A 72,089-nucleotide genomic window follows, 5' to 3' on the forward strand; every position below is an offset into this window, starting at 1 on the left:
TTGTACACCTTAGTCAAATTGAGCAGGGGAAAATTTTGTCCCGTCCAGGAAGATATTGTCCGTTTTTCAAGAAAGCTCTACCTAAAATAAGGTAGCACCTTATTTCATAAATGATCAATATAAGTTGAGTATGCTGAAACAAATGATTACATTTTCCGTCAGGTGATGTGTTTATCGGAAAAAAGTTCATGAGGCAATGTTAATTTGTTACACTATATCCGACCACAAGTACTGGTCCAGTGTATTTTTTTTTCTCAAAAATTCCTTTTTACACAGATGTTACGTACTGTTAGTCAAATGAAAAAAATCGATGACCATGTATATAAGTATACATGTATATGATACTGTGGTCGGATTTTCGGTAAACGACTTTTTATTTCAGTTGACTAACGTATGAACAGTACATTTGTGTGAAAAAAGTGTCTGCGTATCCGACGTTAATATCTATCTATATATCTCTTCATCTCGCGAGTATAGTGGGCAGGGTGCACGTCGGTGATTAGTACAGAATAAAAGAAAAAAAGCTAAAAGACAGTTCTTTCAGCGGTAGTTAGAATATGAAAGTGACAAATGTTGTTAAAATGTTGAAAAGGATGGAGTAACAAGATAAAAACAATTGCACTTTAATTAGTAACTGAGCTGGGCCACTGCCAAAATATTTTTAGTATCTTGTATAGATCTATTCGATTTTAAACATCTTCTTTCACAGAAAGAGAGACATTTGCTATAATCTATCAATACCACCTCAATAAATGAAGAATCCTCGTAACACCGCTATTTAAAGGGAAATAACTATTACGACCTTATAAAATTTCGTCAAAAAATATTCTGTAAATCGCGTATGAATAAATTGTATGATACTAGAAAAATAATTTTAAAGGTCTTGAAGAAGTGTAATTAAGCTGTATTTATCCCAAAATATCGATATTGTTCTCAAATTTATTACGAATAAACGATTCTGGTGGAATTTAATTTCAAAGTATGTGATATTGGAACTATTTTATGGTACCATCTGATCTGCGGATGTACAATTTATTAACGGATGCGCTGCGGCTCTCAAAGTGACTGAAAAGTGAAAGAAAAGAGCTGTGACGTCTAATTAATCAATTTTTCACCTAAAAAGGGAAATTTGGAGATTAAAAAATAAGTTCCTTAAAGGCCGGGTAAGACTTTTTGTTATTTCAAGTGAACGGCATAATTTCATTATGTTCAGAGAACAGTTTTTTTCGAAGAAATTAAAAGACCCTTGCACTTGCAGGCATATAGACACTTCAAAATTACCCTCTGGTCAGCAGAGTCAACACAAGCAACAATTAATCTAAGTAAACCTCTTAAATTCAGTAGCAGCTAGCTGCTGACACATGACATTATACAATTTAATCTTTTTCTCTCAACCTTAGGGCCAAGTAGGGGCTGGATGTGTTACAGATTAGAGATGTACAGTACCATTCTGACATTCATCATTTTCAGTAATCGGCTCACTCTAAAAGATTATAATTGTGATTTGATTAAAATACGGTACACGTGCAGCCTCACAGGACAACTATTTACATTTAAAAGACTAAAAGTCTCATTTTGTACACAGTTTAAAAAGCTGATAAAACAAACACTGGCATTTAGAATGTGTTCATATAATTCCTAGAACAGCCTTAAAGCAGTCTAGCGTAGGCTGATTTATTAAATTAAAATTATTATCATTAGACCATCAGCAGTTTGTTCGTTTTCAGTAGGTGATGGGGTGGAACTTGCCATACATAAATTTTCATTCTATGAAACAAAAATACACTTTTTATCGAAATGGTTTATAACACTAACAGATACCAGAATTCATCCAGTTGCCAAGATTTTTATTTCGAAATGTTAATAGCTGAGGAACACCAAACATTGATAAATCATGATTAATCAACCAGGCACAAAATAAAATAGATGAAATTAATTTTGTTAAATTGATAGATTGTGAAAAACCATTTTTTTAAATAATATTTATGGTAAATGTTTTCCTCACATGCATTTGATAACCATTAGGCATTACAGTCGGTTGAATGCTGGCATCTGTAAACTATTTAGATTCATCTTTTAGGTTAAATTTTATTTGATATTTCACATGTAGATAACCCAAAATATCAGGGAAAATGAGGTGCATTCCCTTAAACAACCTCTAACAAACTAGAGTGTGTACCGCTAGACACTGCGTGTTATATTTATAAATATGAACCAATAATTACCAAATGAGATTGTGTTTCCAAATTAAGAGGCTTTGTTTGCTTTTTATTTATTAATCAATCTAGGCGTTTTATGTATTGATCAGTGACCTGTGATTTCATGAGAAAGCAGTCAGTTCTGATTCTGTTTTTTATTTGTTTTAATAAACTTTTAAATTTATGTTTATTCTAATGTTGATAACACATGATCAGTAGGTAATACTGATGTCTTAACAGATTTAATCAAAATTTTAACATTGAAGTACCTAGGAAATTTTTATAACATAAAGCTTAGAATTTTTTTAAAGAACTATCATGTATGTTAAAAGTATTGGCACTTCAAAATGTAACATTGCAAACAGGAAGGCGAATATTCTATAATGTTTTACTTATTTTAGACCAGTCCATTATATCATTTTTTCATAAAACCTGCATTTGGATGAGCAGATCTTTATCACCTGTAATATTAGACAAATACAACCATTTGTTATTTTCAAATATGGTTTGAAAGATCAAATCAGTTATAAAAAATCCTAACTGATCAAGAAAAATTGAAATATTAAGATTTAGCATACACCTTTTGTTTATTTGCAATGGTGTTTGTAACACTATAATGTACTGTACATGTCATGTACCAGTCTGGAGTCTGGACAAGAGGTCTGATTCAAGAGTTAAGTCACCAGTCTGATTCAAGAGTTAAGTCATCAGTCTTGGAGAAATTAGAGGTAGAACAATTATAATGTATTATATAGAGATTTGCCAGAGTTTTGAGTGGCTTAATATGAGTTTGAGTTAACAAAATTTGACAGTATAGTGTATACATGTACATGTGCAGGTCATCATGCAGGCATTTTTTCCAACATATTTTTTTCTTAGGACAATTAGTATTACCACAACCTCCACCTTTTCAGTAACTTCTGAAGGCAATGGCAAGTTCTTGCAAACTGAAAAGAAGGACCAGGAATTGGTTTGTCTAAACCTTATAGATGGAGGCTTAACTTCTAGTAACTGGACATCTTTCTTTAATTAAAGCCATTATAAGTAAATTGCTAGTGAGGATGTCAAAAAATTAACCAGTGTAAAAGGACAGTTTTTCACAATTCAGAATGTGCAGTTTGAACAACAAGTACAAATTTTATGACTGTACCAGGGTTCTCACTAGCAATTTCAAGTTGCAGTCCTGGGACTCCCAAAGCTGAAAAAGTTGCAGTCCCAACTACTGACTAGACCTGACAGACAGGCTTAAACTTTCGTCAAAACACAGGCCTCTATTGTACTGTCAAATTAAGTGTAGACCGACAGACATTTTGTAATCACAATTCTTCACCCAAATATTGTTAAGGTGAGATAAAAAGGTAAATGTAAAATAGGTAAAATGTAGTCAAAAATTAATGTATGACAAAATCCCCCCCACCCCCGTTTCTGGTCTTCCTGGACGATATCCTGTGAAATTATCAAGGTGGACAAAATCCCCCTTGTGAAAATACCAAGTTGGACAAAATGTACATGTATATCCAGAAACCACTTGCGTATATTCCAATTTGATTAATATAAATATATAATGCAGTATGATATTTTTAGTACAGTTGTCAACTTGAAAATCTCATGATTTATGATGATTATTATACGATCTGTAATCTATAATTATAAATGTATGACTAAGACGTAAGTGTCGGAAAACCGTAGCGGCTGATCTTAAACCAACAGGTCAACTATCTTGATCAATATTTCAGTATATGAATAGAAAACTATAGTGTACAGAAAACAATAGCAACATGTGAAGATCGTGGCATGATTCCAAATGTTGGATCATTATATTGGCACATTTTAGGCTTTGGTGAACTGGTGCGCCAATTAACTTAACTTGCAAGGTTGCTATCTTTTACAATTATAGGTTATTTGTTATTGGTTTGCATATCTAGGTGGTAGGTTTGCCTTGCAATTTTAAGCTATTGGACTTGAACATTATCAATTACATAGGTTATTGATTTTATATCAAATTTAATGTGCATTTCAAGGAAGGAGATTGGTGTATTCATTGAACTGCAAAAACAAGCTTATAGACAAAAAGTTCATATTAAAAATGGACCAAATCACTTTATATTTTCTTCTTATTGCAGTTACTAACTACTGAAAGCATTTTCGGAATTTTGAAAAAAAAAATGACAAAAATCTGGAGGTGTGCAGCTTCAAGTATGATTAAAAAAATATGCAAGAGCCAGGTCTGTAACATCTAAGGTCAGTGACATACAAGGAGCATACTGGTAAACACTAGAAAACCTTACATTTACATTGACAAGAGCTCTAGGGTTAATGTTATAGAGTTGAATTAGGTATTAAGGTAGTTCTGCACGTTTGATAAACCGGAAGTGATGGCGTGACGCCATTTTTCCGGAAAACGTAGAATAAAGACTGGATTCGGCGTACGGAACAGAAAATCATTTTATGAATTAATTGCAACCTGTGAGTAAATTTATTACAATGGTACTGTTGCTATATTATAAAGTCAAAATATGATATTAAAACATATCACATATTAAATAATTCAAAATAACGTCCTAAAATTAGCGTGAAATGTCCGGTTTACTTTAATCATGGTCAAATATCTCAAAAATAAGCACACGGACCTATATATTATATTTCATCAAATTATAGGCCATGTCTTTATTTACAACTGTGAGAAGTTTCATCAAAATCTACATTGTAGAAAAATTTCTATTCGCGAAAATGTTAAGAAAGTTATGATTTTCCCATAGACTCTCATTATGAAATATTGCGTGAGGTCCCTATTTTTCAAATCAGTCTAGCAAAAAATCAAGCGCACGACCCTATCTTTTTTATTTGCTTAATTTTCTAGGTATATTCTGAAGTTTTGAAAAATCAGTGTTTAATCAAATTCTACATTGTAGAAATAATTTCGATCCAAACGTGCAGAACTACCTTAACTGTTAAAACATTACCTATTCAGTAACAGTTAATTCATCTTTAACATCTTTTCTACAGGTGAACACAAAGTAAATGTCTTGTATGCTTTACCCTTGACTAAAGGTCAGTTGTCTATTAGGTAGAAACTGTCAGTCTTGATTAACTTTTTCCTACCTTTTCTTTTTGATGAGACAAAAAAAGCATGTGTTTGATGGCCGTCCCCTGTCATGTTATATTTGACTTGCTGCTGATGTAGCAATAGCCGTGTTGATTTCATTGTTGTCATTTATTGGCTGTTTGGGCACTAAACTCAAGTCATATTTTCTTGTTTCATCATGTTCACCAAGACAAATAAAAGTTTGATGGGTTTATTTTCTTGTTAAAGACAGTGTTCGAAATTCACGGTAGTCCGACAGCCCGTGGCTACCAAATTTCAGCTCGGGCTACCGATTTTCCGCAGGTACAAGCCCGACCAGGCTACCGAATTTTCCTAATTTGTTTAAAAAATCATGCTAATTAAACGAGTACTGCGTCCAGACTGAGAAACGCTTATGGGATAATTGTTGGTTTTGCACTCTCACGTATTGACAATCAAACACAGTGTCAAAGACGTAACCACAGCGCTAATTGGCTGAATACATCACCTCTAGCGTAACGGATAATTGATTAGCTTTTCATACTTCTCGCGAAATCTCACAAGTACCTGCGTAGGCGGAGCTTAAATTATACTATCAGTGTGTGTGTAAATGTGTATTCAGCACTCGTTATTAAATCTTGCAAATTGTCACAGTCCTAGTTGCAGTAATGGCGAGTGGATCCTAAAAAATCGGCGTAACAGTTTAGATTTTGTTTTGGCAAGAGTGTCATGTCCGATGCTTTTGGACTCTGACAATGCTGATCTGGACTGGAGTATTTAGAGTTAAATTTTTTCAAAAAACATGGCAAACATGTACTGTACTGGTACTGATGATAAACCCGGACAGATGATAAAGTCGAACACTAGGAATATTCGATTGCAATTGGTTATTTATAAATTGAACACACCATCTAATAGTTTCCACTTACAACACCAACTGGTGTAAACAAAAAAAATTTGTAAAATATTCTGTATAAATAAATGACTTACATAATTAGTATAAAAAATATTTATCCAAAATTAATGGGGAAGAGGTATTTTTTTGCGCATGCTCACTGTCGAAACATGAAGGCCTGACATTTGTTAACTTTTCATTACTTGATCAGGAATGACTGTTGCAGCTTTTGGGAATGTTTCAATATAATAATACCAAGAAAATTTTGTAAATGACAAAGGGTTCGAATTTATCATCAGTCAATGTTCATAAAGTCCCCTTTTTACATACCTCTTTCAGGCCCTCACTTCGAGTGAGTTTGCTTACTAAATATAAATTTGAATTATGTAAAGTTTTCAGCAAAGGTTAAGCTTTATTTTGATACCGACCATTGATTTCAATTTGCAGAAATAAAAAAGTTACAGGTAAAAAACCATTTTCTGTTCGGGTTTATCATCAGTACCAGTATGTCTTTTCTTCAAACATGCATAGAGATGTCTGTATTTTAACAAAATGTTATATGGTGCAAAAAATATGTATTTTAAGGTATTTAAGTTCGGGCTAGTGAAATTGGTGTCGGGCTTGGAAAATTTCCAATCTGGTAGCCCGAACGGGCTAGTGGATTCAAATCTGAATTTCGTACACTGTAAAGAAGGTGACAACCTTTGTCAATTTTTTATTATTTTTTTCCTGAATGCTTCTTTGATTTCTTGATTTAATGGTCAGAATCCAAATTTGTATTAGATCCAGCAAGTTATATTTTAGGGGATGACGTTTCTTAGTATTCATGATTTTTTTACAATTGGTAATTTAGAGCAGTTTAATGTCTCATTTGTATATGACGGTTCTGACTATGTTAATTGTTCATTTAATATATCAATTTATTTAGCCGCTGTTCTGTAGAAAAAAGAAAGATATTGGCTTGCAATATGACCATTAAGGGTATTGTATCCTAGTTATTCTTTTAATAAATGAAAATTCTCAGGGAGAACTTAGCGCTGTGGGGAGAGTGTGGGGACTTTTTGCTGAAGACATTACAATGATCTAGATGAATTTCTAGAGATTTAGTAATCTGTTATCTACATGTGAATTTCTAAACCTGCATTTTCTGCCAGTCAAATAAAAGGTATCACAAAAAATATCTTGGAAAATATTTTATTGGCAAGTTCATCTCAGTTCAGGGCGAAGCATCTGGTTTAGATAGATATGTTCATTAGACACATCACTAACTGACAGACTGAACCATCCAGTGTATAGCCACTGGCATTGAGATAGTGGTAGATAGAGATAATACTAACCAGGGTATTGTCCATTTGTAGTCCATTGACCTCTCATAATCAGTGATTTAGATCAAGTTATTTGGACTAATTGTTAGTAAACAAAAGATGTATTTAAAAAAAAACATGTTGGTGATAAAGTATTGTCCAGAATATTGTATTGGTACAGTAGGTTAAGATTATATGGTAAATGTGCATGAAGGATGGGGAAACTGTCTAGTTGAAAAAATAGTTCTTATATCGCTTCTCCCAAAAACATTAAAAGCAGTCTCCTAAAATAGCTATTGTGTTGAGTATTATATTGAGTGTTGCACATCATCATGAAGGTATGCCATTTGCAAGCATTTGAATTCATGGTACATGGTCATTTTATTGTGACATTATGTAAAAGTCATTCTGTAACATGCTGTCTCAGTCACTAGACAGTGGTTTGATAGTAGTACATTATGGAGGTGGTCAAACATTGTTGTATGTGTTGTAAATGTTGTACTGGTTGTTTGATCTAGTAATTAGTGGTCAAACAATGATGAATAATGTATCAGTTTTTCTTACCTACATGATATAGTATAAACCAGCTGTTGCAATAATTGAGCCGCGCCATGAGAAAACCAACATAGTGCATTTGCGACCAGCATGGATCCAGACCAGAATGCTGCGGCGTATTTATACAACTTTAGTCCTTTTAGCGGTCTTCTGTAATGTTGCAGTAGCAGATTGGTTTTTGCAGCGGGCTGCTTGCAGGCTTTGTCGCTAAAGTCAGCACTCGTAGTTTCAAAAGTGTCATCAGCATATGAAGCCCCCACCGTGATGATAGCAAATGTATATAATAATATGTAGTGTTTCCCTTGTTTGTGCGTATTGTGTGTTTCTGTTTGGATGTTTGTGTATTAGCAAAATTGTATCTGGGTGTAAACTTGTTGTGCACAGTAGTATTTCAAAACTGGTCATTACAAGACAATGTGTGACATGGAATAGCCATGCCAATGGCTCAGAAGTCAAGGTCACAGTGAAGAACTTGTCTTTATATCACATAGAGGAGAGTTAGGATGTGGCGGCATTTTGTATCTGATGATCACAGGTTTAGTCAATTTCATATAATGAAAAGTTTAACAAGGTTTCTGTTATGTATCTCATAAAATTTGAGGTATTACAGAGCTGTTGTTGGAGCATTGTTAACAAAAAGTTCTTGAGAAACCCCTACAGAATTTAAAATACAATAATATATGTATTATTTAACAATCAAATAAATGCAAAATCACAGGTGGTAACACCTGTAGACTACAACATATTTAATTAATTATGCAAGGGCATTCTTTTGGCCTAGTAAAAGGAGTGCACATGTTAACATTTTCTGTTTCATGTCAAACTGGATGTATTAAAGACAGTTGGTCAATACATTTAGACAAGTGATTTTATATAATTAATTAGAGGGCTAGAATGACATAAGTATATATAAGGATATATGGATCAATGTAATGATACAATCATGTCGTGACAGTTAAAATGACATCAGATGAACGCTTAGTGGCCCGAGGAAGTATGCATGGTAGGCTGATCTTCGGTGATGTAGTGAAATTTTATATCTAGAAGTATTTGGATCAGTTTTTTTTTATGTGATTCGGCCCACAAAACATACAGAATCTTTGTGCTTAAATTTTGTGTAATATAATTTGTGTGCACGCCATGTGTCTGGAGTAATGTGAAATAAGTGTATGTGTACTGATGTGTATTGTGTATTGTACTTAATATGTACTAAATTGAGGTTTTAATTTCATTCATTTAAAAGGATATTTCATACAGAGAAAGTAAGTTGGGGCAAGTTTTGATTTATCTGTATTTGTTACTAAAATAAAACAAAAATTTGTGTTCCAAGAATCATTAAGTTTATATTCCATTCTGTACATTAAATAACATGTAAATTTTGTTACTAATAAATCTGAGAGATTCTTGTTTACAGTACGTATTTATGTGGTTACATTAAAATGTTATCGTTTTAAAATCAAGCTTTATAATTATCATTTTATCAGTAATTGCAAGAATAAAATAGAAATGATTCAAAATTTCTAAGAGAATATCATGCTCCATTATTTTATAGTCATTTTATCTGTAATTGCTGCGAATAAAACTGAAATGATTCAAAATTTCTAAGAAAACATCACGCTCCTCTATTTTATAATTTTTGGTTGTTGTTATTATTAAAGTTTGAATACATACAAATTTTTTGTTGATACTATGTGCATGAATTTACATAGGTTTGCTTCAAGCTTTTGCACATCATAAAGCCATAAAAGTATCATAGAACTCCCCTTAAGGCAACAAGCAAAACATATAATCATTATATTTGATTTCATCATTGAATGTAAATTACATCCATATGTTTACTAATGTGATTGATTACATAGAAACACCATCCCTAAATAGTTTAATACTTATTGCATAGTAAATTACATAGCAAATTACAGGGGTTTCATTAACCTCAACCCTGCTGAATTTCTAAAATGGACTGGTCCATCATTTAATTTGAGCAGTACCATTTATCATTTGAAGGGGTGTTGACTGAAAATTTACTGACTGAATAGCGAACAGTGCAGACCATGATCAGACTGCACAGATGTCAGGCCCTTCCCCAGAAATTTTTTAAGGCGCTGGGGTAAAGTTTGTGTGGCAGGATAAGGGGTGGGTGCGGGAGGGGTACCCCCTCTCGTGTTTGATTTTTTAAAAAAAATCGAACCCAAATGGTGCTTTTTTAAGTATACCATATGCAAAAAAACACAACAACATGTATTTCATTACTTCTACATTTTCACATAATGATATAACCATCAATATATCATATAGTGTTATTTCTAGAGCTCAAAAAGGGCAGGGTGCTGCCAAAATGGGACAGAGTGCTGTCCGAAAGGGGCAGTGTGCTCTTTTCGACCTGAAAGTTATCATAGCAGTAGTTGCATTTCTAGATGTCTATAGTTAATATGTATTCCATTTATCTTTATTGCACACTTAAAGGAAATGTCACAGAATAAATTTAAGGGGTAAATCTTCCCAAAACCAGTAACAAAGTTTACAAAGCCTTCTTACTTACTTTATAGTTTAGGTTTAACATTCAAGCCTTTCTCTTAAAAAATGTCACCAAGAATGTCAACTTATTCATATGAATATGAAATAGTGGAGGGCCTTATATATTTAGCTTAATCTTGAAACCAAGATCATGTTGTAAACAACGTAGTTTAAGCCTGTTTCAGGTCACATTGTAAACTAATAATTATCACAAGTCATGTTGTATTGATCAGGTCTTTCATCAATATTTCATTAACAGAAAAGTACTATTACAGTCAGGTTAAAGTTTACTAAAACGCATATCCAATATATACTATCCGGATACCGGTACACTTTCGGAATGTTGTCTGAAAGTAGTTTTTACTCAGTTACATGACGTACTAGGGTAAACTAGAGATAGTTCCTCAAATTTTGATGTTTCTCATCCTTAAAAAATACACCGACTGTCAGCTTTTTTTGAAGGAAATATGGAAAATTGCATACGACATCGGGAGTAATAAGACTCGTGAACGGACATTCTAACGTACTTTTACTTTCGATATTCATTAAAATTTGTGCATTTTCTAGTTTAAATTACAGTAGAATCAAACTGCATTGATATATACTTGTTATTATACTAAACAACGGTCTAATTTAAATTTGCACAAAGAAATCTAGGCACTTTTCACGTGCTTAGTAATCAGCTGGCCGCTTACGCACCCCTTTTTGACATTTCACAGGATCCATACTATTTATCAATTAGTTTTAACACTTCATTGATTCTCATTACCTGTGTGCACTCGCCGTGACGTAATTTGCTGATCAAAAAAAATCGTCGAGGCATGTCAACAGGGAAATTACATATACACTACACATGAGGTATCTCACGGGGATGAAATCGCTTACTGATTTAAGACGCCGCGCTAATAATTGAGGCACCGCGCGGGATATTTAAGCGCTGCGGGAAGCTGTATTTCGTGTTTAAGCGCCGCGGTAGCGCGGCGCCTTCTGCGGCTGGGGAAGGGCCTGGATGTGCAGGCTGATCTTGGTCTGCACTGGTCGCAAAGGCAGAATCACTTGCCACCAGCAGGTTTAAGGTTAGTATTAAATTGAAGTAGAATATGTGGAAGTTGAAAAGAAGATTGGGGTCTAATGGGGGTCCTTTATTCACTACATGAAAAGTTGCCAGGACTTCAGATCACTCTAACTTGGGGAAAAATCCAATTCCCCTTCACAGGCAAATGAACTGTGGTTAGGGTTGAGGTGTGTCATTTGGAGGGATGGAGCCAGATATTGTTTTTTTCAAACGCATATTTCAGTCGCAGTATCATTTCTGGCATAGCTAGAAATAATGCACGTCTTATGAATGCATCATACATATAAGATAAAGATAGAATTCCAACACTGCTTAGCAGATATTTAAGATACCAGAAATTAATTCCAATATTATATCTTTTCAATGATTACTGTATGTTGAATCAGTGTTGATACTTAAACAAGATTGAAAGTGAAAAGGTTTAAAATTTAAGATGTATATAAAGAGAAGATAAGCTGCCATTTGAGATTTAAGATCATCTAATACACTGAAAAGATCAGACTGGGTGCAACATCGGTCACAAATTTGCATTTTTATGAAAGTTAAAAAAGTTGTTAAGGCAGTTATAAGAAATATTAAGTCAGGTTAATTCTATTTTTAGGAAAGGTTTTTGTAACGTTTGAAAAATGCATATTAGACTTTTTTTTTTTGCACTGATCTCAGGCCATTTAGAAAAGGCAGTATGGTAACATAGATACATTTTGACAGGGCATATTTAATTAATATTCTACCTGAGGCAGAGCCCTAGTTCAGATTCTGTAATATTCTCTCTGTTCTGGTAGTATTCATATAGCACCCACACTTTATCTGTTTTTGAGACAGAAAAATAGCCTAAAAATGTGAACCGGTCACCAGAAAGGCATGGTTGTTGGTTTGTTTAATAGCACTTGGGGCTTCATTAAGGATATTCACAACCAACTTCCCTTCATATTTCTATTCGGCATGAATTCGACATGACCAGAATTCAGGATTTCTAATGTTTTCTACAAAAGTACATTATTTTATAAAAAGAACATCATTTTTTCCACATTAACAGCACTCACAGTCTACCTAATTAGTACCTGTTTATGGCAACTTGTGTTGCATGTCAAGCTGTTGAAAAGTTTAGCTTTGTTTTCATCATGCAATAAACTAGGCTGTTTCAGCAGATATAGGGGGCCTCCGTGGCCGAGTGGTTAAGGTCGCTGACTTCAAATCACTTGCCCCTCATCGATGTGGGATCGAGCCTCACTCGGGGCGTTGAATTTTTCATGTGAGGAAGCCATCCAGCTGGCTTACGGAAGGTCGGTGGTTCTACCCAGGTGCCCGCTCGTGATGAAATAATGCACGGAGGGGCACCTGGGGTCTTCCTCCACCATCAAAGCTGGAAAGTCGCCATATGACCTATAATTGTGTCGGTGCGACGTTAAACCCAACAAAATAAAATAAATAAATCAGCAGATATAGATCAGTTTTCACCTGTAAAATTCATGTCCCTGTTTATTACTCATGCCGTCTGCTTATTGTCAAGGGAAATAAATATTTACTGTTTCGAGTTTCTCTGCAGGTGAGTGGCAACTAAAAGAGTATTGGAATCTAAAGGATACATTATTTGAGCCGCGCCATGAGAAAACGAACATAGTGCATTTGCGACCAGCATGGATCCAGACCAGCCTGCGCAGTCTGGTCAGGATCCATGCCGTTTGCTAATGGTTTCTAGGCTTTGAAAGCGAACAGCATGGATCCTAACCAGACTGCACGGATTTGAGGCTGGTCTGGATTCATGCTGATAGCAAACGCATTATGTTGGTTTTCTCATGGTGTGGCTCATTTGAATCAAAGGGAGCTTTGAAGCAAGTTGATATTTTTGTGAACAAGTATCATTATTCTGTTTTGTTCCATCTTTCAGGAGAGTTTTAATTAAAAGGCTGATATCATTGCTAAATGTAGTACATTCTAAGTTTCCCCAGCAGAATTAATAGACAGCAGACATAAAAAGATGTCTAAAAATGTACCATTAATTACTGTAGAGGTGAACCTTAGAACAGAATCTAGAACATGAATTGGTCATAATCTGGTCCAGATTTGGTGTCTGCTATCGAAAGGGTTTGTAGGTTTCATCCAGCCATGACATTTTTTATTTTGACATGGAGATACACAAGTTGCGTACAAATGTCTGCGAGTTACTGAGGCAGGTACCAGTGGATAAAGTCACAGAATGGGATTGATATAGTTCAAATTTTGCTAATACTTTAGAAAAAAAAAGGGTCCATCATTTTCATTGGCCAAGAAAATATGTACAGTTACCTCCCTTTAATTCTTTCCTCTGAATGTCATTATGCACAAAACAAAAGGAGGCATGTATCCAGTGTGAAGATCCATTAATAGCCCCAAGCAGTCTTAAAAAGAATAAATACACTGAACTAACTGATTTCACAGCGAAAAAACATTGATAGAGATGCAGATCATTAAACCCAAAATTTCAACTTGCAAAAAATGCAAGTTCATAAAATCTTAACAAGTATTGTTTGTACTAAATGCTGAAAAACGTCTTTTTGGAACATACCCAGACCATAATGGCTGCCTGAAGATGGCCTAGATAGAGTACATTGTATAATTATCAGCTGATAGGGTAGGGCATAACCTTGTCCAGTAAAATGATAACATAACCTGTACATCCATCTGTCTCCGGTTTCACTTAAATAATGTTTAACATATGTCACTACTGGGTCCACTACAAAAATAAATGACACTTTTAGTATAATTTACTATCTGTGTAACATAACAAGTACTATATGTGATTGTATGTTATAAATCTGTTGTCCTTACTAACCCTGCTGTAATAATGTATGAAAATACAGTTTTCAAACGAGCTGTACTAAATGCACACAGTATGCTGCAACCTTCTGTCACAACATTAGGTTCAGTATGACATAACTGCATTACGCCTAAAATTACTTGTAAATTTGTTTGGTACATTGTTTGTCTATGAATACTACGTTATAGATAGAGTTTAAAAAGTGAATTCTTTGTGAAAAAGAAACTGATAGGGAGTGACTGACCGAGGTTTCTTTTTCTCGAAGAATTCTCTTCATGGACTCTATCTGACATAGTGTGATATCTGCCTACCTTTGACTAACAAAAAAGTGTCGCCTTCCTTTGAAATACGATGAAGGGGCGGTCATTGGTACGCATGCGCATTCAGTCAATGCTCTTCAGTGTGTAGAGCTGTTCTTCGAAAATTATTGCTACAGTCACCTTGGTCTTAAGGAATAAGAAACCACATTTTTTGAAAAATAACTTGCTCTGATTGGTCAAAAAAGTAGGTTGCACACTATAGAAAGGGAATACTTTTATGCACATACAAAATGTACTAAGAAACATTTAAATCCTATCAATGTTGATATTAAGTTGTACATGTATTAAGTGTTATTTCTAAAATGAACACACTGATAATTATGTACCAATAATGTTGTCTGTTAAATTGTGAAATAAAAAGATTCACAATCGCTTTCAGCAAACATCTGTATCAAAGAGAATGTATTGAATATTGTTTTGCTATATGGCTTTTGAAGTTTTAGCGAGTCACATGGAACATATTTCATAGATGGATGGAAGTGTTTGTTTTTCTTTCAAAATATGCATGGTTGCTGCTAAAATACACCCCTCGGTGTGATGCTGTAAAGATTTTTTATCAGCAGTATTTGCAAAACACACAAGAGGATTTTTGCATCAATGCTATTAGTAGATTGATAGATTTGTTATCACCAGGCTGTCGTCTTGCTGACGTGGGTTCAATTTCTGGCTGCTACAGGAACGATTTTTAATAATTTTATTTAAACCATGAGTTGTATGTTTTCAGAGTCGCAACTCCAAGATGGCCACAGTTGGGGAACAAATGCAAATTAGCAACCACACGATAGACAAAGTGACGAGAGCAAAAGTTACGCTAGAAAATTACTATTCCAATCTCATATCACAACATGAAGAACGAGAAACAAGGTAACGTAACCCTATATAATTGCTTGTAATAATTATGCGCAATAAATCTTAATGGCAGACTGCATTAAGTGAAATGAAAAAAAAAAAGGTCATGTCGAAGTTGTTTGCAGTATGAGTTGACAGTTATGGATGATAAAAGGACTATGATCACTTGATCAAGTTTAACTTTCAGTATAAAATTTTACAGTTTCATATATCCTTGAACCATATTACAATAGAAGGATATTAGATTTTAGATATAGATTATTGTTAAACATAATCTGTAAAATGGGTCTGCTCAGTATAATGATGTCGGCTGAAACCATTACTGTCTCAAAACTGTGTCCGTGACTGAAAAATTGTAGTAGAAGACGCTATACCTGAATGCACACAATCGCACACACAGAGAAATTTTGAAGATCTGAATAGTCTTATTGTATATTTTTGTTTTCATGTACTATAGATTGAACTTATTCTGACAATGCTTTATTTAGGTCTCTTTATGTGTTTTAAAGTGTCTTAATATGTTACAATAATAAGAAATCTGCTTACAGAAAGACTCAAGTTTTGTTGAGGTAGTATAAACATTTATAAATGATTCATTTCGCATTGAAAATTTAATATCTAGATGATCATATGAGCCGTGCCATGAGAATACCAACATAGTGGCTTTGCGACCAGCATGGATCCAGACCAGCCTGTGCATCCGCGCAGTCTGGTCAGGATCCATGCTGTTCGCTAACAGTTTCTCTAATAGCAATAGGCTTTGAAAGCGAACAGCATGGATCCTGACCAGACTGCGTGGATGCGCAGGCTGGTCTGGATCCATGCTGGTCGCAAAGCCACTATGTTGGTTTTCTCATGGCACGGCTCATATTAAATGCTCTGATAAGACTGCAAGTAACGATAAGACAGCAGGTTGAATAAGTACACCTCACAGCTTTGTAACTGCTACCTGGAATATAGAGTGGCAGGTGTCTCCACTCTTTTACATCCGTTACAAATTATTAAGTTAAGGAGAACACGTTCTCCCCAGTGTGTTAAGAAAACATAATGCTGTTGAATAAATGGAAGTATATTTTATTTATAAATTATGTATGTCAGTTAATGCAGTTGCACTTCCCTATGTAGAGACACTTCAATATTTTATCAGTGTTGACACCTTTTTGTGCATACTTTGTTTAGTAAATAAGTAAATACTTATCCGATATCGGTGTTTACGATGGTACCATTAGATAAAATAATACGATAGCGAAATGGCTTTCATACGAATATCAAAAGTATAAATATTTTTCCTGCTGTATTGCCAGTCAAAATCTATACAAGAAACAAAATTTCCCTCTAGTTAAAAAAGCTGGCAGAAATCCCATGTAATAATGTATTCCTTGGTGCCTATTATCTGTATGGAAACATTATCTCAATTTGAGACTTGACATTTTGCAACATGTACCAAGTGCAGTAATTGCTTGTTCAATTTGCCCAATAGGAAAGAAATAAAAAGTATATTTGGATGATTACCAGACAGGCAAACAAAGGAGACATGTAGGCCGGAAATAATAAAAGATAGAAACTAACATATGACATGCCTGGTCTGTTGTATTGAGATAAAATAGAAAACTGAACAAGGACAGGAAATTTGTGACAGTTTTTCACTAAAGTGGCTTCGTTATCTAGCTATCATCTGAAATTTCAGTACCTGAATTTCTTCCTGAAATCTTTATTGCCTCGATAACTTCTGTATGTTGTAAGTTTGAGCCCTGTTTAGTCACAAGCTTAAAAATAGGACCATATTGTTTCTATTTCAAGTCTCTTGTTAAATTTATGTGTACTTCCACAGGGGTTTCAATATTTATTGAAGTAGAAGGTAGAAATTGCAAAATAAGAGTGGGATCTTGGGGTCCTCCGATTTTGAGCTTTTTTTGCTACAGGAAAAGAAGTCAGGGATTTAGACCACTATAGCAGGGGACTAAGAAATCAAAACTCGCTAATCTTGTCTAAGCTGTGTTACAATTGGAGGCTAGTTGTTTCATCTTTTTGTTAAGTGTAAGATTCAACGTGTACTTTCAGGTACCGCAAGTTGGAAGAGACGATGGAAGAAGATGGTCTGAATGATGAACAGGTTGGTATTCTGTGGTTTATTACCATTATAGTAAACTGTTGTCAGTGGCAACTGGAGGGCCTATGTAGACTACATGTTCTCTAATGTATCTTGCATTATTTGACAGAACTTTTAGGCTAAATTTTCAATAAGATGCCTGACAAAGGGAAGTGAAAGCCATCAGAACCAGTGGTTGTTTTCAGTTTTGTGCAATTATTTGATGATTCACCATACCAAAAAATAGTTCACGACGGTTAATACTATATGGTTTTTTTTATTTTCAAAGAAGTTTTTAAAAAGATGAAGTTTTAATTAATAAACAAGAATACAAATTAATGACTTGAGCCCTGAGGCTGTCTCGATTAAACGTAAACAATTCATTGATTCTAGGGCTATATATGGTAAATAGGTTAAGATAATTTATCTTCTTGCATTTGCATAATCGGGCAAGTTCAAGAGATGATAACGAACGTTGTAAAATTAATGGCCCACTTAAAAAGCTGTATCCATTCTAGTTTAATTTTTAACATTGTCAATTGCTGTTTGTTAATAACAGTATAAATTCGTAGCAATTTCGTTTGCAGGCCCGCTTATTGCTTAAAATTGCTTGAAATATTTCGATTGTGTAGAATTATAGTAAATCACTGCTGGCTTATGTATCATTGGCTTGAGCCCTGTGGCTGACTTGTGCACTGTGGGTGACTCATGCACACTGGCTGACTAGGGCTCTGTGGGGGACTCGGGCACCCTGGCTGACTCAAGCACTGTGGGGGACTCGGGCACTACGGCGGATTCGGGCAGTTTACATGGTCCCCATTTTCCATATATTTTCTTTTTGGATCATTCAAAATCCAGGATACATTGAGCATTTTGCTAATTCCATGCAGGCTGATCATGGTCTGCACTGTTTGCTATTCAGACTGTAAATTTTCAGTGAACACTCCTTAGAATAATAAGTGGTACTGACCAAATTGAATGATGGACAAGTCTATTTTAGAAATATAACAGGGTAAAGGTTAAAGGAAAATTTCTGCTCCTGTTAATTCTCTTTGCTGCTGGGATAGATAAAGAAGACCATAGTATCCAGTGTTGTTGTTTTCAATTTTAAAGGAAAGTAGGAGAGGAAGATTGCACTGTAATGACTAAACTGCAGAAAAACCACATCCTAATAAAATTAGTAATTTTCCCAAATGCATTACATTGAAAAGGAAAATGCAGGGTTCGACACTAACGGTGTCCCGGGGGCCCGAGGATCCCAGATTTTGAGGAGGAACACCAACTTCTAAAAGCTGGGATTCCGGCTGGATACCTATTTTTTTGTCAATGATATCTAAAAAGTAAAAGATAAATACCTGTTTGAAAAATATTTTAACCCACATCGATACGTTTATCACCGTATCTATCAACCCGATAGAAATGTATAATACCGATTAACGGCCATTTGAACAGAATCGTTTTTATCCCGTGTCTCATAATCAATCGCTTTATCGTTCTTTTCCTAAAGAAACAAATTCCGGATGTTTACTAACTCAAAATATGGGATTTCGTAATCATTATTTACGTACAAGATCATGTGGTTACTATTTAAATATATCGAGTACTTTGCAAAGAAAGACACCGTCACCGGGGTTTTTTCCTACAAGTGCACGACGCTACCAGTACGTCAAGGAAAATTACTGAGCTGGCCGTTTCGCGCCGCGGGACTTTCCTCGTTCTAAAAATAACAACCTAAGTATTTTTAAAAGTGTTAGGTCATGAAGGTCACGCGTGATACATGCAGATTTTCCCTGAACAACAATTTGTGTTCACGATGGCTTGGAATTTATGGCATTACATAACGGGAAGTGTTAATCAAAACAGAAGGACCGCGGCTTCCAAATAATTTTTGACACCCTAAGAGTTAATTGCAGCGGAAGTCACCCGTGATGTACCGACGGTTGATCATCAAAATATTACGTAATATTATCTAAAAATACTTTAATTTTTAGCACAAGAATACTGTAGTCGGTTACGAGTCTCGATCTCGGCGATCTTTTTGCACTTTCAGAAATTTTACGATCCGTTATTTTTGTAGTGTAGTGTTATTCAGTTTGATGGTTGTTTTTTTTTATATAAATACTTACTGATTCCGATTCGGAAGAGAAGTCTATTAACTATAAATCAAGCTTTCAAACATCAAAATGAAATTGTATATAAATTTCAATGTGAAAGTAATCAAAAACAGAATTTTATGCCTAAAAATATAATTCCCTTACTTTAACACTTTATACCTTCAAACCTCAAAGAGAAACTACAATAAATTTTGCATCATCGGAAATATAAATGCCAGGTAATATTAAGATTTAATATTTTAAAATATATGAAGAGAAGTCAAGAATTTCAAGAATTTTTTTTTTTTGATATTATAATTTTTAGTGGTTGTCACAATAGACTTGACAATGATTATATCTATAAGATACAAGTGTCTCCAAAGTCGAGACCTTGTCTTGACATTGGCAAACATGTAAATTGATATCAGTTTGGATACATTCTTCTGTAGTAGTTTAGGTGTCAGCCACTCAATACAGAGGTTGCGGGTTCGAATCCCACTAGGGTACGACCGTAACTTCTCATAAGACACCTGTTGTGATTGTTTTTACATATCATATTATGAGGGATCCCAAAGCCTGAGGAGGACCCCCAGATTTAAAAAGTAGAGATTCCTTTGGGAACCTTGTTCAAATAAGTTAGTGTCTAACCCTGGGAAAATGCCTTAAAATTACATTGTCTTGTGTCTCAAATAGAATGCTTTACTTAACTATTGAGAACTACTTAGAGTTTTGGATGGAATATGTAAAATTTTGAGGGAATTTTCAGTCAAATATGGAGGGGAAAATCATACTTTTTTGGAAAGGGAAATTGGGTCCAATATCAGCCCCTATACGGACCAAGTTTACAACGGATATTACATTAGGACAGGAATCTTATCTGACGGCATCCGCTTGCATATGATTAAAAACTGCTATATTAATGTTTAGCATTTGTCATACCACCTGTGCTATTTATAGAACTGTTCATTTCGCAAAATAAAGATAGGATCAAGGAAGTAGTGAAGAAAATCAAACAATTTATTCCCTTGGTTGACTGCCATTGACAGTTTGTAAATATAGCGACAGTTTTGTTGACTAACGTGCGCTGAAAGAAAAAAATTCAAAAGATAATGACGGAAAAAGTCAAGTTTTTAAAAAAAGGTTAAAAAGATTAATGAATTGAAAAAGCTGATTTTCGTTTCATGCTCTATCAGGCTTCTGTTCAGCCTTTTCACTATATCCCTTTTTAAAAAGCACATCAAAGGAAAGCTTATTGAAATTTTTGCATTTTGTGAACTGGCCCAGTGGAACAGCTTTTTTATTTCGGACCATGACGGTAATTAAACTTCTTGATGTGTTCTTTAATAGTAATGAAGAAGGTATAAAATTGTTGCATATGAAAGTAAAGAAACTTGTCTTTTTATTACTTAAGAGGATCAGGCCTTCTATCTACCTGTGTCTGCCCATTCTGTCTATCACAACCTTGTGTTCTTAATTATTCCTAAAAATGTCTTAGATTGAGCTGATTTTTACCAGACCCGTGACCCTTTAATGTTAATTTTAGATTATTTTTTTCAACATTCAAGCAGACATGTAGAGGCACCATAAACATTTGAAATATTAATTTAAAATTAAAAAAAAAATGTTTGAAAATATTTTTTCATAGTGTTTTTGTGATACAAAGGATAATGACTTGACCTTTTTACCTTTTTTAACAGAAGTTGAGAAGTATACCTGCTTGGTGATGGGTGCCATTGTATGTTAAGTGTGAAGTATTATAAAGGCTTTGACCATTTTAACCTTCGGTGAACCCAACAATTTACAGTGAATAAATAATGAATTCTCGCCACCTATGAAAAAGATGACATCTTTCGAAATACCCTGACGATCATCGTCTGATCATCGGATAATATTTTAAAATAACTTATGGTTTTGATATCTAATTTGATCACTTTGGTGGCCATTGTAATACCTTTGCGACCATATCAGTTTTCGAGTTTGACGCAAATTTCAACAAGTGGTGTCAGTGTCAGAAAGTAGGGCTCCAAAATGTGTTTGTTTAAATTTAAAGTCCAGTATGGTGAATTTTATTGGGCCGTCATCTGCAATGATACAGCATTTGGCTGTATTCTTGTGATAATAAATTCTGTTTGGAGAGTTTTTTTATTGTTCTCCACCCAGTTTTTATGTTGCTGATAAATTGAAAAATGTGTAGATTTATTGACTCTTAGATTTGTCTGGTCATAAATGAAAATATTGTAAATGGTCATTGAACTAGGACACCATTTTAATATGAGCCACACCATGAGAAAACCAACTTAGTGGCTTTGCGACCAGCATGGATCCAGACTAGCCTGCACAATTTGTTCAGGATCCATGCTGTTCGCTAACAGTTTCTCTAATTGCAATAGGCTTTGAAAGCGAACAGCATGGATCCTGACCAGACTGAGCGGATGCGCAGGCTGATCTAGATCCATGCCAGTCGCAAATGCACTATGTTAATTTTTTTCATGGCGTGGCTCATTTAGATTTTTTCTGTAAATGCAGTCATATAGTCATCAGTATCCTGTTTCATATTTGCATAGATTCTTCTTATTTTTTTTTTGTTTGCGTGAGATCTCTTGCAAACAAACTTAACTCTATGAGCAAATCTGTTGCAAAAAACATAACGTTTTGGCAGTTGCTGACCAGCCTGTTGAGTGGTTGGTGCTGTAGTTACTGTAGTATTAATGGCAATATTGTGACCTAAAATAGATACATTTTCTATAGAAAATCGAACCCTTTAACCGGATGTGTTGGGTTTTAGCTCAGTTGGAAGTAGTTTCACTATACTAGTTGATAAGGTTTTACCATTTAAATGTAGCTTCAAATTAATAGTTTGCGTTATCAAAGTTTCCTTTCTAGTCAGATTAAATTCTAATCTTGCCGAAATAACCTTTTTTTCCCAATATTGTTTCCTGAAGGTCATGCAATATGAGTCATATTATTTCTTATGCAGTTTACACAGGGCGATATTGCTTTGATAAGGGTAGTTTAGGGCTGCAATAAAATAAATTTAATATCAGATATAGGGATCAAAGTTCAAAGAAAGTAGTTTGACAGTTTATAACCTCCTGGCTAAATTCACTGCTTTAATAACATCAACACATAAATAACATATCATATCTGATAAATTGGTTTAAAGTCAAATATTAACCTGCTGCTCTTGAGTGATGTGTTTAGGCCCTCCATAACAATGTTGTTTAAGTTACTGACTTCAAATTACTTTGCCGTTCATCTCTGTGGGTTTAAGCCCTGATCAGATTGTCATGCTGGCTCTGTATGGAAGGTTGATGGTTCTACCAAGGTGCCCGCCTGTGCATGCAATAATGAGTGGTATAGCACCTAGGGTTCATGATGGTCTCGGTAGCCTAGTGATAGAGTACCCAAATTGAGTGCTGTAGGTCATAGGTTTGTTTCCTGCCTGAGTCATACCAAAGACATGAAAAATGGTACTAGTAGCTTCCTCCCTTGGTGCTCAACATTAAGACTTACATGTACAATGGTTCTAGAACTGGTCAGCCCATTATCAGTATAATGTGATGGGGTAGGGATGTTACAAACATGTCCATTATATGACTGGGAAATTGTGAAAGATGCTTAACCAGAACACACACACACACTCCTTCATGTTAAAGCTTGAAGGTTGCCACATGTCCTGAATTATGTTGTGTGACTTAAAACCCAACAAAACATAAAAATTCTCAAAATAGACAATATTCTTGGGTGTACTTGGTATTGAAGACTTTTCTAAAGACTGCGGTGACATTTAAATCAGCCTGCTGTATGACCAGTTCTTGATTTTGGACTTAGATTAATACTTGATCATACGTAGTGCCAATTTTGGCCTTAAAATCTTTGATAATTTTGGACTTGTTAGGTAAAAATCTGGACATACAAGGAAGCTTTTTTTGCCTCTAATTCTTTGACCTAAGAACCAAAACTATCTTTAACAATATGAGAGTGACATGCTAGGGGCTACTGTACTTACAAAGCTGGCTAGGTCAGATTGTGAACTCGAACCATTTTGAAAAATATAGCTAAATTGCATTGTCATCCCATTGTGGATATATAACCTAGTTTTAAAACTCAAAAGATTTTGTGCAAACATTTGAAGATAATAGGCAGGCTTTTGATTGCATTGTTTCAGTTTTAACAATTTAGTTTTTATCTTTCTCTATTCAGCTTTTAACCCAAGTAGTTTACAAGATAATCGTTATCTTTTGTATTTTCTTTGTTTTTGAACTAGGCAATTTCCTGCTTTCACATTACTGTGAAATCATTAATATTCGTGGGACACTAATTATGTCTCCCCCAGGAGACATATTGTTTTTGCCCTGTCCGTCCGTCCGTCCTTCCGTCCATCCTTCCGTACGTCACACTTCATTTCCGAGCAATAACTGGAGAACCATTTGACCTAGAACCTTCAAACTTCAAAGGGTTGTAGGGCTGCTGTAGTAGACGACCCCTATTGTTTTTGGGGTCACTCCGTCAAAGGTCAAGGTCACAGGGGCCTGAAGATTGAAAACCATTTCCGATCAATAACTAGAGAACCACTTGACCCAGAATGTTGAAACTTCATAGGATGATTGGCCATGAAGAGTAGATGACCCCTATAGATTTTGGGGTCACTCCATCAAAGGTCAAGGTCACAGGGGCCTGAACATTGAAAACCATTTCCGATCAATAACTAGAGAACCACTTGACCCAGAATGTTGAAACTTCATGGGATGATTGATCATGAAGAGTAGATGACCCCTATTGATTTTGGGGTCAGTCTGTGAAAGGTCAAGGTCACAGGGGCCTGAACATTGAAAACCATTTCCGATCAATAACTAGAGAACCACTTGACCCAGAATGTTGAAACTTCATAGGATGATTGATCATGAAGAGTAGATGACCCCTATTGATTTTGGGGTCACTCCATTAAAGGTCAAGGTAGGGGGCCTGAACATTGAAAACCATTTCCAGTCAGTAACTTGAGAACCACTTGACCCAGAATGTTGAAACTTAATAGGATGATTGCTCATGCAGAGTAGATGACCCCTAACAATTTTGGGGTCAGTCTGTGAAAGGTCAAGGTCACAGGGGCCTGAACATTGAAAACCATTTCTGGTCAGTAACTTGAGAACCACTTGACCCAGAATGATGAAACTTCATAGGATGGTTGGTCATGCAGAGTAGATGACCCCTAATGATTTTAGGGTGACTCTGTTAAAGGTCAAGGCCACAGGGCCTGAACATCGAAAACCATTTCCAATCAATAACTTGAGAACCTCTCGACCCAGAATGTTGAAACTTCATAGGATGATTGTTCATGCAGAGTAAATGACCCCATTTGTTTTTGGGGTCACTCCGTTAAAGGTCAAGGTCACAGAGGCCTGAATATTGATAATCAGTTCCGACCAATAACTTGAGAACCACTTGACCCAGAATGTTGAAACTTCATAGGATGATTGAACATGCAGAGTAGATGACCCCTATTGATTTTGGGGTCAGTCTATTAAAGGTCAAGGTCACAGTGGCCTGTTCATGTAAAATCATTTTTTGGAAATAACTTGAGAACCACTTGACCTACAATGTTGAAACATAATAGGATGATTGGACATGCAGAGTAGATGACCCCTACTTATTTTGAGGTCACTTGATCAAAGGTCAAGGTCACAGGAGCCTGAACAGTGACTTGAGAACCACTAGGCCAAGAGTGCTGAAATTTAGCGGGATGACTGGACATGCCAAGTAGATGATCCCTATTGCAGCCAACCATCAGTGTCTCTTTGACTTTCACTCCTGACCCCTATTAACTTCTTGCCTATAGGACTTTGCATTGGGGGAGACATGCGCTTTTTTACAAAAGCATTTTCTAGTTTTTCATGGATTTCGTGGTTTAGACAATCCACAAAATTTAATCCCAAGGAACAAGTAAAATTCCCATTAATTTTATGTTCAAAAGTTGAAATCCATGAATTCATATTCCCACAAAATAGCCGTTTTGATCAAATCCATGAAATTCCATGCCCACTAAATTAAATGATTTTACAGTATATTATGGCAAGTTAAAAAAGAGAAGATTTTTGGACATCAGTGGGCAAGTAGAAAAATTACCTGAGGGTAAAAAAGTAGGCATAAAAGCTAATTAATAGAGGGTTCTCAGACTTCCAGAAAGTCGTTGGTCCGACGGACATGACTGGCCATTTTTTCCAGCTAATTTCCTGAAGTCTGGGTTCTCTCATACTTTGCTGAAACTGAAATGAAAACAAAATGGAACTGGACACATGCATAAGTTGAATTCATAGTTGGTTAACACCAATTTCAGTCTGAATAATTGGTCACTCATTACCCAGGTTTCCTTGCTCATACAAAAATGGTCACAAATAATGCTGTTCCACAACAAGTTTATGGTATTCTCCAAATTCTGTTTCTTTTTGTGATAAATAATCTTTCTAATGCTAAAACATTTTCACCTAAGGAATATGGAAGCACTAAGTGATTCCATAATGACAACAAAAAACCCTAAAAAAACCCCAAACAAACGTCTAATTAAGGTTCAGTTTTGTTTTGTATGCAGATTATATGTTGCCAGAAACATTGCTTCTATTATGATTGTCATTTGGTTTGAAATATAATTAAGACAGTAGAGGTCTTCATTGCTCCAGATTTTCATCAGACTTAATTCAGAATTAATTATTATTTACTAATAATATTACTGTTAAGCGGATTTCAAATAAATTACCTCAGCAATAGGGTTTCAGGGTTGAATTTAATCGGTATGGCTTTATAATAGGAACTTATAGACAAAGTCACAGTGTGTAGGATACACCCAACGAAATCTTTTGTTACTGTTTTGACTGCGGACTGGATTATAAAATTATATAAAGATCAATACCAGATTAATCATTCATGATTCCATTTCTGATCGATTTAGTCAGAAAGATTAAGAGTTTATTTGGTTAAATACAATCAAAGACTGTTTCTATCCACATTAACTATTAATGATATGTCTATTGTTTTAAGTAATTATTCGTGTAAGTTACAGTCGATTACAAACCTACCAAGTATTCTATTATAGCCGAACTATAATCAGACTGTCTGATCATCAAAAGTTGCCAGTCAGCAAATGTCTATTAATTAATTGTTTTGTTCATATTGCCTGATCGAGGCTGTCCCCTTTGTAGGTAGATAACAAGACTATGAATGGAGAGGTAGTGAGTTTGAATCCGGATGACTTCTGTATGGATTTGACAGAAGAAAGTGTGCATGGTGTCATTCATATGCAGAGGTAGCCGGCGTAAGTTTTGGAGAACAAGAATCCAGGAGTACTGCTACCATTACAAAACTGAAAATTTGTTTAAAAGTGGGGTTGAACTCCATTAACCTTTAGCCTGCTGGCGGCGAGTTATCCTGCCTTTGCGACCAGTGCAGACCAAGATTAGCCTGCACATCCGTCAGTCAGTAAATTTTCAGTGAACACCCCTTTGAATAATAAATGGTATTGCCCAAATTGAATGATGGACCAGTTCATTTGAGAAATTTAGCAGGGGAAAGGTTAAACAATAATGATGAGATTTAGCACTGGTTAATATTAGCCAGATTGTGAATCAGATTTGAATAATTCACAACTCCTGTTTCTGTAAAAACCAGTGTTTGATGATTGTTTAAACTTGAGAATTAAGGCAGGATAGTGCCCATAATTCAAACGAACACTCCTTAGTTGTTTCAAGAGTTTGCAAACCTCTCGGGCCTTTCTGAATAAAATTCATGAAAAGCACATTTGAAGGGAAACAAATTAAGATTTAAGCTTTATGTCCATTGTCATCCATATAGTGCGGCTTTGACTGCAAGTGAGATGTAACTTTACATTTTAACTTATAATTTACAGTCTAGAAAATAAATCTTGATTTGCAGCTGCTGTTAGGAACAAGGTTTGATGTTTGGTTTTAAACATCTTTACAACACTGTTAAGTTGAAAATTTTGTTTAAAAGTAAAAAATAGGGATTGTCAGCAGTTTTTGTACAGCTGTAACCAACCAGTTTGATTTCGGTTATTATTTTCATGTAATGTAGCCCCAGGATGAAATTGGGTACAGGTATCTATTATCGTTTAGAAAATAGCTGTTTCATTATAGGTCAAGATGTTATTGTGATTATTTAAGAAAATAATGTAAAATCTACATAAAAAAGTGACGTTACACCATAGGTTTAAATTTGTTTGAAAGGGTAATAGGCAGTTTTCACTGGGTTTTACAAGATAATAGGGGATCCCCACAGTTTGGTGTCACATTTGATGGTTTTTGAACAAGGTTTCTGACAGGTCCACAAGTCAGTTTCACACTTTGTAAAGCATTACCCTCTTTAAGAGGGTACATACGCACCTAAATGGTATTTCTTTTCAGGTAATAGAAGTACTTGAATAAAGAATGTTATTTAAAATTAGACATCTTATTTCTAGAAAAAGATGAAAATCTAATGACAGGTATTGAATTACTGAATTCAGCATGGCTTCAAAACATTATATAAAAAATGGAAAATTTGCAAAAAAATTGTTATGTTAAGACAAGGTAAATTGGAAATTGAAAGGAATGATCATATAAAGACGAGATAGAGAGATTAAAATTAACTTCAAAAACCGAAGATATAAAGACAAGATATATATAATGTCCCGTTATACGCTTAGAATTTCTTATATAACATGAAGCATCGTTCAAAATACGACTGATGCATTATGGGTGGGTGGGGTATTGCATACACCGCAAATAAGGCCAACCCACGTTATAAATTTAACCCCGCTAGATCCGCGGGTTTCAAACCTTGGACCCCAACGACAGCATTACAAAGGGGTCAGGCATCAGCACCTATTCTCACTCGAGAAATTTATATGTTTCCTGGACATTTTCCTAATATTTGCTATGTATGGATTGCTGGAAAACATTGAGTTTTGATAACATTTCGCTCATCAAGTTATGACCTCAAGCAAACTGTTTTTCTAAATTTGTTTAAATTTAGTAGTACTAGAAAAAAATCGGGTTTTGGCAAAGTTTACAGAATTTGCTGTGCTGTATTTTAACAGTCTGATAGTAGTGCTAGCAAAAATATCAAAAGTTTCTTTATGGTACATTGCAGAAAATCGGTGAAGTTTTATCAGTTATAAAAAAAACTTAATACAGAAGAAAAAATATCTGAACCGAGACTCTAAAATCAATTGGTCCATTTCATTTAATACTCTGCAATCAGAATGTTTCAGGACAACATTTTTCAGCTACAATTGATTCCCATTAAAATGCCAATGATTTGTTGCGTAACTGCCAGTTGTTGCAGTTTTGTCATTGTATTTCAAGAAAATTCTTCACATCTCACACACAGATCAATAAGAGCCATTAGAATTCTTGAAAATATAACTGATTTATTGAGCATTTTGGAAACATTACCAGTTTTTCTGGTGTTCATGCCTGTTTGAATTGGGCAATTATCAAGAGGAAAGGTGGGGGGATTAACTAAACAGTATTGATTCTTGGAAATAATTGTAACTTGATGCTCTGCTTTTAATGTTTTCTGCAAAAACCAATATAAGAGATTATTTTAAGAATGCATTTTCCTCCTTGAAATATGAAAAGGAATTTGAAAACAAAAAGGGAGGTAATAAAAAACAATGGATTCAGTAAAACCTTTAACCACATTAATCAACATACTAATCCTTGAAAAATATTTGAGAAAGCAATTATCAAAATTAGGATTTATCAAGAAATTACATTCGAAACAAATATGAGGTATCAACATTAATAAACAAAGGCATTATGACCCTTTAATAAGTCAGTTTCACCAGATAATGACAACTTCTCCTGACGAATAATGGTAATTTTTGGCTTTGGAGGATAGTGAAAGATACCACTGATCCACTGTACCTGTTTTTAAGTGACTCCTTGCATTAAAACTTTCTGGTGTTATGAAAGTTAGGGAGGTCAGTGGAAGGATTGCTGACAAAGAAGACAGGCGTTTAAGTTAGGGAATGGACCTGTAATGAAAATTGACAATTTCTGTGTGATTGCCTGTTCCCTTATGCTATAAATTTCTGCATTTTTTTTACTGTCAGTGTGGCTAAATTATATATACGAACAAATGATGTAATGGCATACGGAGCATTCTTACTTGGAACTGAAACTATGACTGGCATAGTTGTTCCGTTACCTTAAAGTCTGTGACTTCTCTGTGCGTAAGAGAAAAGAATTTACAGTCAAACTTCATTTTCTCAAACTCCAATAATTCAAACACCACCTATCACTTGAATTCATCGTCAGGTCTCGGCAAAATCCAAACTTAATGTATAATGTTTGATGGCTTGAACTATCGAAAGTTAGAACAAATTAAATCCCGATGAGTTCGAGTTAACAATGTTTGACTGTAGTTAGATGAGCATCCTTAAATGTTTTCATTAAATATCATTGCTAAAAGTTACAACATTTTTGTATTTTCAGAAAAGTCAGAAACGGCAACAACATGCAGTCAAAGAAACAGAATTTCTGAGACTAAAACGGTCGAGACTAGGTGTAGAAGATTTTGAACCATTGAAAGTTATCGGCAAAGGTGCTTTTGGGGAGGTAAATAACATAACAAGTATTGCACCACTTTTTGTGTTAATTACAAAATGATCATAAGCAAAAGTATGTTTAAATAAATTTAAACATGATGCAGATGTTCAATGTGCTGAGGAATAAAATTACATGTGCATGACCCAAGTAAATGAATAAACCATTTACTTGAGTCTGTATGAATGCTTATATTATAACGAAAAGACATTTCTGTTATAGTGTATCAATTTTTTATATTGCCTTGCTCATAAAATAAAGTCAAATATCAGTGCTTTTCCTGTTTGCTGCATGTAGGTCAGTATGATAGTACAGTTAGCATGCATTATTAAAAGTAAACATGATTTGTCATTTAGAATCATTAAATAAAGCTTTAACTAGAGAAATATATGGTAACTGACAATATTTTTGAGTCAGGGATATTTAGAATATTTACTTAAATCTTAAGTTAATGTTTAACCAGTTGGATTATTTACTCAAGCAAATGTTGCTTCCTGTTTAGAAGTGTTGAAATGACTGAAAGTGCACTTAGTTACTGGGAGATTTACAATACTTAATGAAATTCTGGTATAGAAGTCTCAAATTGTTTGTTAAGGGCTCTCAAAACAAACATCTACTTAATCTTGGCTACTGGATTTGGAACAGATTGAACTGTTTTTCCTTGTATAACGTAATGAGTTTAATTCTTTAATCTGCACAGTATCATGTCAAACTTGTTTTGACTCCTGACCAGTCTAAAGACTCTGACATCTGATCGGCTGTACTCAAATTTGAAATTGACCAATAGCAAGGCTGTATTCTGAGACTGGTTGCCATTTTCAGTGGAGACTGGTCTGCAAACTCAATTATGTGACTTTGAACCCAGCTGCTGAAGTATTGACACTGATCCCTACAGGGCTTTTTCTGGCCATTTTGGGAAAAAGGCCCCTGTGCTTTTTGGGAATTTTCGACTCGCGAATAATGCCATATTGGGAAATATATGTATCGGTTAAACATCCAAATTAGGAAAGTATTTCCATGAAAATCAGTCTTTTTTATTTCTTTACGTATATTTCTGTGATTTCTACTGCTAATATTCATAAAAGGAAACTGCTTTATATTCAAATTCAAGCTGCAAATTCAATAAAATCTACAATACAATGGTTGCACCACTATAATTTGCAACAAAATAGGTCTTTAGAAAAAAAAAAAAAAAAAAAAAAAAAATTTTTGTTTTTTTTTTGTTTTTTTGATTTGATTGGGAATTTTTGAACAACTATTGGGAAAAAATATGCATATTTGCCATTGGGAATGGGGCCGAATTTCGGCCCCGTGGGACACACTGAAAAAGCCCTGCCCTATTGCCAGATAGACTGGAATGATGATGCTTAGCATGGTTGTGATGTAGCCATACTGAGACAAACACAGGCAATTGTAGTACATGTTTTTCCACTTCTTGGCTCTCGGGTCTTTAAAATACGGAATAAGCTGTACTGGCATTTCAGAACATTTGGTTATCTAAATATTGTACTTTGATGGCTGCTGAACTGTAGGAACCTGTTTTGTTATTGAAAACATTGTCGCTATGATTTCCTTGGTTCCATTGAAGTGTTATCGGTAATTTCACAGACTGAAATAGGCATTACAGTTATTAGTTAGATGCACTTAAAATTTTATTAGCTTAGTTGTTAGGCACATATATGTGTAATCTTATATCTTTGATTGTGTTATTTAATATTTAAAAGCTATAAGTCTGTAAAATCACTGTATGAATTGACAAAGTTCATGTAGTACTGGCAGTGTATATAAATCACTGTCAATTTTTGTGTCATGCATGCGTTTATGCGCATGTCGGACATGAAAAACTATCAAAAGCAAGGAAAACTTTACCTTGAATGGTCTTTGTGATATCTATTGTAGCATTGAACTGCATGTAAAATATCATTTACATAACTATTGACTTGAGCCTGTATAAATACATTAAGGTAAATATGACTTAAGGTTTTATTTACTCAGCTTTAAGTCGGATCTCTTATAAGATGGGGCCCCAACTTCAGCCCTAAAGTTAGTATCCAGTCGGAATGGCAAGCAGTTATATGTGACCCAATTTCAGATGGTCTCTGTTAATATTTAAGTACTTAGCAAGTAATTATGAAATATAGAAACATTGCGGAAACCTGAACTAAAGTGAAACATTGCGGAAACCTGAACTAAAGTGTAACATTGCGGAAACCTGAACTAAAGTGTAGGCCTCAGGTTCTGTGCCGTTTTTGCCAACTGTATTGTAAGTTTGGTTTTTTGTGTGTCAGACTGTTTGAAATACTTCATGTCTTAGCTATATTAAACTTGTAAATAATTCAAAGGATTCAGATGAAAGTACACAAATGTTAAGTTGTGTGTAAGTCATGTCTGTACCAAGGTCAACATCGCAGACAAGGACTGTAACCACTTAGCCCTAACCCTACCCACACTCCATGGGCACTCCATTGATATTCATATTTCTTGTTTGACACAAGGACTCAGATCTAGCATGAAGGAAGTTTAATAAAAAGGTCTAGTTTGTAAAAGTAATTCAGAGCAATTTAGACTTAATGTTTAAAATGCTAGAGAGATAAATTGGTGAAAATACCAGCAGAAAATATTACAAAACACGTCCTGTTTATTTCGTATGAAGAGTTTGTTTATGTTTTCTGTATAACCCAGTCTACACGGAAAGCCGTTTGTTTTTCGATATCAAACTCTTTACAATGATTTAGCTAATGCAAGATTACTGTTAAAAGTGGGGTAATAGCAAGGAATAAAATATTTACACAATGTTAGATGGGATTATATCCGGCTCGTTTACGATGTTGAATGACAGAGAACATGTCGTGCTCTCCCAGGTCTGAGGTCACTGTTAGATCGTCTAAATACATTGTATTGTGGTTTCGCAAAAAGTGCAGTGTGGTTTTTGGGTTGTTGGGGGAACTTATTAAATGTCCTGGTTTAATAAGCTTGTGGTCTGTTATGATTATTTCTTTATATGTGTCGTACTTAACGCCATCCTTGTCAAAGAAGCTTCCCTCTGGATTGATGAAATTAAGTTCTGGTGGTTGGGTAGGGTTTTAATTTACAAATGTAGTCCCATCAGTGCAATCCAGGTTTTATGGCTTTCCTTTCCTGCTTTAAATATATGGTTGGAAGGCCCCGTTTTCTGACTTTCTAGAAGCCAGCGGGATGGCCAAGTATCATTTGGCTTAACACAAGCAATTGCTCAGACCCTCAGAAATAAGATGTAAGTGACTTAAAGTGAGTGACTTTAACCACACTGCCACAGAGGTTCCTGCACTTTTAAGTTGGTATTAAATATTTTAAAAGAAAGGAAAAGAAAAAGGTGTGAGTCATTGATAATAGGCAGCATTTATAAAAACTAAACTGCAACCAAAAAAAAAGGTTTTCTGATCTATAAAGTTTGGGGTTGAAGGGTCCGAGGACTCTTGGTACGATTGATGTATTATTTTTAATGATTTTTTTTTCCATATTTTGAGATTATCACTAGCTCTAGGCAAAGTACTGATTAAAAAGTGCATGTCATCATGATTTTTTCCTCTGCGCCTTTTGAGTTTTATAATGTCCTGGTTAATCCTGCGGTTGATATAATATCCATAACACTGGTGCATCTTTGTTAACTTAAACTGGTCTTTTTGTTGCGGTGACAATTTTTTGTCTGAACATCAGTGTATCTCTTACATCAGTTTCATTATGTTACTGTTCTATTTAAAGGACTGATCGTGCTTTCTAATTTTTTTTTGTGGTCCCTTTACTTCCCTAAAGTTTTGGAAATCAAATGTTTACTGTAAAATCTGTTTATTTTGTTGGCGTGGGATTTCTGGGTTTGACACGTCCGTTTCAAGTGGACTAGGGATTTCAATGTTGAAAGGTTAAATAGTAAATGGGAATTTTTATATTTTTTTTTTTTTGCAACATCCTATATTGATAACATTCTCGTATTGGTAAACAGGTAAAACGTTTGAAGTTACGCCTACATGTGACGATTAATATGTTATTTACGTTTTTTAAAAAAGTTTTATTACCTTGTTGATGTGTTCGGTCTGGTGAGATATAAAGTACAAGTTAGTCAATATATAACATCCGTGTATTATTTGATATAATAAAAAAAAGTTATAATTTTACATTTCAGTAACTACTGAAATTGAAACAGCCTGATATAAATTTGTATATTTATACCATAGATTTGGCATTATTCGCAAGGATTTGATTTTTTCTCAATACATTGTATTGCTAACAGAGTGGCTGACAGATTCAGAATTCTTGAGAAATACTGGTTCAAAGGATTGCCTGAAATAATAATTACCAATATCTAGAAATTGAGAAAACTTTAACAAATGCAAATAACTCAGGTGACTGTCAAATCACAGAAATAAAAGCAACTTGAAAATTACCAAAATGTACAGTAAGTCCTAGAATAATGTTAAATTTAGTGTGCTGTTGACCTTCAAATTGAAAAAGGGAGATGGGTCTACTTGCCAATTTCCTGATAGATGTAACTTATTGTTTAATGTAAATTTCCTGAATTGTAGTGTTTCCTTTACTAACTGGTTTTGAACAATGTTCTACTTTAAAGAGGCAAACAAAATAGTCCCATTTGAAATCTACTTGAAATATCAGCGACCTGGTTGATTTGTTAACTTACATTCTCTGTTAAATTGGGGAAAACTGATGAAGTGTAATGTGCCAGCCTCCCATTAAATAATTGATACTGAGAGAAATATTATTTAAGTGATTTGGTGTTAGGTAAAGGGCCAGGCAGCTTGCATTTCCACTACCATCCATGAGCATGGCTCAGTCAAACTGCAACATTTACATTTATGACATGTGTTGGACAACTAGTGCTTTTCCACTTTTTCTGTTCTGTAATTTTTTCCATAAAATTTTACATTGTCAGAGTTAAAGTTTTAGCAAGGTTGACAAACAGTGACTCAGTCGGCTAGGTTACACTAAGTAAAATGAGCCGCACCATGAGAAAACCAACATAGTGCGTTTGCGACCAGCATGGATTCAGACCAGCATGTGTATCCGTGCAGTATGGTCAGGATCCATGCTGTTCGCTTTCAAAGCCTATTGCAATTAGAGAAACCATCAGCATCCGTGCTTTCTGGTCATGCTGGTCAAAAAACCACTGTTGGTTTTCTCATGGCGTGGCTCATATTTGTAATGCATCTCTTTAATTTAATTTTCAAATTAGAAACAGTAAGTGATTGATCTTTTTAATATCACACGGTGTATTTCTACTAAAGGGCATCAGATTCTGAAGGAAACTTTATTTTGCACTTTTGAGACAGATTAAATAATTTTCAAATCCACTTTCCTGGAAATTGTGACGATCTAGATAATGGGAATTAAAAGCCATTCTTCAAATTGGTTTTAACTAAACAAATTGACTTTTCATTCAAATTTGAAGCTTACCATAAAAGGTAAAAAGGATGGTTATTATTATAATGACAGGTGACACAAATTTTCATTCATTGAAGTAGTCGGTATTTAATAGACTAGAAAGCAGATGTTACAATGACGTTATTTTGCTTAAGCGATTGCGCATCTCGGAGAATTGATCTGCACAAAAACTTGTCATGTTTACTACTAGGAAACTGTCAATATTTGATGATTCATTCTGTGTAAAATATTGAAATGTAATGTTTTTTATGCATTTAGCTATTACAAACATGCAATTTCCTCACATCCTCACATGACTCATAAAAACACGAAGTAAATCATACTGAAAATCTTAGCAAACACTTGCAAAAAACATCTTGAACATTTGCTATTTTTGTCCAATTGAATCCTGTTTTATGTACTAGAATTTGCTCAGGTTATTTTAAAAAGAAAATTTATGTTTAATGGTGTTTTCACACAAATCCTGTCTAGCCCTTTTGACTTCATTTGTTTTTGCAGATGACTTTTTTCTTGTAGTTAATTTTTTTTGGACATGATATCTCTGACTTGTTGTATTGAAGATAGAATGGAGAAAAATCACTGAAGGAAGTATAGGGTGGAGAAATGGAGTGAAAAATTGAAATATGCTATGTTGTACATCTTTCTGTGACTATGTCCAGTCTTGTCCGGTGTTAATCACAGTTTGAATTACAAATGTACACAAAGTGGTCATAACAAATGCAAGTACATCTATAATGATGTTTACATTTAGTATTATATATGTTTGTTTACATTGAAAAACAAGGAGAGTGATATATGGGAATCTGGTCTTGTCAAGTGCAAGGGAAGCAACACTTACTTACAGTAATTTGTACCAGTACTGTTGTGTCCCCTGATTATTATTTCTCTACTGTTGTTTTCAGGTTCGACTGGTACAGAAAGTAGATACGGGTCATATATACGCCATGAAAATACTCCGCAAGGCTGACATGATTGATAAAGAACAGGTTTGTGTTTTGACTAGAATTAACCTTTAGCCTGCTGGCGGCAAGTGATTTTGCCTTTGCGACCAGTGCAGACCAAGATCAGCCTGCACGTCCATGCCGGCTTATCATTTTCAGTGAACACCCCTTCAAATAATAAATGGTGCTGCCCATATTGAATGATAGACCAGTCCATTTTAGAACTTTAGGTAAAATACATTTAAGTAATATGTACTAATATCATATCACAAAGGTATGACATTAATAATTTTATAACATAACCAGTTATAGTAGTTTCTCAGTTCTTGGTCTGCAGTCACCTTGCTTTCCAGTCTGTTGCCTGGATGAATTTCTTTCACTGTTATTTTTGGAGGGAGCGGTTAAGGTTGCTGACCTCCAATCACTTACCTCTTGGCACTTTGGGTTCGAGACCCAGATGTATTGGTCATGTGAGGTGGTTCTAGTTAGGTGCCTGCCCATACCGGAAATAATGCTGTGAGAAGCACCTGGGGTCTTCCTCTAACACCAAAAGCAGGAAAATGCCTAAGAACTGAACTGGGTCAGTGAGACTTAAAATCGAACAAAAGAAAAGCATAAAAGTTATATTTCTTTGCTGGCCAAAAACAAATGTTGCTCACTAAATTGGAAATACGTTAAGTAGTTTATACATTAAATTGATGATGAAATGAAAAATGCTACAGTTATATGAATATTTTTCTGTGCATAGAAATGCAAATATATTTATACATTGCAGGTTGCTCATGTACGTGCTGAACGTGATGTACTAGTCGAGGCAGACCACGAGTGGGTTGTTAAAATGTATTATTCCTTCCAAGATGCTGTAAATCTTTACCTAATCATGGAATTTCTTCCTGGGGGTAAGTTCAAAAATGGACGTTTGTTCTATATTTAGACCATTTATTTCTGAGACGGCTTCAACTGAAATGTCACGAGCCTAATTTAGTAACGTACTTTGTAGAATTTGCCTTAAAAGGCTCGATTGTCTTTTGTGATCAGTTGTTCATATGTAGAACTGGTCACATATTTTGAGATAATTGCTAAAATGGATTGAATGCTAGTTTATATATCTGAGGGTAAACCGTTAAATATCTAGGTGTATTGGAGCTTTGAAGTGAATAGATTTTCCTGTTAAATTAAAAGCTGCTGTTTTTTTTTTAGGGAAAGAGTGAAAATTCCAGTAAGCTGATACATGTAGTGTACATTGAAAATTTTGTCTCTCGTTAATTTGTAGAAGGAACATTTATTGCCCCGTGGCCATTCTACATCATTAAGTGAACAGGGTCTGAGTTAATCGTTAGACTATAATATTGCCACAAATATTAATCCGCCCAATCTGAAACCAAATGAAAACGGCTTTGAACACACATTTTCCAATTCAAATGAGGCATTTTTACGGTCAGGAATATGGAGAAGTGTTTCAAACTAGTTTTAAAATTCCCAACAGAAATTCATCTCTTGACTAACAAGTATATCTATGAGGCTATGCATCCATTATTTCCAAGCCATTGAAAGTATAAAAAAAAAAAGGTAGTGAAAAAATAATGTTATAATGGACTAAGAAATCATTTGTCCACATGATGTGAATCCAAATGCCGGTTTAAAAATTAGAAAACGAGTTTGCACACCAGTCTCAAAATGCAGCTCTGCCATTGGTCAAATTCAAATTTGTGCTTAGAAACAACCAATCATATGGTGGAGATTTGAGACTGGTTCTGGTTTTTACAAGAAACTTGCTTAATAACCTCAATGAAAAAAAAAACCCTCAGGGTTGCTTCTGAGCCAAACTGAAATAAATGAGTGTAAACAAAATTCCAGCTGTAATATGATTGTAAAAGTAACATTTTACATGTTATGTTTCAGGTGATATGATGACACTGCTCATGAAGAAAGATACCCTGACTGAAGAACAGACACAATTTTATGTAGCAGAGTCTGTGTTAGCTATAGATTCCATCCACAACCTTGGCTTTATACATAGAGATATAAAGCCAGATAATTTATTATTAGATTCTAGGGTAAGTTTGTTTGTAAAGTCATATCTCAATGTTTTTTTGGAAGCCCGCCTGCTTAGCTCAATCGGGAGAGCGCAGATCTACGGATCTCGGGGTCGTGAGTTCGATCCCCAGGCAGGGCTTATGTTCTCTGTGACAATTTGAAGAAAGACATTGTGTCTGAAATCATTCGTCCTCACCTCTAATTCATGTGGGGAAGTTGGCAGTTACTTGCGGAGAACAGGTTTGTACTGGTACAGAATCCAGGAACACTGGTTAGGTTAATTGCCCGCCATTACATAACTGAAATACTGTTGAAAAACGGCATTAAACCCAAAACAAACAATGTTTTTTGTGTGTAATTATTGAGTTTTTAATGCTCCCAAGGTTATAAAACTGAATTTGGAGACCAGTCTGCTGAATGCAGCTTTGCCATTGGTCAGTTTGAAACCTTGAGCTCAGAACCATCCAGTGAAATACTAGACTGGTCTTGTTTGATTAGTGTGTTTGCCAGACACATGTTACTTGAATTTTGAAAAGATTTTTGCTTTCAAAATGACCCCTCAGTTTAAAAAAAAATTGGATTGGGGCCACATCACTACAGCAGTGGGACATCTACCCTGACTCTTTTTAAATCAGCTCAGTTATGCACCCCACTTTATAAAAGTTTGACTACGCCAGTGAATCTGCTCATGTGATGTTACAGTAAATCACTTTAACTGACAATATTACAGGTTGTTACAGCAATATGCCATCTTCAGTTCCTTTAATATTTGAATAACTACTCTTGAATGCTTGATGTTTGTATTTGATATTTTATATGGCAGAGAAATGAGTGAATCAATATTCTGTTTTGTACAGTAAATAAAGGATAATGTTGTATGAGAAATCAATTTTAATGTATTGTAAGCAGTTTATATTAAAACTTTGAGATTGTTTAGTCATGGTTGGTGATGTTATTTACTCTATATTCATATTGCCTGTCATCCAAGTAGTTAACTGGTTATAGTCCTGCTTTGACAGTGATAACTAAATACTTCAAATTAAACTCTGGCTTAAATAGTGTTACAACATTAGTGTTTGAGAAATTTGGCTTACATAACTGGGTGAAAGGTTATAGAATTTAAGTTTGGAGACCAGTCCCAGAATTCTGCCTTGTCATTGGTCAATTTCAATATTGAGCTCGTAATAAACGAATCAAATGCTAGGGGTTTTAGACTGGTCTGCAATTTCAGTTGTGAAACACTGAAAAGTAGTTAGTTGAGTAGGCTGAGCACAAGATTATAAGTCACAAGGTTGCAAGTTTGACACCCAAGCTAGGGCAGTGTCCCACATGATGGTTTGACAGGGAGGCAGTGTGTCTAATGCCGTTTATCCTCCTATATCAGATTCATTTGGGGGCAGTTTAAGTCTTGTGCATATCAAGTTGGCTCTTGTACAGTATCCAGGAACACTTGTCATGAATGCATGTCAGACTTACAAACAGAAAGCTACAGTATAACACCAATAGCTTGTTTAATAAAATGCTTGTGTTATCAAGAGTTTCATGCGATCTAAACATTGATAATATAAGAAAAGCAGCTGGAAACTACTGGTGCAATTACATGTACTGTGAAATCATTAATATTCGTGGGGGACTAATTTTCGTGGATTTCGTGGTAGTCAATCCACGAAATTTAATCCCAACGAACAAGTAAAATTCCCATTCATTTTATGTTCAAAAGGTGAAATCCACGAATTCATGTCCCCACGAAATTCCCATTATGACCAAAACCACGAAATTTCATGCCCACGAAATTAAATGATTTTTACAGTATTGATTGAGATGAGCTAGTCAGTCATGTTTCACTGTAAAATGTTCTTGCACATAACAAGTTTTAACTGTGATTTTTTTTGGTCATTTTAGGGACATATCAAGTTATCAGACTTTGGTCTATGTACAGGCCTAAAGAAGTCACATAGAACAGAATTCTACAAAGATCTCTCACATGGCAAAACTGGTGATTTTAGTAAGTAAACATGCTTTCAGTTAAAAGATGATATATCCCAAACTGATTTTGTTGTTGAATAAATTCTTGTTCTAGAGTTCAGATACAAAGGAATTATGTTATTAGGGGGCAGCCTGAGTGATATAATGATATGCATCTGAATGACAATGATTTTATTCAAGAGAAAGTCGTTTTGTTTGAGATTACTGTCTACATGACAACATCCACCAAATGTTTACCAGTCATTACATATGAAGTTTGAAGCTCTGATGTAGTTATTGTGACATACACAGGATGACTTTAGCCAAGCAAACCTGTGTTGAAATACAGATCGGTCAGTAGCACCAACTAGATCTATAGACCAACGATTTATGAAAATTAATTTTTTTCACAAATATCCATTGTCCTCTTCACTAACTAGAAATTGTACAGTAGAAAAGACATCTGCATTATTTATGGTTCAAAACCTAGTAAATATTCAGCCACTTTATATGTGTTGTCATGGTAGAAGTTAGAACAAATATGTAATATTGAACTTTTTTTCTTGCAGATTTAAATCCAATGGATTCTAAAAAGAGAATGGAAAGTTGGAAAAGAAATAGAAGAGCACTGGTATGTTAATGTTTACAAACTTTTCCTTTACCTTAAAAAAAGTTTTTTTTTGCTCACATTTTGAAGAGCCTCGTATAAGTGGTAACAGTGTTATATTTCAAGATCTGCAGGTGTATAATGGTTGAAATACAACACCTTCACCCTGTTCAAACTTCAACACATTTTTCAAAATAAAAAATTACATACTTTATACTTCATGTATCTTGTTATCAATATTCATATTAGGCTTTTTAATGATTAATTTGCTGCAGAAGTAGCTGGACCAACCAATAGAAACACCTCTAAAACAAAGTTAAATTACAAAACAAGATGACTAAAGAAATAATAAACAAAATCGTAACTGGTTGTTTCTGCCAAGTGCAAATAAAGTGTTTCTTTCTTAGCAACAAAATAGAATCCCAATAAACAAGCTAAACTGGCATTCCTTTCATGTTAAAAAATTATAAACCACAAAGTCATATACCAATGAAATAGTTGTATTGGCAAAAATCAAGAAATGTCCCCATGAAATTAAGTGATATCACATTTTGCATTTCTTTTTTTTGCAGGCATATTCCACTGTAGGCACTCCAGATTATATAGCTCCAGAAGTATTTATGCAAACCGGTTATTCGAGTTCCTGTGATTGGTGGTCACTTGGAGTGATCATGTATGAAATGTTAATAGGTAAGGTGATATAACATATTCTGTATACAAAAACTGCTGTTGTGAGTGCAAGCCACTGTTTCTCCAAATAATATTACCAGCATTCTTATGTATAAGAATCCTGTGCATAAGTGCTGTATTATTTATACGAAAAAGAATCAGGTAAGCTTCAAGAGTAAGAACATATTTCATATCTTACTCTGTTCCCCTGAAACACGGCTTGGCATTCTTCTGAAGTGCAGCTTTAGAAAAGGGGTCTCCTTGGACGAATGGTTAGGGTCAATTTCTTAACTGCTGTGGGTTCAGAACCTTTCTTAGGGTGTAGAGTTTGTCCATACTACATGATTGTGATGAAACTATTGTGCTGATTAATGGAAGGTTGGTGATTCTATTCAGATGCTAGCTGGTGCCTGAAATAATGTGCTAAAATGTGAATAGATACATAGATAGACACATATAGATGTAAAATGCTAGTAAGAAATTATAATTGTTTTGCAGGTTTTGATTGGATTGTTACTTGGATCCTTCTAGGCATATGTTCTGCGTAATGATTTGAGACATTGGGTTGAAATCATTTGTCCTCTTCCTCTGATTCATGTGGATAAGTTGGCAGTTACTTGCCAGAGAGCGTGTAGAGTGAAGACACACTGGTTAAACCTAAAAATTATGCTAAACATCCCACCCCTCAACACACATGCATAAATACACACAGAAATGCATTTAATATAGAGAAGTGTGGGGCCTCCGTGGCTGAGTGGTTAAGGTCCGTGACTTCAAATCACTTGCCCCTCATCCATGTGGGTTCGAGCCTCACTCGGGGCGTTGAATTCTTCATGTGAGGAAGCCATCCAGCTGGCTTACGGAAGGTCGGTGGTTCTACCCAGGTGCCCGCTCGTGATGAAATAATGCACGGAGGGGAACCTATGGGTCTTCCTCCACCATTAAAGCTGGAAAGTCGCCATATGACCTATTATGTGTCGGTGCAACGTTAAATCCAACAAAAAAAAAATAAAAATAGAGAAGTGGCATCGTTAAGGTTCTTGAACCAGAATTCACTGTCATGAGACTTGGTCTTCATTGAAAAGTTCATCAGCAAGTGAAATTTGACTACTGTAAAAGTGATGTAAGGTAGAGAAAAAAAAAATCTTGTCTTGTAGCTGTCAAGCATAAAGATGAGTTTCTTTTTCAGGTTATCCTCCATTTTGTTCAGAAAATCCTCAGGAAACTTACAGAAAGGTGATGAACTGGCGAGAAACTCTCATTTTCCCGCCAGAAGTCCCTATATCCACAGAAGCCAAAGATCTCATCCAAAAGTAAGTCAGCATTGAAAACATTTGTTCCTTATATGTAGTGGATGTCTTCCTTGCTGTTAGTGTGGCTTCCGGGCATTTTTTCTTTGAAAGTGTAAAATTTAGACTTGGACATAACAATGGCAAATATTCAGTTTAAAATAACTTTGTTTGTAGAATATTTATGTTGATGTAATGTAGTCATTCTGTAGCTTAGGTATGCAAAGTTTCATTACAAGTAATGACACAGTGAAAAGTAAATTTAGCATTTAAAATCAAAATCAGAATCTCCGACTTACAAAATGCTGATGAATACAGGGTCCAGACCAAACAGAACTGGGCAAGATTTGTAGTGTACATTCTGTACTAAAATGAGTTAATATTTTGCAGGCTATGTTGTGATCATGAACACAGATTGAGTAGTCGAGAACAAATCCAGGCCTGTTCTTTCTTCCGCGGCTGTGATTGGGAACATATCAGGTACGTACATGTTCCTAGGGTCAGTTTTTACTGCATCGAGGCAAAATTCTGCATTAGAAAATTGAAAATTAAGACTGAAGGAATTACTATCAATAATATTCTGCTGTCATGACAGCATGTCATTCACTTGTAATAACAGGCATTTGTAAAAACAGTCATATATGTGCCTCCTGACTGAAAAATTCTACATTGATGTAGATTTAAAAGACAAAATTCTACATTAGAATATTGAAAAGTAAGGCTGAAGGAATTACTGTTCAGTACCATTTTGTTGCTATGGCAACATGTCATTGCTCATTATACAAAATGTTCTTGTGTAAAAAAGAGTTGTCTTTCATAGCTGTAGATCAAATGTTCCTAAATATATTGTTTTTATAAAAGCATTAAATTTTCACATTAGATCAAATAGTTAATTTTATTAAACATGTTATTTAGTTGAATGAACAAGATCAAATTATCAGTTATTCAGCTGCTGGATAGTATGTGAAATTGGAATTTTTCACGAGATTTTTTTTTTCACTGCGTTAACTTAAATGCTTGCAAAAGTACTGTTAATGTTTTAAATATATGTCCCAAGTTGGCCATACATCAGGAATATTCTACTTGGCAACTTATTCTAAATTTAGATATAGGGAGCATTAAGCTTTACGAAAATACCATATTTTATGACATATGAATATTTGCATTACAGAGACCGCCCTGCTGCCATTCCAATAGAAATTAAAAGTATTGATGACACGTCCAACTTTGACGAGTTTCCAGATGTCGACCTCAAATGGCGTAAGTTTGTTTTACATGTTGTGGGATGGCAATTGGTTCATTTTGATTTTGTGATACCAAATGGTGTTTTTGGAAATATATTATTAACTGCATGCTGTGATAAAGTATGAAGATGCATGTTATATCAAGCTTTTCTTTAGAGTTCTGTTTGTAACTGGTACACATTACACAGCTCTGTGACATATTCAAGTTTTACTACTGAACATTCTGAACTTGTAAGCCCTCTTGAATCACATGCCCCTCATCTCTGTTGCTTCATGCTTAGCAGTCTGCCCGCTTAGCTCAGTAGGTAGAGCATTGGTCTACGGATCACGGGGTCGTGAGTTCGATCCTTGGGCGGGGCATATGTTCTCCCTGACTGTTTGATAAACGACATTGTGTCTGAAATCATTAGTCCTCCACCTCTGGTCCATGTGGGGAAGTTGGCAGTTACTTGTGGAGAACAGGTTTGTACTGGTACAGAATCCAGGAACACTGGTTAGGTTAACTGCCCGCCGTTACATGACTGAAATACTGTTGAAAAATGGCATTAAACCCAAAACAAACAAACAAACAAACAAAATCAAGCTTAGCACTGGTCATTATGTGAAAAAGACACTGAGCTGGATTGAAGGTCGGCACCTTGATCTACCTTCCCCGTTAATAGCAGGAAAGTCATTGAAGATGTAAGCTAGAATTCTCTGTATATGTATATGAGATGGTCGAAAATTTTCCCAAAAGTAGAATTTCTTCAAACTTTGGATATTGAAGGACAATCATCTAAGAAACAAAAATATGCAAGAAATATCATAAGTCACTGGTATTGCAAAAAAGTTATCTGCCCTTGAACATGACATTTTTGGGGAATATTACGTTTTAAAGGGCAGATAACTCTTTTGACGTAAATTATATCAGTGCAACGTGAAAACCCAACAAAATAGGATAAATGATATATTTTTCATACTTTGAAAGGAGGATACTGATCTTTTTTTCCAGACTGATGTTTGAATCTTACCATTAATTTTGTACATTTCAGCAACCTCACTAGCTAATAAACCAGATGTATCTAAAGAACAAACAAATAATAAAGACTGGGTGTTTATAAACTATACATACAAACGATTTGAGGGACTTCCTAAATCCTGGCAGTCAAAGAGTTAGCACAGTAATAAAACAAGTGTGGAGAACTGCACAGCACTTGTGGAGATATGAACAACCTTGGTGGAGTTGGGATCCGCCATTCATCCATCATTCATTATGTGATTAGATGTTTCCTTTGAATCCAGTGATCCTGAGATTTTTTTTCGGTCGAGTTAAACGTCTTCACCTTACAGTGTGCGAACTGTATCTCCTGTGGAGAGAACTAATTTTATCAACAGTTTACTGTAAACTCTGAAAACTTTGCTACAGATTTATTTTGCTGTCTGTGTTTACGAAAAGTAAAAACTTGTGAGTGTTCTATTATTGTTTTGAAGAGTGCTATGTATTTCACAAGTTTGCCTTGTATTGCAGTTACTGTATAGTGCAAAAAAATTCCAGTTTGAAGTATAGCAAACTTTCAGCCACATGAAAATTTATTCCTTTCTAGTGTTATATTACAATATATGCACATTGTTCTATAGAGAAAAAGATGTAAAATGATAAAAAGATATGAGCCGCACCATGAGAAAACCAACATAGTGGCTTTGCGACCAGCACGGATCCAGACCAGCTTGCGGGTCAGGATCCATGCTGTTCGCTTTCAAAGCCTATTGCAATTAGAGATACTGTTAGCGAACAGCATGGATCCTGATCAGACTGCGAGAATACGCAGGTTGGTCTGGATCCATGCTGGTCGCAAATGCACTATTTTGGTTTTCTCATGGCACGGCTCAGTTAATGTTTAAGCAGGTTCTAGCTCACTTATTCATCTTTAATCACTATTAGATGGACCACTTCCTGTAGCATATTTCTAGTTTGAGATACGTTTTGTCTTTAAGATGTTGAATTTGTAACTTGTCTTATGGTAGTGCATATATTTATTTTATACAAGATGTAATATGTGCTAAAAGTGAAAAAAATGTTTTAGAAGACTTTACAGTATGAATATTTTTTCCTTGATTTGCTTTTTTTCCCATGGTTTTTTAAGTCAAATAAGAAAAGTAAATGACATAATAGCTTTAATCATTAACTTGACAAATGCTTGACAGTTTTTCCCTCATTGAGAATGTATTTTACACAACGTGTATGTATGCCTTCATAATGAAGTACATGAAATTATAATTGCATAATCAATCTTATATATCAATTCTACATGGTTATCATAAACTGTAAGCAATAATTTAATTTACATTTAAGCAAGGAAGGGCTGTATACCTTTGTTTCATCTCATTTGATGGTTAATTGGTATACATTACAGAATTTAGGGAAAATGATGGGAAAAAGTTACTTGCTTATGATGGTATACTAGATTGAGAATTGCTTTGGATTACATACAAATGAGAAAAAGAACTTCTTGTACTTGCTGAATTTGAAGTACCAGCTAAAATGCTTTCACCTTATTAACATTTGTAAAAAAAGTTTGCCATAATTGGGAAAAAAGTTCAACAAACTTGCAGTATAAATGTGGTATAAACAAACATCATATTAATAGCTCTTTACAATATGATGATGTGAAAGAGTGCTTTATACATGGTAACATTTTTATTTATATTTACATTGTACAGACTGGCTATTCTGTACAGATTGGCTATTCTGTAAAGATTGGCTGTTCTGTAAAGATTGGCTGTTCTGTACAGATTAGCTGTTCTGTACATTTCCCCTCATTTCAACACCACTTACATGTATATGAAACTGCTTTTCTGGTAGCATCGTAGATGAATGTGACCAAATTTGATATAAATTATCTGGAGGATACTTTCAAAACTAAAGTAGTTGGCCTCAGTGTTTGGAAGGCTTTAAGCCTTAGGCCAGTGACTTGAAACCATTGGCTCCCCTCTCTACTGAGGTTTAGAACACTTTGGAGTCATTGGATTCTTTTGTCCTCTTGTCTCATTGGAGACATACAGTTTCTGTCTTAGGGGTGTCTTAGGGGTGTCTTTCAGGTTAGACAGTCGCCAAAAGACATTTTGGTAGTCTACTGATGATGTCAGTCAAGAATGTCCATGTGATTAGGTATCATTGTAATGCGTTTCAGCATTCTTTCGACAATAATGTAGAACATACGAACACCTGGTTTTCTGTTCATACCATAAAATGCCAAATTTGCATATGGAGAACATGTACTGTAAAAGCTCGTATTTTTGCTGGGTCAAAATTTCGAGAATCTTAAATTGAGTATGTTCGCGAGGTTTAATATTTGCAAAATTGTTAAAATGGTATCCTACTTTAATTTGAATTATTGTAACGATAAATATTTACGCGCGGATTAATATAGTGACAATCAAACCCTCGTGAAAATTCCTGCTTTTACTGTTATCGAACAGAAATTTTGGATTGTTATTATGGGTCCACTACCTTAATTGTATCAGTGTGTCTTACTGACTGGTATAATCCACACAATACATACACGCAAACTAAAGTAGGTGAGAAAGAAAATAATGACATCATTTTAACAAGGCATAAAGTACTTTTTTATTTTTATTGTGTATGTAGATGTATGTAAATAACATGATCAGTCTTTCATTAATTGTGCTTCATATCACTTGTTATTGTATAAGCAATAAAAACATGTATATTTCACATGGTTATTTCACTTTCATTCATTTAGAATCTTTGATTTCTGTATTTATTTTCATGTAGTGCATATTTTTTTTGTGTATCTGGTTATTATTTTTTACAGAATACTAAAAAATATTACCACTAGGAAACAGTATGATTTTATTCATATCATATACAGCATTAATGAAAGAACAGTTACCTGTCTATAAGACGGAGTCTTTAAATTACTTCAAAATTGGCAGTATTTTGCAGGCTTTATTAATGACTTTGACTCACTTATAAGACAGTGCAAGACATAAGGTCTGATTTTTTTAGCAGAAAAATCTTGTCTTAATAAGGCGAGTAAATACGGTTTTTGTTTACAAAATTTCAACAAATGAAGAAAAATCTACACTTGAATGAGATGTTTGAAATTAAATGTAGAGATTGCATAAATACCATCATTGTCTCCATGCGATGTAGTGCATACTATTTATTTTGCAATAAGTTTCATTATTGTAACATTGCACACAAAAAATACATTCCATACAATTTATTTAATACTTGTTCAATTGAAAATAATATTATCACAGTCTGGTAACTTTGTAGTTTTAACTTGTGTTTTAATTATCTTTAACCATGACTGGATGTTAGTTATCTCGTCATTGCAAAACTATTGTAACTGCAAACAGTAAAACACTGATTACTTGATCTTACAAGGGGTTGAGCAAAATTCTTGAGTTTTCTATGGTTTTGAACCTTCCCAACATAAAAAATGTAATGAAAAGGGGCTGGGACCGCATGAATTGCCCTGGCTAGCTCTGGTACTCGGGCCATTGATGCTTGATCGAGCCGGGCTTCACTGTAGATACTTGGGTAATGCAGGTGCATAACTTGGCTTGAAATGATGATATTTACATTTGTTCTATTCTGTTCCATTGAAAATATGACCAGCAAAAGGAAAGGCGCTGAAGTTGCATCATCGCTGCTTAGTGATAACCGACCGCTGTTTTGACAATGTCTGCGTATAGTCAGGGTGAACGTTCCTTATATGACATCGCAGTTGTTCCATCTGGGGAACAGAATGGCCAGGAAGCTTATTTTAATGTGAAATGCCACAAAATATTTGCAATTTATAATATTATCTTGAATAGGATCGGCAAATTAAACCTGAATCGCTAGTGCGATTCATGGATTTGCCGATCCTATTCTGTCGTTCATTTTACATGAACACCAAAAAAAAATAATTTCATTACTTAATTGAAGGCCACTGAAGGTAGCGAAGTTAAGAAGTTTTTTATTTTCTACATGCGATTTTCTTCATTTTGGCAATACTTGATTTTTCAACTTCTAGGCACCTGTTATGTTGCAGATACATTAGTTCTGTTCTGAAGTGATGCCATGTTCATTTGGATTGCTTCTGTTTTTTAGATTGAAAGTAGTGTAATGGCTATGTCTTGGATATTTTAATTTGTTTTATTGAATATTGTTACTGTAATAATTGCGATTCTGGTACTTTTTGACTTTTGTAGATGTGGTGATTTTATGGAAAGAATATGTCTTTCTGACATCCGATTAAGGAGTCTAGAAAGATTTGTGCTATTGTAAAATTTAAATTTAAAAAATGTTAATTTTTTTTTTATATTGATGTAGACTTGCAAATGTGTGCAAGACTGCTGAAAATGTAGCCCTGGAAGGGTTTTCATATCTCTGCAACAATTTGAAGAAAGATATTTTTTAGCTCATTGAAGTCTACTTTGTAGTGTAAATTATGTGTGGAAGTTGTTGGTTAATTTGCAGAGCTAGTAATTCACAACTAACTGTAGTTACAGTAACCTGTATACATACATACAACGTGGTGATGATTAAATCATCTAAAGTAGAAACACTCTCTGCAAAGTAGTTGTCTTTTTTTTAACACATTACAGTACAAATTTTGTAAAGAGGCTGTTGCTGAGAAGAGGTTCCATTAGTTTGGAATAGCAATAGAGACATAAAGCTGAGTTTGGAGACCAGTCAAAGAATGCAGGCTTGTCATTGGTCAATTTGAAATTTAAGCTTAAAATCAGCCAATCAAATGCTTGAAATTGTGACTGTTTCTCTATAGTCTGTTTCCTTGTCTGGGTGGTCTTCATATGATTCACAAGGGAGGCTATTCCGTAGTTTTTACTAGGCAGATTTCAGATCTCATTGGAGAAATGTTTTGTGATACCAGTTGTAACATTATTGATGAAAAATGCCATGATCCAGCTATAATCAATGTTGTTATTTATGTGAACATGGAGACATGTGCCATGTATTAATTGTGTTAAAACATTTTATTTGTTACTTGATGCTGAATAACAAAACACCTGTTGATTAAAATTGCTAAAATGACTTGTCTGTTGTCTTATTTTTGCTCATGTTTTTTTTCTGCATTTTTCCTGGAGTTGTAGATTGCCAATTAGATACAGACATTATGAATGATCTGAAGATTTAAGTTACTTCAAACTATGGTCACACAAAATTCCACATTATATATATTCAATGATCCTGTAAGATCGGTGGTTCTACCCAGGTGCCCGACCGTGATGAAAAAAATGTTCAGATGGACACCTGCGGTTTTCTTCCACTTTCAAAAGCTTATGATAAAAAAGCAAATGATATCTTATTATGTTGGTGTGACATTAAATCCAACAAAAACTTGGAGTCAAATTCATCAAGTCTGAACTAATAAATAATGACCCGCTCACGCAAGTTATTTTGTGGACAGGAACTTTTTAAATCTGATATACCCATTTTAAATTTATATTTGGTTGCGGATGGGATGCCCACCTGTGTATGATATAATGCCTGGTGAGGAACCAATAAATGGTTTCCCATGTCATCTTAAGAAAGTGGTGTGGTAATGGCATTTTGCCAGTTCATATGATTAGTACATTTATACCTTGTGAGGTTGAGATGTAAAATAGTTCAATGCGCATATAATTTTCTGTGAAAATGGAGGATGCCTAAATCACAGAATGGAGCCGCACCATGTGAAAACCAACATAGTGCATTTGCGATCAGCATGGATCAAGACCAGCTTGCGCATCCGCACCAGTCTGGTCAGGATCCATGCTGTTCACTAACGGTTTCTGTAATTGCAATAGGCTTTGAAAGCGAACAGCATGGATCCTGACCAGACTGCGCGGATGCGCAGGCTGGCCTGGATCCATGCTGGTCGCAAATGCACTATGTTGGTTTTCTCATGGCGTGGCTCATATGGAGAATAGTACTCTGCCAGTTGTCATTACACATGCATTACCTAGGTATGTACAACAAAACGTAAGACCAAAGTTGTGTCAGCACTTGTTTTTAGCAAAATCGTAGAAATTAACGGGGAAAGAAAAAGTCAAATATAAATTGAAATTAGAAGGCATCTGCTATGTCTGCAAGATTTCTTATCGGTTAATGCACTAACATTATGATTTCACCATTGGTCCTTGCCAGAACTTGTCGAACGTTTGATCCCCAGTGTTGGACTCTGCAGGCAGCTGGAAAGCTGGTACCTCCTGGGCTTTCTGTTTTAGAACTTCATGTTGTTTCCGTGCCTCAACCTGCTTTCTGCAGCATCTTATACAGCTGAAAATACACAGATAAGGTGATAATTATGTAATTGAAGTATTTGAAATATTATTCCTCTGGTTAATTTATATCCTCTGTAAATTGTTTTGCTTATTGTCGGTCTGTCGGTAGGCCATTTGGTTTCCGATCTATTACTAGAGAATGCCTTTGATAGGTAGATGACCCTTATTTTTTGCGGGTCGGTAGGTCAAAGGTCAAGGTCATAGTGATCTCGAGACTGAAAATGGTTTCTGCTGAATACGCAAAGAGCACTTTGGCCTACTGTCGTCAAACTTCATAGGATGGCTGCCTGTACAACATAGCATTTCTGTTGCATGCACTCTCATGTCATGGCAATCTTACTCAATTTCAAATGTTACATGCAGTGTCTTTCCATATAATTTCTGTTGTATGTACTCCCTTGCTGTGGTAACTTTGTTTATTTCAGTGATAGTAAATGTTACCTGCAGTATCTTTCCTGTACACCATAAACTTTCTGTGCCATATACTCCCTCGCCCTGGTAACCTTTTTATTTTTCCTACACCAGAAGCAGTAGATAAGTAGGGCCGCCAAGGAAACGGTCACAACTCCCAGGCATATACCAATCAACCGGAACTGTTTCCAGCTGAAAAATAACGTAGATTGCATGATTTTGATTCCCTTTATATACAGGCATGACCAGTATGTTTAATATTAACTTAACAAATGGTTTGTGATATGTTTTACACATAAAAAATATTCGGATAAATACTATTGCAGTATCATATACCGAACTGTAAAAAAATGTTTCACACACTGCATCCAAAGTAAGGTAGTGTCGAAACCACTTCTGCGATTTCTGGGTTTCGCACACGCTGGCGTTACACCAATGGCGACTTGCTTACACTATCATAACATGCCTTCGTATTTTTAAAGTTATTCATTTATAATTTTACTCGCATATTTCTCGTTAGAGGCCTCCGTGGCCGAGTGGTAAAGGTCACTGGTTTTGAATAACATTCCCCTCACCAATTTGTGTTTGAAAGTAGGATTCTTCATGTAAGGAAGCCAACCGACCGGCTTACTGAAGATCGATGGTTCTACACATGTGCCCGCCTATGCTTCAAACTGCTCAGAAGATTATCTAGGGTATTCTTCAAAGTCCCCGTTTGACCTAAAATTGTGTCGGTGTGATTCTAAGCCCAACAAAAATATTTAGATCTATCATTTTTCAAATAACGTACATATTATGAGCCGCCCCATGAGAAAATCAACATAGTGCATTTGCGACCAGCATGGATCCAGACCAGCCTGCGCATCCGCACAGTCTGGTCAGGATCCATGCTATTCGCTAACGGTTTCTCTAATTGCAATAGGCTTTGAAATAGTCTGTTACACTGATCTGTCTTATCGAATACAGATATGTAGTATCTAACGCGTGGAAGAGTCTAGCTTTGAAAGCGAACAGCATGGATCTTGACCAGGCTGCACGGATGCACAGGCTGGTCAGGATCCATGCTGTTCGCTAACGGTTTCTCTAATTACAATAGGCTTTGAAAGCGAACAGCATGGATCTTGACCAGGCTGCATGGATGCACAGGCTGATCTGGATCCATGCTGGTCGCAATTTAATGCATTATGTTGGCTTTTTCATGGTGCAGCTAAATTATAGCTCTACTTGATTCAGACCTGTTTGGATATCTGGATTTCTTCTAGATGCCATGGGCAAGATTCAGTCATTGTAAAAAGATATATTGTTTGAAAAATAAATGTATAAAAAGTAGGTTTGAAGCAAAGCGCACTTTTCTGAATGAAATCCCCCCAACAAGTAATCTCAGAGTATGCCGTGTCATTTGTATCATTTTGTTGAACCGTATAACGCTCTCTCCAGAAAACGCTCCCCTGGAGGTTTGTTTTTTCACATCGATTGAAAAACCGCGTCATGTTCTTTTAATCTTTATCCGGATAGGGAGTTTTGTACGGACGGAGCTTTGAACGGTTTCGCATCGTTCCATTACACATTTAGTGAAACGTAGCCATTTGTAGAAATGTCTAAATTTACCGAAAAAGAACTTCACATAAAATGGACTAGTATATTTTGATATCATGTATATATTTTTATCAATGTTACGAGCAAATGAGCGGAAGGACTTACTTTCCACCGGGTTCGCAGCAGCCGACATCAGCGTCAATTTGACAACATTCCGTCTTCCCCATCTGAACCAATACATCACTGCTACAGTCAACATAGTTGTCAATGGCGGATGGTTCAAGATTTTTGTCCACAATGCAGTCAGGGTTATCGTATTCTGGAGCATAAAAAGACGTACCTTATATAATCTGCTACTGTATGACACGTAAAAACGCGCTTTACGTAATGTACATTATGAGTAATGATACACGTCTTTAAAAGTGACGCTGGCAGTTGTAGAAAACGGAACGTCTATGATCATCCGTCTATGTTTCACCGTGATCGTCAACACTGATTCTACGACTTTCAATCCAGTACTCACTGATGGAAAGAAAACAAAAGAAAAATACTACAGTTAATTGGCGATCCCTGTTAGCGGTACAAAACAAGTTCAAGTTTCAAGTTTATTCATATATATTCCACTGGACTTAAAGTCCGTGGTAGCAACATTTACATAATATATGACGAACAGTGAATACATTTAAGTGGAGAAGGTATGACATATTACATTTTGACATAATTATACAATTACATTTCGATCATATTATATATCAATTTCACAAAGGATGTATATCTAAATTGTCGGAGAATATTTCTCAATGCTGTGAATATGGCTAATATCACTTGTGTGACGTAGCGGGAGCGTAATAAAGCCATTAAATAAAAATGATAATACACTAGTGTAATAAAGCTTTGACGTCGACGTCGTTTATAGTTTAGGAGATGTTGGTCAAATTGACTTGTTTACATAGTAAAAGAAAGAAGATATTTTTATGTTTCGACAGGAAAGCCTAACATATGATAAAAAGAATATTACATTTGTGACTTTCCACGTTGAATTTATTAAACTCGTTGAATAAAATGGATAAAATGCTCGGCAGAGCCTCGCATTTTATCAATATGAAAAGACACTCGTGTAATATCCTCTGTTTACTCTATACCCTTACTAAACGTACGAGTGAGCAAAATAACTGAAACTTAACATTTATTTGCTAATAAGCTAAGTGTCACATTTAATGAACTTCAATTGTGTCAAAAAGTAAATACCATGATTAGATCCAAGACTCTAGACTCAAATAATAAAAAAAAATGCCGCACTAACTTTACCGAAACGAAATGTAAGGTAATAACAGTCTAATAAATTAGACTTTGTAAATATAAAATAAGCCGCGTAACATAGCTAAGAGGGATGAAACTTATAGTAGTCGCAACTTGACCGCGATGGTTGACCTTCGGCTGATTATTCATATCGATTATTTCATTGTAGAAATAAAGGGTGATTATGGTAATCATGTATATTTATATGGAATTAGTTTGTTTACAGTGCAGTTTCAAAGTGTGTATACTTACATTTGATCAGTTAAAACTTTCCAATACACTAATTTATAATTACACAAATTTATATTTCCACTTTCTCATGCAGCTCGTGTTTTGCGTACATTCCTTTTCAATAATAGGCTGTGCCTCATTGTGTATTATAATACAAAGGTCAACCATCGGGGTTAAGTTGCGTCCACTATACAAGAATGGAACTATATTTTTTTTGTTTAGATACGCGAGAGCTAATGATTTCCGGTAAAGATCGATAGTTTAGTTTCGGCATTTTCTTTTGACAGAAAAGTTCATAATTGGTTGAGTAAACAATGCTAAAAGTAAATATATTTCACAAATGAAATAAAGGACGTAAATGATCATGTGCTCATTCGTATTACTGTATGACTATATCTAACATGGCTGTGCTGGGTTTGCGTAGATATGGAGCTGATATGGTACCCGAAATTACGAAACAATGGTTTAACATTTCCGAGTATATAACGCAAATATATCTTACGTATTTGTTGTTTAATAAGATAAATGTCGATTTTTTTTAAAAAGAAAATACGTATTTCTGTTTAAAGAAAAATGTATACCAGTGAACGAGTTTTTTTTATAAGAGTTTGAACCTATGCTTCTTATTAAAGAGGCATATCTTTTACGAAAAAAAGGATAATAAAGAAAAAAAGAAAGTCCCCTTTTAACTTTTCATGTTGTTCTCCATAACATACTTTTCCTTAAAAGTCTGTTTTTGTTTTTGATGACCAAAGTCAAGTCCTTAAAGAACTTTCAGAATATCTATGTTAGCATAGAAGCAACAAATTCTTGTAAAGTTTTTTAAGGTTTTGAGATTGTATCCTTTTTTTCACAGGTCAAAGTTTTTCAATGAAAATATACAAATTATGAGCTATAAAATATCTTCGTAATTTGAAAACAAAAACAACAAAACACTGATATGAAATTAGTGTTTCAAGCAGCGAACCTTAATTTTGGGGAAGGGAGATCAAAGTTACTCACGTGCTGTTGTACTTGAAACAGATACAAGAAATATAAGCCCGACTATTCCAGTACACATCTTGTTTTCCTGTTAGTCTTGCAACCAAGTGTTTAAATGGAACCGTTTAACAATCGAATTACTTTACACAAATATTAAAATTGACTTACCGTATGTTTGTTTAAACACACGGTGTGACCTACAGAAGCGCCTTATGGACAAGAAAAAGAAAGAAAACTTGAAAATCTCAATATGCTGGTACTTTTTATTATATGTGAGTGATGAGAATCGTAGCAAGGTTTTTACGTCAGGCGTAAAAGGAAAGAGTCGCGCGTATATTATTTAAGGCGTATGCATGTTTTAAAAACCGTACCTACGTTATTCAATCCGTTATGTATGTTATGAAAAGTCGCAAGAGTAGGGATAACGCATGTTTTTTCGTGTTATAACATCTGCAGAATCCGGTAAGGCTCGGGTACCCACGATTCCCGAGGGATTCTGAAGATGTTATAACACGAAAAGAACATGCGCTAACGCTATTCTAGCATAAAAAGCGTAAAAACCAAGTAAATGAATATATTGCCCCTCAACGTCATTAAATTTCCATGAATTGTGCGGTTAATTAAGGTAGTAGAGGTGTAATAGCAATGTTTACAAAATGGCATTTGCATGGTATATTCTTAAAGATGACCGTGTTTTGCACTGCATTGCAAATTTTAAACAACTTTTACCATGCCGTTTTTTCTAAATTTTGTATAACTTGTGGTATCTCCTCTAGCTCAAGTAGAGAAAAATTTCAAAGTGATGGACGCTATATAAAATGTTTGCAGAGAACTCATTTTACCATTAATTTTAATAAAAGAATCATCAAACTATAGTTAAACAATTATTAAACACAAAATAAAAATGTGGATATCATTTTATATAGTGTTCCTCAAGTAAACAGATTTAATGATACAGAATTCTTATTTCAACGTTGAAAAAATAAGGTCGAATCCTTGTTTCTGTTTTGAATTTTGCTTACTTCATTCAAAAATTACCTTGGGACAGATGTAAATCCTACCTAAATTTCTTCCACAATATGTAATCTAAAGAATGGAAGCAAAACAGAGAACTTTTACCACATGTAACTCAATATTTTTACAGATGTGTAACTCTACCCCTTCTGTTTAAGTAGTAAATTCACCTTGAACAGCAAGAAATCGCTTAGCAAATGTTTTTTTTTTTTTCATTTTTGTACAATAAATCTATCATAAGTCTTGAAAGAAGTAAAAACTTACTAGAAAAAATCGAAAATAAGGGGAAAAAAAATTTGGTCCCAGTAGGGCTTGAACCTACGCCCCCCTGAGAATTGCAGTAAATGTGGGTTTATGGTAGGAATTGAATACTCTTCAAAAAGGAGGTACTCTATTACACATCTACTACCTTAAGTCAACGTTGATTTTTCACTTTGGCGCCATTTCCTTTTGAATTATCCGTTTTGGGGCAGTAATACGCTTACGCTTTGTCACGTAACGCGCATATATAACAAGAGCTGTCGGAGGACAGCAACGCTCGACTATTCAACAGCCTTGTCGACTGAATGAATACGAAAGTCGAAAAAGGGGCATAATTTAAAAAAAGCAAAATAGGGTTATGGAACCTGCATAGTGCTTATCAGCTCATAACAGTGGACAAGTGTGTGAAGTTTCAATCCATTCCCATTAGTGGGTACTGAGATACCAGCTTACATATAAGAATTTAACCCAAAACTCCTAAGTTTAAAAAGGGGCATAATTTTGTAAAATGCAAAGTTGAGTTATTGACCCTTTGCACTGCATGTCATATCATGACAGTGAACAAGTGTGTGAAGTTTCAATCCTTTCCCATTAGTGGATACTGAGATACCAGCTTACATACAAAACCTTAACCAAAAAATTCTAAGTCGAAAAAAGGGGCATAATTTTGTAAAAAAGCAAAACAGAGTTATGGAACCTGCTTTGTGTATGTCAGATCATGACAGTGAACAAGTGTGTGAAGTTTCAATCCATTCCAATTAGTGAGTACTGAGATACCAGCTTACATACAAAACCTTAACCAAAAATGTCTAAGTCGAAAAAGAGGCATAATTTTGTAAAAAAGCAAAATAGAGTTATGGAACCTGTGCAATGTAAGTCAGTTTATCACAGTGAATAAGTGTGTGAAGTTTCAATCCATTCCCACAAGTGGTTGATGAGATACCAGCTTACATACAAAACCTTAACCAAAAATGTCTAAGTCAAAAAAGGGGCATAATTTTGTAAAAAAGCAAAATAGAGTTATGGAACCTGTGCAATGTAAGTCAGTTTATCACAGTGAATAAGTGTGTGAAGTTTCAATCCATTCCCACAAGTGGTTGCTGAGATACCAGCTTACATACAAAACCTTAACCAAATCGGGACGCGGACGCCGACGCGGACGCCGACGCAGACGCCGACGCAGACGCCGACGCGGACGCCGACGCATGGGCGAGTCCAATAGCTCTACTATTCTATGAATAGTCGAGCTAAAAAGGTATTTTAACAGCACCTGAGCGCGAGAATCTCTCTGTTAACACACGTTTTCTCTCCTGTTAAAACACCCATCCCCCCGAAAAGTGACAATAACAGCAGTTTTGTTTAAACATCTTTAGTCTTCCGTAAAACGAGCGTGCACATTTTTTCGCACCAAAGCCTGAAAAGGTTACGTCCCATTGTTTCTAAATGCACATAATCATCAACGTTGAAGAATTTGCGGAAGATGATGAAAGCGCATGTTTGCTGATGCGCGCCCCCAAAATTTTCACTTTTTTATTTTTGGAACCCCAGCTATGGCCTGGACTTATATTACCCCTGTCAGATACAGGCGATGAGGTGTCATTCCGGAGCTGAAAATCCTGTTTGATAAGAATCCGTGTGATAGAAACAATAGAAGAGAGAAGTTGACTAGTTGTTGTTCCACCCAGATCTTTCCCACAAATATCATATTGTTATTATATGATATAGGGTATAAATTTCGCCCGGCACCTGAATTTGCAACGGAAGCAAGTCACCGCCGACAGAGGTTAAAGTTACAGCAACTGAGACTGGTGTACAGGCACTGGCAAGTTTAATCGTCATTGTATTAACTTTCTCCACAAATGATGTTAACATGAGAAAAATCAACTTGGTCATTTAGAAAGGCATAAATTGTTACACTGCACAACGGTGCGGTGCAACGACCCGGTAAGTAAAATGAACTCGTACAAAACATGTTTGACACAGTCTTACACAATTCACTCATCCTTTGTAAATCAATCAACACGTTATTCCCGGGGCAATGCCTATGTTCAGTACAGTTAGCACGTGATTTTCATGACCACATATTGTTATTGTTGGCGCTAGCGTGGATTTTCAAAGCGACACGTCTAAAATGGTATGTACATTGTTTCTTCCTCTAGTTTTTTTCTATTTTCTTTCTGTTTCTGTCGTTCTTCTTTTCATCCTTTCTTTCGTTATATTTATTTGTTATTCATTTGCGTTTACCACATGTTTTTTTACCTGTGACAATCGTGCAAATCGGCTGTAAACAATGGAAACTATTTCTAAAGAATGCCACTGCTTTCTTCGGAATGATAATAAAGAAGAATACATAAAATTTTCAAAACCTCGGAATGAAAAGCACATTCACTGCGAATAGGGAGCGAGGCCATGAATATCATGCCCAAACTGACGTAGATATGATAAAATTTTCGTTTCCGCGTGTAAATGTTCGTAATTTCAGAAATGAACGGTAACTATGGAAACCGCCAAATTATGCATTGTGCAAATGTGTGATTTTAACGGGAACATTCTGTTGATCGTGCCAACAACCTTGCACCCATGAAAAAAAAGTGTTTTTTGGGGAAGCATGGTAAAGCTTCTTGCCCCCACCCCTGTCTATCATTAAAATGCATTGTACAAAATTCGAAGAAAATGTTTATTTGAAACTTACTAGATGAAGCTTTTACAGCGTATTTTGACAAATAACAAAAATATTTTGGTCAAATCTCGAGGGTTTTCTTATACTGGAAGTGAAGATGGTCAGTCCTGAATCTTTTTCTGTAAGTTTGGTTGTTCTCGATTGATTAACATAGACTGTGAGTCTTTCTACTGATTGTCAAGCTTTTTGTATAAGTGTTGTTCCAATCAAAACTAGTGTTTTAAAATAACATTGATAGGTTTAATTGCAAGTGAGACATTTATGTTTAACAAAGTCTTGTTGCTTTTTAGGTGGTTGTGTCTTTGTGGCAGAGATAAAGTGGTGTATATAAGGTCACAGATGGGTCCACGTGTTTTCAGATTTGTAGCGTAAAAAGGTGCGTATCTTGTCTTACCTTCTGTGTTAAAATTTTTTAAAGGCGACACTACGATAAATATACACATCCCTTTCTGTATTTCATACCCTTAGTAAGGTTACTATGGAAACCTAAATCTAGATAATGACCGACTTTCAGTTAAGTTCATAATTGACCTATATTTGATATGTAGTCTTACTTTTGGTTGTCGAGGTCTCATACATTTGATGTTGCCATGGAAGTAAATACTTAGGAATAGTTTTAAATACAAAATGAGATATTTACATAGAACAACATTATTTTGTCTGTTTTCTTGCTTTGTAGGTTGTTGCCAAGTGACGAAGCTCAAAATAAAAAAGACACAGATCACGGATGGATGTGTTTTACAGATATGGAGTGTTAAAGGTATGTATTTATTTCTATTTTTTCCTTCTTTATGTCTGGTTTTTTAAAGGCGAAACTATGATATATATTTGCTTCTGTTCTTACGCATGCCTTTTTAAATTTACACACTCAACAGTGTTTTTTATTTATTTTTTATTTATCAAAAGTAGGTTACAGCATATAGCATATAGTATGTGAAATATTCTATAAGTAGGTGATTACATACTGAGTTATTTGAAAAATTTGTATTATCCAAAACACTCAACAGTGTTACTATGGAAACGTACATCTACATTCTGATATAATGAATAACCGACGTTCAGTAGAATGTCTGTAATATTGTTCATGGATCGCAATGATTGTTTTTGAGTCATTGTCTGATACAAGTGATGTTTTCATGAAAACATGTTTTATTAGAAAGTTTTATGGCAAGTGAGGCATTTAAGTTTAGCATAATCATGTTTTCATTTTCTTGCATTTTAAGTTGTGTTTCATGGGAAAGATCAAGAGCATGCATGTGCGAAGGTGTTGTCAGATTTGGAGCACAAATAATACTAAATCTTTTTCTACTTTTTAGCTCGACTTTTCGAAGAATAGGGGAGCTATCCTATTCGCACCGGCGTCGGCGTTAGCGTGAGCGTCACACAAATGTTAAAGTTTGCGTACCACCCCGAATATTTTCAAAGTCCATTGAGATATTGCTTTCATATTTTGCATACTTGTTTACCATCATGACCCCATTCTGTAAACAGGAGCAGACAACTCTATCAAGCAATTTGACTGAATTATGGCCCATTTTCGACTTGGAATATGCTTATTGTAATGTTAAAATTTGCGTAACACCCCAAATATTTTCAAAGTCCATTGCGATATTGCATATTTCATATTTTGCATACTTGTTTACCATCATGACCCCAGTCTGTAAACAGGAACAGACAACTCTATCAAGCATTTTGACTAATTTATGGCCCCTTTTCGACTTAGAATATGCTTATTGTAATGTTAAAGTTTGCATATCACCCCAAATATTTTCAAAGTCCATTGAGATATTGCTTTCATATTCCATACTTGTTTACCATCATGACCCCAGTCTGTAAACAGGAGCAGACAACTATATCAAGCATTTTGAGTGAATTATGGCCCCTTTTCAACTTAGAATATGCTTATTGTAATGTTAAAGTTCTACTCGTGGCTTATATTATACTATCAAGCACTGAGAATAGTCGAGCGCGCTGTCAACTGACAGCTCTAGTTTTGTCTGGAATTTCTAAAGGCAACACAAGAATTAATATTTGTCTCTGTTCAAAAAGCATACCTTTTTGTATATATACTCTTAACAAGGTTACCATGGAAACGTAGCCTAGATCTAGATAGTGGTTTCGGTGGATGACAGACGTCCAAATGTACAAAGTTTTAAAGCAGATGTTGGAGCAAATAGTTAACTTTTTCTTTCTTGAGACAACACTGTGATATGTATGTTTCTGTTTAAACACATGTCATTTTATGTCTATACACTCAACAGGATTACCATGGAGCCATGGGTAACAGACATTCAGATATACAAAGTTGTACAGCAATTTTTGGAGTACAAAAAGTGAATATATTTACCTTTCCTTTCTTGTTGCCACACTATTGATATATTTATTTCTGTTTTTAGCTCATCTGATATTTTGAAAAAAAAATGATGAGTTATTGTCATCACTTGATCGGCGTCGGCGTCGGCGTTGCCTGGTTAAGTTTTATGTTTAGGTCAGCTTTTCTCATAAACTATCAAAGATATTGCTTTGAAACTTGCAACACTTGTTCACCATCAATAGCTGACCCTGTACAGCAAGAAACATAACTCCATCCTATCCTGCTTTTTGCAAGAATTATGGCCCCTTTTGGACTTAGAAAATATCAGATTTCTTGGTTAAGTTTTATGTTTAGGTCAACTTTTCTCCTAAACTATCAAAGCTATTGCTTTGAAACTTGCAACAGTTGTTCATCATCATAAGCTGACCCCGAACATTAAGAAACATAACTCTGTCCTGCTTTTTGCAAGAATTATTGCCCCTTTGGACTTGGAATATCAGATTTCTTGGTTAAGTTTTATGTTTAGGTCAGCTTTTCTCATAAACTATCAAAGCTATTGCTTTAAAACTTGCAACACTTGTTCATCATCATAAGCTGACCCTATACAGCAAGAAACATAACCCTGTCCTGCTTTTTGCAAGAATTATGGCCCCTTTTGGACTTAGAAAATAGATTTATTGGTTAAGTTTTATGTTTAGGTAAATTTTTCTCCTAAACTATCAAAGCTATTGCTTTGAAACCTGCAACTGCTGTTTACCATCATAAGCTGACTATGTACATCAAGAAACATAACTCCATCCTGCTTTTTGCAAGAATTATGGCTCATTTTGGACTTAGAAAATCATGGGTAGGACCATTTTTCTATTATACAAAAATAATCAGATGAGCGTCAGCATCCGCAAGGCGGTGCTCTTGTTTACACATGCCTTTCTGTATTTACATACTTAAGAGGATTACCATGGAAACATATTTCTACATCTAGGCAATGCCATAGACGGAAGTCCGACGTTTAGATCTACAAAGCTATACAACATATTTTGGAGAATACATGGTATGTATGTTTACATTTCCTTTCTTGTTGCAACACAATGCTGTAATACATTTGTTTCTGTCTTTACGCATGTCTTTGTGTATGTTATGCATTCAACAGTGTTACCATGGAAACGTACATCTGCATGAAGGCAATGATATAAACGGATGACAAACGTTCAGATACACGAAGTTTTACAGCAGGTGAAGCATATAAGGTGTGTACAGTTATTTTTCCTTTCTTTTGTTAACTTTATGTTATGTTTATTTTTGTTCTTACTCAAGCCTTTCTCTATCTATACACTCAACAGGGTTACCATGGAAACGTACCTCTAGATCTTGGCAATGGTATAAATGAGTGACCGACGATCAGATGTACAAAATTATATACATGTAGCATATTTTGGAGCATTAAGGGTGTGTATGTTTACTTTTCTTTTGATGTATTATAGGTATTAAGGTAGCACTACGATATATGTTTGTTTCTGTTGTTACACATGCATTTCTCTATCTATACACTCAACAGGGTTACCATGGAAACATACCTCTTCATCTAGGCAATGGTGTAAACTGATGACCGACGTTCAAGTCTTCAGCAAAGAGAGAAATCCAGCTGTCGATCAAGTGGTACAGGCTAAGCTTTAAATAATGTAAGCCTTGCTAAGACCTGAAAATGAATTCAGGCAAAACTGAAACAGAAGCAAAACAACTGGGTGCACTTATAGAGCACCTAATCCATCTTGTATATTTTCGCTTCGTAATACTGTGTGTTCAGTGTTTGCTGTTTTGTCAGGGATTTGTTTACAGCGTCTAGTTGGTTGTGTTTGTGGTGGTGTTTCTGGGTGTTTGTGGTAGTGGTTTTTTGGTTTTGTGGTTTCAGTGTGGTCTTCTCGGTTTTATTCTTGATGGTTGTGTTGTTTTGTCGGAAACGATTATTTGGTGCGTGTTGTTTGTTGTACTGGGTTCTTCGTCATGGTGTTTTTCTTTCAGCAATTACCAGTGTATTATCATACGCTTTGTACCTGTATAAAATTATTAGAATAAGTTCAATACATGTATTGTATACCTGTATAAAATTATTAGAATAAGTTCAATACATGTATTGTATAAAATTATTAGAATAAGTTCAATACATGTATTGCATACCTGTATAAAATTATTAGAATAAGTTCAATACATGTATTGCATTGTGTTATGATAACTTTACTTGTTTAGCAGATTTAAGACAGCCGGAAAGACATATCAAGATATATGCAGACGAACAGGCATCATGTGCAGACGACAGTCTGGACTGGGTAAGGGCGCAATTGTTTTATTTCTGCTTTTTATTCCTTTTGTTTTGCATTGTTTTTTTTCCACTAGAATATTGGGGTACTAAAGAACGAAGACGCAGACGGATATTGAAGATGCATACCAGACAAAATGTGGGTTATTGTTTATCATAAACATGTACGTATGTTGCTTTTTAGTTTATACTATTTTGTATGCATCTCTCTGCAGAATTTTCAAGTTGAATACAAGCAGGTGTCAAGATGTCGCATTGCAGATGACGCAATGGTCTAGTGGATGGTGAAGATAGCGCGGCTGATGTTGACTGTACAGACACGTGTGAAGATGTCATGCTGTATATGTGACAGTGGTTTAGTGGACGACGCGGCTTGGTTCTTCTTCTCGGGCGCACTGAGGTTTGTAATTTGTCTGTACAATTAGTGTATTTCTTTTGCTAGCTTTGTATTAGTAGTGTAGTTTTCAGCCAAATTACACACATTCATTTTCTTTTCAGTATATTTTCTATAAATTGGATATTTTCTGGTTATTATGTAATTCTACATTGTTTTAATTCACATTGTTTTCATTCTTTTTTGTTTTAAACCCGATTATTGTTAATTGTTTAAAGATTGCCTACCTGTATTTAGTCAACAGAGCATAGCTTTCAACATTTAGAAAGGAAAGGTCGATTTTCCTATCGGAGTAGTTCAAGATCATAGGAATGGTGCACACAGATCCTGGTTTTGGAGATAGAAATACTCGAACTATCCGACGAAAAGTTCTAACTATCCGACAAGATACTTAAAGGTGGTCAATCACATTTGAGGAACATTTTCTGACATTTTTCAGTATTTATATATTCTGTTAGAGATTTATTTAAGGAACAAAAAGACCCATTACCTAAAGTTAGATACCTATTGGAAATGTATGATTTATTACTTCTTAAGAAATTTTGTAATTATCTCCCTTTAATACAAAAGTGTGTAAAAAGTGGATTATTTCTTTTAATTTCAATATAATTTCTAGTTTTACATTTGCATTTGATATATATTGGAATATTACAAAATCTGAAAGTTGACCAAAATCTGATTAACCACCTTAAAGTATCAGACGAGAAGCAGTTTCCTGGACTATACATGTAAGGACTTGCTACATCTATCACGCATTTGGATACAAGTCAGTTTGGGGAATGACAAAATTCAATGTAGTTACACTACATTAACTGGTAGATGTATAAATTCAAAGATTTTCATGATTTTTGTAATTTTATGTCAGCATAACTTTATTTGGCTCACTGCAATGCTGTGGTCTAAATCAGGCAAAGATTTGCGACCATATTAGCTTGGGACGGGGTTCGAATCCGTGAACATCGCTAGGTGAGTATGAGACGCAGTTTTACAAATAGTAACATTTATTAAGTAAAAAGTAAACAGGATAACAGTGTCTTTTCATTCTTAAAGAAAGTTGAAAAAATGCTCAGCTTTCCATACGTGACTTTGAAAATTTACATGCAAATGAGTATTGGTGAGAAACCCAAGAAAAAAAAACAATGTGGCTATTTACTTTATTGTATCAATAGGAAGAAAATGTTAGGTGATGGAACAATAGTGGCAGTAGAACTACCTTGCTGGTATCCTAACGAAGCCGGTCACCAGATGTGCATTGATACCCTATCGAACTCTACGTTAACATGGTGATCAGCCGTTATCAACAAGGTAAGCTACTAAAATTACTCAAGAATAGCAATTTATGCGGCGCGAGTTGTAGCCACAGTTTGTATATATGGATGACAGATACACTTTAGTTGCTGACATAACCATGCGCTTGTTTGAGAGCTAAACTCTACTGGTTTGAAACCCAGGGTTAGAGAACTAAATTCTGTCGACTTATTTGAAACAACGTAAAATGTGACAAGCACACCGAATGCTAATGTTGGTATAGACAACTGGTTTTGTGACAAAAACTATATTTGATTTTTTCCTGAACATGTCGAGAGATTTATTAAGTAACGTAATATTGAGTGGTATTTATTTTAATTTACAAACTAATAATTTCGGTATCTGCAGTCAAGAATAATATCCACGTGATATATGAAGATTCATAGCATGACAATTAGTGTAAGAAGATTCATAGCATGACAATTAGTGTTGCTTCTAGCAGACGACACATGTTGTTTATATTAGACGACACAAGTGGCGAAGGTTATGCCTAGAGTAACCTTTAATAAAATGTTGAAACTTATTTGTCGGCGTTATATACACAGATATTAGGTTGTATAACGTACAAATCAAAGGCGATTTAAATTATAAGCCGTTTGTTGCGGAAATAAACTACTGAAGAGCGTGCTCTGATTGTTTACCATTTGCCAGTTCATGAACTGCTTCTAAATGTTAACCGAAATTCATTTTAATGTCATATATATAATGCCATTTCATATACTGCAATAAAATGTTGTAAATGTAGGATTTAATTTTCAGCACAGTTCAATAGGCAGGATAGTAGAGCATGGTTATAATGGAATTCAAGCCTTGGTGGAACTTTTTTCTGTATTTGTCCTGTCTTGCTGATGGTAGAGAGCTCTTCCATACCTCGTACACAAACAAAAAACCCTTTCGGGACGACGGTGACTGTAACAGACGAAAACCCCGTTCAGGTAAAGAAAAAATATTAGGTCATATGTATGCTCTGTTAGTCTTGAACATAAGTTGACTTAGGGGCCTCCGTGGCCGAGTGGTTAAGGTCGCTGACTTCAAATCACTTGCCCCTCATCGATGTGGGTTCGAGCCTCACTCGGGGCGTTGAATTCTTCATGTGAGGAAGCCATCCAGCTGGCTTACGGAAGGTCGGTGGTTCTACCCAGGTGCCCGCTCGTGTTGAAATAATGCACGGAGGGGCACCTGGGGTCTTCCTCCACCATTAAAGCTGGAAAGTCGCCATATGACCTATCATGTGTCGGTGCGACGTTAAATCCAACAAAACAAACAAACATAAGTTGACTTGCACTCACTGTATGCAGATGTTTGAAAATAGTTTCATAAACATGGTATTATGGCAAACAATTCTATTCGCACGTGCATATTATATGTATAAAGTGTTTGCCACATAAATTCGTGAACTTTATGCGCTTACACAAATGGCAAACGTGGTTATCATGGTAGAGCATTCGACCAGTGGTCCGGAGTCGCAGATTCGAATCTTGATGAGAGACAAAATTGACTTGGTTAGAATCAAGTTGCAAAATTTTGAAAATAAACACGATTTTAATAATCGCTTTCTATGTATCTTTGTAAATGAAATATGTTCAAACTAAACATACTTGAAAGTTGCGAACGGGTCACTCTGAAATTCGCACCGTACTGGTATTTATGTGGCAAATAGATGTCCGAAAAAACAACATATTTTTTTGTATCTTGCATTCGGACGGAGATTGAAAATAAACTTGTTTGCCTGCAATATAGTTGAATTATGATACGACGTGAATTGTTAGTTATATATCTTTGCCCAAGATGTCAAAGACCCGCTAGGCATATACAGTATTTGAACATTCCGTCCGTCCGTCCGTCCACCCGTCAATAAGTCTGTCTGTCATATTTCTTCTGTACTCAACTCCTCCTACGGTTTCTATTCAACTGAAATAGAACTTGGTTTACATCATCAATATGAAGCGGACATACACATTTTGTCAAGATTTTTATGTCCGATTCTTTTGGAGAAATGGCACTTTTTCGGAACTTGAAATATTAAAATTATATCAGAACATTGAGATACATTATGAAAATAATGTAGACATGTGTATATTATCAGAAATGTGATGGAGGATATTTTTCCTTGAGTTATGGCTATTGTTTTCGGGATTTGAAAATATATCAAGTACATCATAATATTGTATACTCAACTCCTCAAATTCAAATGAGTTTTTTTTTTAGTAAACATCATCAACTTCAAGCAGACAAGCGTGTCCCTTCTTTAGTTTTGTATTATTCTATCAAACTTTTTAGGGGGCATGTGTTATACAATGTTGATATCGTTCTTGCTCTTCCTTATGACAAATACAGACGACTGTTACTTTACTTTTGCAAATTTCGTTTTTTTTTTGCTTGGTTTTTAAGGCATTAATTCAAATGGTCTTGAGAAATCCTGCATTTGTAATAGATGGTTTTCTCATGTCTAGAGATAAAACGCATTATTATGCTCGAGGCATGCTTGTTTTTCGAAAATTTACTATTAATGATTTAAACGGGAATATAGCTTTATGCTCATTTAAATATCCAGAAGCAGTCATTTTCAACAATCAGTGTCAGAATTGAAATGTTAGATATTTTTAGTGTCCAAAATGGATGAAATACAATGGAAAACATCCCATCAAAATAGGTTTTTTTTTCTACGATAAATTCAAAACAAATCAAGATATTTTGAAAGTTTAAAACGTTCATAGTATCGCCCTCAGTGACATACAGTCGTATAACATGCATGGAATTATCTTATATATAAAGAGAAAATAAGGAAAAAGATGGCTGAAACAATAAAGATAAAACGCACATCGAGTTTGACATCAAGACTAATAAAACTAGGAGGTATTTCCAAAGAAAGCATTTCAATTTGTATAAACAATTTACTACATCTGGGTAGTTGTTTGTTAAGGTCCAGTTTTCTTGAATACTTTACTTCATATATTTTCCGTCGTGAATAGGCAATTAAGAAGGCCAAGAACCACATTTTTTCTTGCATATTGCTTGAAGTTTTACACTCAGACGATAAATGGAAGAGTATGCGGTGGTCTTGTCACATTTTAGCTCGTCTGATTTAAAAAGTGTATATATACCAGTTACTATCCTCATTTGGTATTCAACTAGATAAAGTTTTGTTTTGTTTTGGTTCTTGTAAGCTTTAAGAGTTACGGCCTTGAGGCTATGTACATGGTTTTTCATCATACGTTAATAAGTAAGGCCTGGAAACCTTACTTGGGTTTTATCAGAATTCTGACCATTTTTGTACATGGAAAATTTGAAGTTTTTGGTTTAGGTCCACATTTTTAGCTCCACTATTCGGAGAATAGGGGACTATACTACTCGCCCCGGCGTCGGCGTGACCCTTCTCGGTTAAAGTTTTTCGGCAACCTTTGTTTTTCTGGCATATCTTTGTTAATATTGCTTATATCTTACTGTAACTTCACATAAACATTGCCCAGTATACAAACAATGTATGTGTAGGGGCTAAGCCCATTATACCCAAGGTCAAGGTCACCAAGCTGTTATACTTAGGTTATTTTTAAGGTTAAAGTTTTTCGGCAACCTTTGTTTTTCTGTCATATCTTTGTTAATATTGCTTATATCTTACTGTTACTTTACATAAACATTGTCTACTATGCAAACAAAGTATATGTAGGGGTTGAGCCCATTATACCCAAGGTCAAGGTCACCAAGATGTTGTACTTAGGTTATTTTTAAGGTTAAAGTTTTTCCGCAACCTTTGTTTTTCTATCACATCTTTGTTACTATTGCTTATATTTTACTGTAACCTACATAAACATTGTCCAGTATGCGAACAAAGTATGTACAGGGACTGGGCCCATTTTATTCAAGGTCAAGGTCACCAAGGTCTTATACTTAGGTTATTTTTGAGGTTAATTTTTTCGGCAACCTTTGTTTTCTGTCATAACTTTGTTACTTTTGCTTATACCTTACTGTAACTTCTCATAAACATTGTCCAGCATACATAGTATATACAGGGGCTGGGCCCATTATACCCAAGGTCAAGGTCACCAAGGAGTTATACTTGGAATTATTTTCATGTTAAATTGTTTTCGAAAGCTTTATTGATAGACATATCTCTGGTACTTCAAAAGATAATGACTTGAAATTAAAAATATTAATTTTGTTTATAATCATCGTCTGCATGTGTGGTTACATACCCCATAACTCTAATTGTATTTTTGACAGAATTATGCACCTTTTGTACTTATATTTTTTGCAGTCTTTGCTTTCTGGATATTACTTTAATGCAATATAAGATAACGACTTGAAACTTAAAATGTATCTTTATCTCCATCATCCGCATGTGTGGAAACAATACCCATAAATCTGATTTGTATTTTTGACCAAGTTATGCCCCCTTTACACTTAATTTTTTTTAACAAACTTCATTTTCTGGACATAACTTTGGTACTATATAAGATAATGACTTGAATCTCAAAATATATCTTTACCATCATCATCTGCATTTGTTGTAACAATCCTAATAACTCTAATTTGTGTATTTGATGGAATTATGCCACTTGGTGTATCTTCCTTTTATAGTAGATGTCTCTTATTCAGACATATATTCATTTTACTGTCAAATCCCCGAATAGTGGAGCCCGCTGTCTTACGGACAGCTCTTGTTAATGTTATAAGAGCTATATTTTTGAAACTTTGTACATTTCTTTTTATTCTCACTTTCCTTTTTGTCAGTTTTTGTCAGAATTATGACCCTTATTGTACTTAGAAGACTGGAAATTCCTGATTAAAGTTTTTGTTTAAATCCATATCCGCTATAGCTTTGAAAATATGTACAATTTTTTATTTGACATTACATCTTGAAGTATTTCGTCTCTTGATTATTTATCATCGTTTTCAGATTCACAGAGAGAAGTATCTGCAAAACCAAATATGGTAGATCCAGAACGGTCCTGGCACAAGCAAACAAGCACAGCATCACTACAGCTCTGATTCAAGCATTGTTAAACTGATTAGAAATAAGCTGATATATATATATATCCTCACGTACAAAGTATTTTGGTTATATTGGAGTCACTCGTGTATGCTGGTCAGTTCGTCCGTCCGTCCATCCATCTGTCCGTCTTGTCCGCTGGGAAGATTTTCATAAAGTTCAGTTCAGTTCAGTTTACTTTGCATTAAGGCCAGCGGCCCATAAACTTATATATACAAATATACTATTCATCAAATTGTCATGACAGCATGTTATAATATTCATTATGTAACTAAGTAATACATACAGTTACACATACTTATCAAATGACATTGATATACTGATAATTATTAAACCTCACTAAAGAATTGATCGTAGTAAGGGGCAGAGATATGTAGGTTAGGGTCAGGTAGCTTAAAGGTCAAGGTCACTGGGATAAGTTTTTGTAACAAAGTTGATTTTATGGCATACTTCTCAATTTGACTTACAATTGATAATATTTCTTCGCACTGAATTTCCTTATACCCTGCACTTGCAAGGTCTATCCACTTATCCTCTAA

The 72,089-nt window shown here is 35.0% G+C and overlaps 1 protein-coding gene and 1 long non-coding RNA gene across 3 annotated transcripts in view; both read left to right on the plus strand.

The window, feature by feature from the left end:
• The first annotated feature begins 1,006 nt into the window (after positions 1-1,006).
• Positions 1,007-50,585, plus strand: LOC123536602 (serine/threonine-protein kinase tricornered-like). 2 transcript variants are annotated; one of them, XM_045319928.2, is made up of 14 exons: positions 1,007-1,163; positions 15,447-15,586; positions 17,633-17,684; positions 30,241-30,363; positions 36,687-36,770; positions 37,501-37,624; positions 38,628-38,782; positions 40,665-40,767; positions 41,297-41,358; positions 41,907-42,024; positions 43,193-43,316; positions 43,683-43,772; positions 44,464-44,552; positions 45,568-50,585. In XM_045319928.2, exons 2-14 carry the CDS (start codon positions 15,462-15,464, stop codon positions 45,690-45,692), a joined length of 1,374 nt encoding a protein of 457 aa, XP_045175863.1. In that variant the 5' UTR covers positions 1,007-1,163; positions 15,447-15,461; the 3' UTR covers positions 45,693-50,585. The 2 variants fall into 2 exon arrangements, with proteins under 2 accessions (XP_045175863.1, XP_045175864.1); XM_045319929.2 differs by lacking the exon at positions 1,007-1,163 and adding an exon at positions 9,126-9,278.
• A 16,698-nt stretch (positions 50,586-67,283) lies between these two features.
• LOC128550158 (uncharacterized) overlaps positions 67,284-72,089 on the plus strand; it is a 7,873-nt gene continuing 3,067 nt past the window's right edge. The window contains exons 1-2 of the long non-coding RNA XR_008368147.1: positions 67,284-67,495; positions 71,458-72,089. The exon at positions 71,458-72,089 is cut by the window's right edge and continues 3,067 nt beyond it. This is a non-coding gene — a long non-coding RNA (uncharacterized LOC128550158). The remainder of the gene's footprint in view (positions 67,496-71,457) is intronic.

Source organism: Mercenaria mercenaria, chromosome 17, assembly GCF_021730395.1.
Source record: "Mercenaria mercenaria strain notata chromosome 17, MADL_Memer_1, whole genome shotgun sequence".
Taxonomy (NCBI): Eukaryota; Metazoa; Mollusca; class Bivalvia; order Venerida; family Veneridae; genus Mercenaria; species Mercenaria mercenaria.

What these genes read in the sequence shown, in the direction of transcription:
- LOC123536602 (XM_045319928.2), top strand. Translation starts at nt 15,462, where the DNA reads ATGGCCACAGTTGGGGAACAAATGCAAATTAGCAACCACACGATAGAC. An exon ending in ATGGTCTGAATGATGAACAG is followed by an intron (nt 17,685 to 30,240) that starts GTTGGTATTCTG and finishes TTGTATTTTCAG; the next exon opens with AAAAGTCAGAAACGGCAACA. An exon ending in AAAGAAATAGAAGAGCACTG is followed by an intron (nt 41,359 to 41,906) that starts GTATGTTAATGT and finishes TTTTTTTTGCAG; the next exon opens with GCATATTCCACTGTAGGCAC.